The 71,875-nt window shown below is 42.0% G+C and overlaps 3 protein-coding genes across 3 annotated transcripts in view; 2 read left to right on the forward strand and 1 right to left on the reverse strand.

Moving 5' to 3' along the window:
• Positions 1-1,063, forward strand: part of STON1 (stonin 1) — a gene marked incomplete at both ends in the record, with an annotated part of 9,241 nt that extends 8,178 nt beyond the window's left edge. Inside the window, 2 exons of the mRNA XM_082302345.1 lie at positions 410-612; positions 989-1,063. Of these exons, the coding sequence (XP_082158471.1) occupies positions 410-612; positions 989-1,063 (278 nt within the window). The remainder of the gene's footprint in view (positions 1-409; positions 613-988) is intronic.
• A 12,241-nt stretch (positions 1,064-13,304) lies between these two features.
• On the forward strand, positions 13,305-23,380 carry GTF2A1L (general transcription factor IIA subunit 1 like; the record flags this gene model as incomplete). The annotated part of the gene is made up of 9 exons (XM_082302346.1): positions 13,305-13,346; positions 13,899-14,000; positions 14,297-14,420; positions 15,823-15,878; positions 16,869-16,962; positions 18,148-18,743; positions 20,239-20,511; positions 21,327-21,416; positions 23,273-23,380. The coding sequence occupies 9 exons, from the start codon at positions 13,305-13,307 to the stop codon at positions 23,378-23,380; spliced, it is 1,485 nt and encodes a 494-aa protein (XP_082158472.1).
• Positions 23,381-27,762: 4,382 nt separating this feature from the next.
• Positions 27,763-51,671, reverse strand: LHCGR (luteinizing hormone/choriogonadotropin receptor; the record flags this gene model as incomplete). Its single annotated transcript, XM_082299659.1, has 11 exons — positions 27,763-29,005; positions 31,275-31,355; positions 33,842-34,027; positions 35,228-35,302; positions 35,930-35,998; positions 38,582-38,659; positions 38,752-38,826; positions 39,358-39,432; positions 41,082-41,156; positions 43,711-43,782; positions 51,517-51,671. The coding sequence occupies 11 exons, from the start codon at positions 51,669-51,671 to the stop codon at positions 27,763-27,765; spliced, it is 2,184 nt and encodes a 727-aa protein (XP_082155785.1).
• Positions 51,672-71,875: the final 20,204 nt, after the last annotated feature.

Below are 71,875 nucleotides of genomic sequence, written 5' to 3' on the forward strand. Positions count from 1 at the left end.
GTATCTCTGCCTTGGCCACACTGGGACCTTCCAGCTTTTATTTTTCTGTAAGAGTAAGAAATGCATTTTTAAGGGAAAACTGAGATTCCATCAAATAGTCTGAATTTAGCAACAAAGCACTAAGTTTGTAATATTTTTCTCTCAATGAGAAGCTGAAAGGATCTGGTAAATCTTGTGTAAATTGATTTGTAAAATTGACTGTGAAAAATGTGCTGAAGCAGACAAAAAATAAATAAGGGGCTACCCTATGCCCAAGTAGCAAAAGCTTATAGATAGAATAATCTTGTATCATAACAACAGCTCTGTCTATAAAAGGTAAAGCTGTACTCTCTCGCTAGGAGATGAGCCTTACACTGTAAAGAAAAGGTAATTCACTAATGGTGTGGTGGTTTTCTTTTTCTTTTCCAAGGTTTGGATCATCCACACAGCCTGTCTTACAAACTGGAACTCGGGTCAGACCAGGAGATACCATCTGACTGGTATCCATTTGCTACTGTCCAATTTGTTGTTCATGATACCTGTGCCTCAGGAACAGAAGTGAAGTCCCTGGGTATAGAGAGTGATCTGCAGCCCCAGAAACACGTGGTTCAGAAAGCTTTTTACAATTGCCAGGTATTCTCAGGGCTATGCTCTCCATGTTTTTCTCCTCTTCTTCCTCCCTGCTCTCCAATACAGTATTTGAAAAGCAAATGTGCTTTGTATTCTAAACACATCTTGCACATACTTTTGATAATGACTTGGAGCAAAAGTATCATTAAATAATAATTCCTTGTCTGATCAAAGATGAGTATGAAAAACAGGACTGTGAATGCAGCTTTGTTTTTCCTTAGTTGAGCTATTTTTGGGAGTAGTGGTTTTGAAATCTGTTTGGTCTGGAAATGTTTTGATTTTGTGTCAAAGCTTTTTTCCATGCCATTGCTGCTATTCACACTTTCAATGTCCAGTTATTTGCTAATTCTACCTGCTGCTTTTTGTTTTCTGCCTACAGGTTGAAATTGAAAAGAAGTGGATTAGGCTTGATGGAGAAGACCCAGATAAGGCTGGCAACTGCCTAATGCAATGAAAGAGGACAGGAGGCACCATTATAGGATATTAGTAGGAATCAATTTACATAGGAAATTCTATTGTTAGAAGAAGCGCGGTGACCTAGTCTAGGGTAAACATGGTCATTGAATTTTTTTTTTAGTGCTTAAGGGTTTGAGTCTGCAAATCAGTACTCATTTGACTGGCCTGCATTCAAGTAAACTTCCTGTCATGGGAGTCCCGGGATGAATGAGGTCTCCTTGTCAGAGCTGCAGGATGTGAGCACTTCATTAACTGATTCTAATATATTATTTTCCTGTTGTGTAGCTTTAACTTGGGAATGATCTCATACTCCATATTGAAACCTAATGGCACTGATCAAAGGGTTCATGTCACTTGGACACATAATATTTGGTAATAAAAGCTGCCAGAGTGTGTATGTGCAGACCAGCACCTGTGTAAGGTCCAGCAGGACCAATTAAATTTTTTAGTGCTGTTTGAAAACTAAAGTTCCTCCTGTTTCGGTGCTCCTTGAAGTACATGAACAGAACAAGTCCAAATAATATTCTCAACAAGAGCCTTAATTAATGAGTTGGAAACTGGGTGATTTCATTGGGAAAAAGGGTCCTCTGCAATAATATTCTTTATTTTTCCATGGCTGCAACTGTTTCCTCCAAGGCACTTTATAGGTTCACTCTAAGTAATCTGTTGGGCAAAAAAACCATATGGCAGATGTGATTGAAGTTTCTGTGCCAGCATTAGACAGTTCTTTTTCACTACTGTAGCAAGTGAGATAAGGGGTGGATTCTCAGAGTGTAAATCAGTCCAGGCCTATTTCATCTGATGGGGCTTTGAGAATTTACAGCAGAAGTTTTCCCCCACAAGCTGGAGAAAAGACTGGTTGCTGCTGTTTGCTCGGTGTCTCCTTTAGGATGCAAGTTCCAGATGTTGGTATGGAAACTGCAGGAGCTGTGGCTTTGAGTAACTTTTCAGATATGCATGGGAAGGGAGATGTTTTTGTGCTACTGGCTCTAAAGGCATTTTCCATGGGGAAATAATGCAGGAATGGACTGTCACAGGAGACATGAAGCTGTGATGCTTCATTCAGGCAGCCTGAGCTACTAATCACTAATGTCAGTGTGTTAACTGTGTTTTCAACAAACAGTTGGCCTTTAGGGAAAGGCTCTAATACTTCCCTTCAGCCATTATCATTTTCTGCAGGCTGTAATTCCAAGTTTGAAAAAATATGACAAATGTAAAAAATGCTCGTGATACTTTTTTTTTTTTTTTTGGCTGCAGTTTTCCTCAAATTATCCTTATTTCAAACAAAAATTACTGGAGAACAAAAATGTAGTAATGCACTGCCTCACTTTATATTTTGTAGAGCTTGTAAATGTTTATATGAACACTGTGTAGAAATACAGATAAATGTTATTCCCCAAAAGTAGAAATATGTGGGATATACACAGAGAAAATTACCAGTCTGAGGAAACAGAAGACCATAATATGAACCTAGTTCATCACAATAAACTTGTCCCCCCATCCGGAAGCTGAGAATGAAATGGGTAATAGATTCTATAGTAAGTCCTGAGGGCAGGTTTTTTATGGGCATTGCATTGCCAAAACCCCAAATAGACTATTATGGTATTTGGGCTTCTCTATATATCCCTTTTATTAGCAGATTATATTGTTATAAATCTAAGCAAGCATTGGACTGTAGTAGTGATCCAAATATGTCTCAGCTGTTGCATCCTCCATCTGTGTTTTGACTTGAGAAGCCATTAGCGCCTTCAAGTCATGTTTGGTGTGTTTTATTAATAATTTTGGTTTATATTCTGCTCACCTGAACCAAGGGGTACAGTGTGCACCAGGGCAAAGTGTTTATACTTGGCAACATGGCAACCTCTGCAGTTTGCTGAAGGCCACGGTTGTACTACAGTTCCAATATTTATTAACCTCTTTGCTCAGTGAGGTAGAGGAAGCAAAATATGCCTTGCAATTACCCGTGGTTTCCTTTGTCTGAGGCTGACTTGTTTTGATTGGCATTAATACAGCTAATTCAGTAAACCTATTAACAGTGGTTGCTCTCCAAAGCCTGTCTCGCCCAGCTGGCCGCTATCTTTCTGTTCTTAAGAAGGAGGAACCTGAATATATCCATTCCACCTCTCTTTCACCTTAGGATCTCCATTCACAGCACTCACCTCCTGGACATTGGTACCTAGTGGTGTTACAGGCTCTGCAGAAGCAGTGACTACTTTTCTGCTCTCAGGTGTCTGCTGTGTCTCAGGATGTGTTTAAGGAGCCTGTGTAGTGTTGACCCTTCAAGGTACAAGCTCTTGTTTGCAGTTAAGTGGCTTAAATAATGAATGACCACCTTACAAGTCACCATTCCTGCTAGAGAGTTGTATTAGGGTGTTATGGTGCAAATGCTCATTCAGACTTACTGAACTCATTAACATAAAAAGGTCAAGCTACAGCTTTATCTGTGTTGCAAACTCTTGGATTTTCATCTGAAGCTTGCAAGCCTCACAATGCACTTTAATCAGAACTGGATCAGGATCACAGGGAATTAATTCCATAGAAATACTGCTACACTGAAAGAAAGTTACTTTGTTTAATACATGGCTTTTGGTTTGACAATTACTTGACAATTAGTGCAGCCTAAAGTGGAATAATTGCCCTGTTCAGTCTCACACTGATGTTTATATGTCTTAATGTCAGAATATTTAAAAATATGCTGCAGTCTAATGAAAGAAAATTTGGGTTGTCTGACTTTTCCCCCCCCATCAAATTCTAACTTTGTCTTCTTCTGTGACGTGTCAAACCAGAAACACCCAGGTTTCCCCTTTCTTCTGCGTTGTCTTGAGCATAACCTACCGAACAAATATTCTTAACTTTAAGAATAAACTCTTAACTTTAAGACTCATTGCTAACATTTCCTTGAATGTTGCAGCAGCTGATAGTGAGTAAACATATGGGCTCTGAATTCTTTAGGAATCTGGTCTACGAGTAGTCTAATTGTAATTTTGGGGGGGGAATAGAGATGAGGAACAGTTGCTATAAGCTGTTAAGATGCTCAGTGTCCAGCTAGCAGAAGGACTGGAGCTTTAAATAATCCATGAGGTACTGACATCATGTGAGGAACTGGGTTTCACACGTATCTGATCTTGCTTCCCGCAGCGAGTGCCTGCAGTTGCTGAAATGCTTCCAACTGTCTGGGTCACCTAAGATGCTGACATTTCACTAACATTTACTTCAGGGCAGTATTTAGGTATTATCTGTGTTTCCTTCACAAAGGACCAGCAGGTTTTGGGATATTTTATACTTAAAACAGAAATCAATGAGAACAACTATTTTTATAGCGTGTTTGCCTTACTTACAAAGGGTTGCACTTGCTGAAACCGACAAACTTTATCTTTGCATTCATCTTTCTCATACTAATTGTATTACTCCAGGTAAATGGCACTTGATGTAGTTTTTGGATTCAAACACCCATTGAAGTCAATGGAAGTCTTTTAACTGACAAAATGGGATCTGCATCAAAGTCTCTAAGAATAAAAGAGAGGCAAAAAAAGAAGAAGAAAGGACTAGTGGTAATGGTCTGTAGATGATTTTTTATGTTAGTAAGAATCCTGAAATGCCTGCTTATTCCAACCAGAAGAGAGCACAAAGGATAGGAAAAGAGGTGTTACTGGATGTCACAGCTGAAGCTTTGCAGTGATTGGGAACAATGGTTCTGTTGCCCCTGGGTAGCAGCTCTTGAGAAATGAGGATGATGATGCACTCCATTGATACCAAGCTACTGTCATCCTTATGCTCCTTGCTTTGATTTCCTTCAGATTCTGTATTAGTTGTCCAAAAGTATTTTACATCTGAACACATGTTTTCACATGTTACTTTTGGTTGTGTTTATTTGCTTGGCAGACTTCTTAGCTGCGGTATTGGTGTCCATACTTTTATTTTGCATTTATTTGTCTTTTTGTTACTTAACACAGTAACTAAGTGCTGCAGTTAGTAGTTCTTAGCAATAATTTTGATAACTCTGAAGCAGTGCTGTTACTCCTAATGGAAACTATAATTTTATTTGGGTCTTTTGTCAGTATAAGTACAAACAGATCATGCTGATAATCTTGTAATAACATTTTGTAGATTGCATATTGATTAAAAAAATAAAGTTGTATTTCAAACTAGCAGTTTCTTGTCCCCTCACTAGAAATATATCGAGCTAGTTTTGAATTTACTGTAGTTAACTGGTTGATCTTGATCGTCAGATATTGCAGCTCATAAGAAAGAACAGTTCTAGTCTGTGAGTGGGGAATATCACTCCTCAAATTAGATAAAGCTGCTTGCAGAAAGCTCAGAGATGCACTGTATTACATTTATCATGGAATGGTTTGGGGTGGAAGGGACCTTGAAGATTATCCAGTTCCAATCCCCCTGCCATGGATAGGGACAATTTTCACTGGGCCAGGTTGTGGAAGTCCCAGCCAACCATGGACACTTCCAGGGTTGTGGCATCCACAGCTTCTCTGGGCAACCTATGCCAGTGCCTCACCACCCTCACAGTAAAGAATTTTTTCCTAACATCTAATCCAAACCTGCCCTCTTTCAATTTAAAGCCATTCCCCTGTGTCCTATCACTAGTTGCTCTCGTAACAGCTTTTTGTAGCCCCCTTTGGGTACTGGAAGGTGCTGTAAGGTCTCCCTGGAGCTTTTCTCTTTTCCAGGCTGAACAACCCCAGCTCTCTCCGTCTGTCTTCACGGGAGAAGGGCTCCAGCCCTCTGAGCATCTCTGTGGGCTCACTCCAGCAGGTCTGTGTCTGTCTTATGTTGGGGGCCCCAGAGCTGGATGCAGCACTCTGCTTGGGGTCTCACAATGGTTTATGGCAGACCCTTTTCTGCCGTATTTTCACAGCAGTGCTAACCCAAAGAATGCCATGGTTTTTCCTATTGAGTGCTCCCCTCTGGTCTCTCTGGGATATTTGAATATAATGCAGCGACAACTGTTTTAAGACTTTCACAAATTTCAAAGCCTGTTCTGTTACTAGGGAAACAGTGAGACCTCTGTGGGGAAATATGGGAATGAGGCAAGAGGTTTATGAGGCAGCATTCAAAGAATGGGTTTAAAGAATAAAATAACCGTGCCACTTGTCCTATGCTTCTGTGTCTGTAGCAAAGCAATCAGCTATTCTGGGAAACACTGGGAAATAAAGTTAACATCCATTTTCACTTCAGTGGTGTGCTATCCTTCAGTGAGCACCTGCAAATGGAAAGCAGGTATCTAGCAAAAGTATAGTCCCCTTACAGAGCTTAAACATTTTGCAATGTTTAAATGTATCAGTTAACAACATGATTCAGGGACATGAACAAGTGAGATGGGAAATTGCTAGAATATAACTGAAAACATGAAAACTTTTATTTTTGGGACAACTTCCTAGTATTTTCAATGCCTTGTATGTGCTATTTTATAGCACTGTTCTTTCCTTAGCAAAAACAACATGTAATTTTTTACAATAACAAGCATAAAATGTTGTAGCTCGTGCTCCCTGCTGAAGCGTCACTAATAAAAATAGAAGAAAAAGCACTGGCTCAAAATTCTGCTTTGCCATCCCAGCCCCCAGTGGGATTAGGTATTTCTTGTTGTGGGTGGGTACAGTCTAGTATTACTTTGCATTGTGATGGCCTTTTTGGTTTGAGAATAACTTTCACTTCCATTCTCAACAATAAAACTCCAAGGGGAAAAAGTCAGAAGAAGGGATGTGCTGGGAGTAGAAGAGATGTGTGAAAAGTGAACAGCAGTGGAGGTAAAAGAGAGGAAGCAGGGAGTGAGCAGGGAGCAGGCAGGAGAGGGGAGCAGGCAGAGTGTGTTTGCATGGAGAGTTCTCTCCAAGGAGAACTGATGGATCTCCAAGTCAAGTTGAAAAGTTTACCTGGGGAAGGGACTGTAAGAGAAAAGTGGTGGGGAACCCATGCAGAGAAGTGCCTTCAAGGGAAGGTACTGAGAACAAAATTGGGAATAGCTGCAGGTGGCTGGATGAGGAAAGGAAGTGAATGGTCTCCTGGGGTGGGGAGGCGAGCTGAAGCAGCTGGAGAAGGAGCAGGGGGAGCATAGGCAGAGCCACTGTGGGCACAGCAGGTGGCTGTGAGACTGATGGGGAGGCACAGTGAAGGTTCCTCACCCAAGAAGGGCAGTGCCAGACCATGCAGCAGGACCTGGTTTCATACAGTGCATCCTGCCATTCTGCACCCAGCAGAACTTGCTGGGCCTGGAGCATCCCTGCTTCACATCTGCACTGCTCTGGGCAATGGTGACCTGTCCTCAGGACAATCTTGCTCATGCCAGAGAAATGACAAGGTCATGCTATAGGGAGTGCAATGAAAATATCAAACAAAACCCAGCAGTGAAACAGGGAGGATTTAAAGCAAGAATTTAAGTATTAGCTTGGTGATATCCAGAGCTGAGGTTCCACTGTAACCTTCTTGGACTGCCATCTGGCAAGGGACCTTCATCTGTCATCTGTAACATGGAGCAGATGTTACCATCTAAATGTAAGTAATGGGATTTAGATGAGACTTCATCCGAAGTGGAGGGAGCCATCCGCTGCCTGAACAGAAAAGGGAAAAGGCCCCCTCCATGTAAATCCATTACTGAATATCTTTGCTGCTAATGATGTGATTATAATGTCAGAAGGAGAGTGCAGAAAATCTGCTCAGGGTAGGTCTAGACAAAAGTGGAGCTGGGGGTAAAAAAAAAGAAAAAAACAAAGAAAAATGAAAAGGTGTGTACAGTTGCGTATTAGGACAACAGGAGCCCCTCCTCGTTTTCTCAGAAAAGGAAGCTCAGGAATATGCCCTTTAACAAATACTGGGGTCCTCATATAAATGCATCCCACACCCAACATGGCAAGGAAGGTTAGTCTCCGTACATCTGAGTTATTCTTTAGCAGGCTTAAATTGGTATTAATGAGGCAGTAAGAAGGACAGCCTGACTGCTAAGCTGTGCTTCAGCCTGTATCTCAAAGTCACTTGCTGGATGATTTTAGTGGTTTCTTGGTGCTGCAAATTCCACTGCTGGCGCAAACGCCTGGTGTGGTCACTCAGCTTTATTCCTCCTGAGATTATTGAATGCAAAGTTAGGCAGAGCAAACTGGCCTTGACCAAAATATGCTGCTCTGCTATTATTTACCATCACACTAAAATTGCTGGACTTCTGCAATCGTCTGTTCAACAATGAATGTCCAGCAGCTAATTCAGGTAAGGAAAAATGATGTTTCTGGCATTTATTCTCCCACTGCACCCTGCCTCTGTGGGATTCTGCACCCCTCTAGTAACTAATCCTTCCCCACCGGAGCCACGGAGCCAAGGGCAGATGAGTGGCAATTACAGACAGGTGAGGAAGGGATGAGACTTCAACCACTGATGCAGAAGGCAAAACCAGATGGCAGGGAAAGGACTTAGCAAGCCATGAAGGCAAAGACAATGGAAAAAAGAGGAGGGAGCTGGACTGTGCCTTTCTTAGGATGCAGGTTGAGAGGTTGGGGTCACTTGGGAAAAAAGGGTGGTATAACCATATGTACGTCATACCCAGGGAAAGAAGGCAGACAGCAAAGAGGGTAAGGGAACAGGGGTTGAGCACTGAGCCTGACACCAGCAGTGGTGTGATAGAAAGGGACAAGAATAAGAACAGTGAAACGGCCCCTCCCCACCCCAGGTGGCTGTTGTTTCCCTTTGAGGCATTCTGTCCCAATAAGGCATATGTATCAGGGTGATATTTAGGAGAGGCAAGGCTTGTTTCATCCTTAATTAGGCTTTCTGCTACTACACAAGTCTTTGGGCTTACTGAGGAGCTGGGATACACAGTACTATTCAGTATATTCAATCCACCAGACTGCCATTTTTATACAGCAGTTTGTACAGGTCAGAGCCCTTCATAAACCACCAAATGTCCTGAAAATTTGTCATTAAATTGAATTAAGGGAGAGGTCTTTCTATAGTTCTGATAAAGTGGCTTAAATCAGGTGAAAAAAAGGAGAGGCTCTTGAAGAAACAGGAGTCACACATGATAAATGAAAAAGGAACAAATCACAGGTGCCATTATTATCTGTCTCAGGACTCCGAGGGAAATGATGGAGCTTGTAACAAAATCACACTGTTCATAAAATTGATTATGAGACTGGAGTGCCATATATCTATGAGTCAACAGCTGAAAACAAAGGGAACATGTTAGAGGATATCTTTAAAATGAAATTACACCTCTGCTCGTGTCTTGTTATCTCCACGAGGACTGCCTGAATTCTGCAACCAGTTCCTCCTAAGAATGATTGCCTTTACTTGGAAAGAAAAGGCAAGGCGGTATTTGTATAATATGCCTTGAGAAAGAATTTTGCAGTCCTGCAGTTGTGTGGCCGTGTTCCTCTCCAGCAGCAATGCTGAATTTGAACAGGAGAGGGCATTCATGACCAAGCATCTGAGTGTGCTGAGTGTTCTCTGTTTCTTAGAGGGAAGACATTTGAAAACGGTAATTTTTTTTTTTTAATGATTAATAAAGGCTTATCATCCAAAAATAAATCTTCTCTAGACATCATGTACCAAAAGGAGTATAAATAATTACAAATTAAAACCTGTCTAGTAAACGAATGTTTGAGGTGCCCTTAAGCAGCACTATCCCAAATGCAGACAAATACCCTGAAAAATCGGGAGGGTTTGAACAGCATGCTAATCTTTTCTGTAGCCTCTTCTCTAAAACTCCTGTGAGCTCTTAAAGAGACTACAGTGGGGAGAGGTGGACTGGAAGCTGAACTAAGATTCATGAAACCTTATTGCTCTTCCTGGCTGCCATTGTGAGCTTGGACAAGATATTTCGTGGGTCTGTGCCTCAGTTTCTTCTCTTAAAAGTGGGAGTAAATCTTAAAAACTTCCATAAGCATGAAAATGACTACAGGGTTGTACTTTATACTGCAGGACACAGATAGTAGGTTAAGCTCACCATATCAAAGCTAGCCAGTCAGTATGAGTAATGCTAGTCACAGATATTTTAATATTTTCCCCCTTGTTCAGAAATGACTGAATTTTTTTCTGTGCATACCAGGCTTTCTCACACTGTTCAGCTGACAGTACTTGGATGAAAAGACACCTTCCCCAGGAATTTATAGAAGAAATTATATAAAGTGTGCTGCTAGGCCGCAGATGAAAATAGGAGTGTCTTGGTTAGGAGGAAGTGCCCTCTGAAACCTCCCTGTTCAGCTTGGAAAGTCACATTCCCATTCCCAGTTTCTCCTTTATCCCCAGTGATAGCTGTGTACTATAAGTAGGTTTATCTGCTGTCCCAGCATGAAGGGAGCTGACACGTTGACCTGATGACAGGCCCTTTGTTACTCACAATACAAAGGGTATAATTTAGAACAGATGGAGGATGCCCACACTGCCTTGTGGGAATGCAAACACAGAGACATGCTGGCCACTTCAAGTGCAGGTAAGGATAATTTGCTTTGGTCTGCAAATTTTCCCATGGACACAGGCAAAGTCGCCTGACCACTGTCTGAGACAGCTGAGTAGTCCTTTGGTATCAAGCTCCCCAGCTCTCCTTCTTTTTGAAGATAGGCACACAAACTGTTGTGATTCCAAGGCACTTTGTAATCCCTAGATAAACAAAAAGAGGTAGAAATATTTTATAAATCTTCTTTCTTTCACCTTTCTAGAAGCCCTGTACTGGCAAGGTGATGGCTCTGTGTCAGGTCTGGCTGCCTGATGAGGAAGTGGCGTCCAGCTGCACAATCCCCATCTGCGACCTTCAGGGCCCAGCAAAATCCTCAAGGCTGCAGCTCCTTCCTGCTATCTTTGCTAACACGACAGGAAAAAACAGTCAGGAGAAGAATAAGGACACTTTTGGTATGCACTATCCCAGGCAGTTTCAAATGAGCACTGTGCTTTAAAAAAAAAATGGTTTATTATTTAAATTATCCTGTAAGCCAAGCAATATGGCTTGCGTTTTCCTCACAATGATGGAGGGCATACAGAACAGCTGAATATGCAACTGCTGTTTAATTCAAGACTTAAGGAGTGTCATGAAACATATTTTCATGCAGAGAAAAATTACTTCAATAGCAAATTGCATTTGTCTCACTTGTGAAAATGCAGTTTATTAAGGATGTTGCTTCTTCTATTTTGTAGGTGGTAGCCTGGCTATTTAATTAAGGGTCTGACAGCATTTCATTAAAATATTTTCATTTTTCAGGATGTGTAAGCCTTAAAAATTAAAGCTTAATGGGTGAGTCTCCTTTTCACAAGCCAAACAGCACTGTAATGACAAAGCTACCTAAAAAATGAAAAAGAAAGGAAAAAGAAAGGAAAAAGAGATTATGTTTCTAGGTTCTTAGAACCCTCAGGGCAATACTGACTGAAGGTGCATAAAGACCTAAGTATATATGGGAGTACATATACGAGATTAATGAGCATTTTTCCAGATTAGTAACTGCTAAATTGGTAGATCTCTGTATTAACATATGAACAGATTGCTGCAAATGTAAGCAATAATTGAGTAGTTGTACCAGATTGCTGCTGCTTAACTGCAATGCTTAGCTTCAGCTATCTCCGTTTAGGAAGTAATCACGACTTCAGGGTTTATTAGAGCAAAATGATACGCTTCTGCAGCCAGCTTTCCTAGGTGCACGCCCGCACCACGGGGACAACTGAGGCTCTCCAGATGAACCCTGTGCTCACAAGGTGGTGCTCCGGGCTGGAGCTTGGAGCCCAGACTGGGCAGTGGCGGGTCACTCTTAGTTTTAGGGTCTGGGTTTAGCAGCATGTGCCCCAGAACGCCCAAGGTTTTCGGGTGTGTGGGGGGGCAGGAGCCCGGCGGGGCAGGGCCGGGCGGGGCAGGGCCGGGGCCGGCTGCGTCCCCCTGGCAACGGCGCCTTAAAGGCGGGCGGGGCTGAGGCGGCGGCCGCAGCTGCCATGGCTCACGGCAGCCCCGTGGTGAGGGGCAGGGCCGGGCTGGGCTGGGCTGGCGGGGTCTGGTCGCTCCTCCCTTCGGGACACAGGGATGAGGATGAGGATGAGGAGCTCGCCTCCCGCGCCCGGCCCGGGGAGGAGCCACCGCCCGTTCCCTGGCGCGGGAAGCCCAGGGACGACCCCGAAAGCCTTTTTTTTTTTTTTTTTTTTTTTTTTTTTTTTTGTTTTGTTTTGTTTTTTTTTTTAATTTTTAAAAACTTTTTCTGTTGAAAACGAGAGTTTGTGGGCAAAAGTGTTGTGGCAGGGATTGGCAGTGGGTAGCTCCAGGGTGCCAGGGCCGCTGTGCCAGCTCGGCAGTGCCAGGGAGCGAGGCGGCGGCCTTCATCCCTTTATCCCATGGCAAGTTTAGTCCACTGCTGCCTCTCCTTGCCTGGAGCTTTAGGTGCTCCCTCAGGGGACAGAAATCCCACGGGAGCCTTGGAGGCTTTGCTGGATTGGGATATGGATAAGCCATTCCTGCCACTGCACACAAATGAAACGGGAGTTTGACAGTTCCTGCTATGCATGGCCTGGCTCTGGCGAAGGAGTGCCTGTGTGTAAAGGGATTAAGCTGGAGTACAATAATGTCTGTGCTGTAACCATTTTTCTCTAATTTGCAAGCATGTGGTGTTTGAATTTTACTGTTGCTGTGTGCAGTTTTTGTATAGCATAATAAATATTTGTACTCACTGTAGCTTGGCAATCCTGGGGAGATGAATAGGCCCGTTGAAAGATTTACATTCAGATTCTCTTTTGGATTAGCAGTGAAGGCAGAGAATTTGACATATGGGCTGATCAGCAGCTTTTAGTGTAGTGGTACAAGAGGAAACTTTTCCCTCCTCATCTTCCTAGTATCCTGAAAAAGTGCTGGAGGAGTCTTTGGAGGTTGTTAATCCCAAATAAGAAATTATACATGAGTATGGTTGTTTTAAAGTAGTTGTGTTGGTTGCTTTTTCCAGAGAATGTAATGTGTTACTTCTTAATATCTTCTTTACTTTGAAAAGAAATTGTTTATCATCTACACTTTAGAACAACTTTGGAGCAGTAAAATATTAATTTGATGTTTAAAAAAATTAAATTATTAATCCAGAGTCTTGTAAGGTTTCCTGAAATATCTCAGCTTCATTTTCCACCTTGTGTAGGCTATTCTGGTGGTAATGATAGTCAAGATTAATAAGCTTTAAATTGCTAAAATCTCATTAACTTACATTTGCATTGGAGTGTAGGAATCTTGAAGCTCATGTGGATCTGCTGTCCACATCGGACTGGAGGATTAGGATTTAATAATTGACATGGGCAGAAGAAGGAATAAAATGTTCTGTTGGTGTCCTATTGTAATATAAGATGAATGATCTGTATTGATAAAAGTAGTGTTAAAATTTCCACAGGAAATATACAGAATCAGACTGTTTCCACAAAGAATAAATAAATAAATAAAGCTCTATTATTTTTTTGCCAGTTCCTTACATTCTGCTTCAGATGGAACTGGCACAGCATATTTTTAATATCTTGTATTATTGGTTGGTCTTTAAGCTAGCAGCAATGATTCTAGAATGATACAATGTGGCTAGATGTGCCTGTTTGAAAATAGAGCACGGCAATGGTTTTTGAATGTTTCAAGGATTTTCTTAAGCACTTACCGAATTATTGGTAGCCTAAGAAATAATTTGAGGCTCAAATCCAGTACTTTTTTAGGGATGTAGGTTTAAAAGAATGAGTGGACTTGCAGACCTTTGCAGTTGACATTCTGTTTGTTAAACTGATCTGTTCATGCTGTTCAGTTTGTAACAGCAGTTTAGGAAGCGAGATTAGACTTTGTGCTACCTTTTTAAATGACTTAATGCTCATCTTGACTTGAAAATACCTATTTTTCTTTTGTAATGTAGCCTGAACTATACAAGTCCATTATTGAAGATGTGATTGAAGGTGTGCGGGAACTTTTTGCAGAGGAGGGTGTAGATGAGCAAGTTTTGAAAGACTTGAAGCAGGTTTGTTGGGTTCCTTTGTATTAATAGCAGTTGTGTTTGTGGTTTTTTTTTCTTTTGAGATGATGGACCTGTCCATTTCTTTGCCCTCCAAAACATGCAAACTTTTGCACTTAGAGTTATAAGTGTCCTGTGAGTGATGTGTGGGCTGCTGGGAGCTGAAATTGGTTAGTTATTGCTACCCTGTTTGTTGGATAGAATCAGTCACCTTATTCTTGGAAAAGCTGGGAATTATCTTTTTGGATGCAGTTTGTTTTTAAAGCTGATATTGGTTGACCTTAGTAATAATCTTCCTGCAGCTTTGGGAAACGAAGGTGACACAGTCTAAAGCAACCGAAGGCTTCTTCAAACATAGCCACTGTTCTCCACAGTTCAGCCTGCAGCTGCCACACAGTTCTCACAGCGTTTTGCAGACTTCAGCAGGTCAGATGTTGTTGGACACAATGGATGCAATTTAAGAATTTCTCAGTGATTTGGGGATATTTTTGGAAGACTTGGAATAATCTTGGTTTGTGATGTATTGTGATGTGCTTATGTATGTATCTAGTTTGATGTGGAACAGTAATTATTTGTAAGCAGAATTTGAAAAATAAATGATGACTTAAACTTTATAAATAATAAACTAATAGAATTCTGTCTACATGCTCTTGATCAGCTGCTCGTTTCCAGTAGCAAAACATGCAGAGAATTTAGGCTTCTTGTCTGCAGTCCAATAGTGTAGTCCTTCAGCTGCAGATTTACCTGCAGGGTTAAGCTCCTGCTTCCCCTTTTGATGGCTGTCCTGATGTGTGCAGACGTTGTATGGCTCGTTTGTGCCATGCAGCTCTGCTGTCAGGTTGGGGTTTAATCTGGTTCTCAAATTGTTAAAATGTAATCCCTTGCTCAAACAGAAGAGAGGAAGCTTTCTAGTTTTTCTTTCAGTCAGTTTTTCTAAAAGCAGCATTCCTGTTGCAGAGAAGTACTTGACTTTCACACAGCCTCTGACATCAGGACCTGCTCTTCTCAATCAAGTCCAGCTGACCACTGTGGTATTGTTGTGATAGAGTGTAGTGCTCAGCTGAGACTTATCCCAAAGTGAGAGGCTGTTAGGACCTTTGCCCATAAAGGACAAAATCCATATGAGATGATATAATGAAAAACTGTGCTGTAGTGTATTTCAAGCTTGGGCAGGCATTCTTTATCTGTGGATCTGTGGGGTTTTAAAATTTTTTTTCCTTCCTTTTTGTGTTTGTTTGGTGTTTGTTTTTTTTTTTTTTTTAAAGTCCTCATAGTTAAATGAACTGTTTTTGGAGGCAGGTGTTTTATTTGTTCCATGTAACTAAAGGGAATAAACTTTTGTGTTTGCAGTCTATTGGAGGTTTTATATTTAATGAGCATTACCTTCTTACCCTTAAGTTTTTAAAGGGCAATACTAAGGCAAAGTAATCTGTTGAGGCGAGTAAATACATCTATTTGTTTTTAAAAAGGGGATTTGAATTGCCCTGTGGCTAGAGATTTTTAAAGTAGTTAGGGATACCTAAATTGTTTGCTTCCAAAGGCCCAGGAAAATTTTCCCTTTGCCCTTTTCTCTCCCATGGAAGTCAATATTGAGTGCTTATCCTAGTGTTCCTACTTTTAGCATCAGTGGATTTCCTCTGCTGCAAAAAAGTGCTTGCATGTTTTCCTCAAGTTGACAAGACAATACTCGTGCTCACTAATGAGTATGACCTGAAGTTAGATTGCTTTACTTTCACCCATGTTTGTTTCAATTGCTGTTAATTATTGAAAGATAACTGTACCCCAGAAATTAATGTCTTTTGTAAAGTGGTTTTTTTTTTTTTTATAGCTTCTTTTGTCATCCAAACTGGCAGAGGTTTTCAGCATTTCTCAGCAGCAAAACTGGTATGTAGCTGTAGTGATGTTTTACTTCGATTTTGATTATGTTGAATTCCTAAATTTTTAAAATTGTTTGCCAATTATTAATAAACTTCAAGAGCGAGAGTTGTAACCCTGCTGCTTCTGTTGGAGCAGTGAAAAAGGATGGGATGTACCAGCTGGTTCTGCAAGAAGTGAAGCCAGAAGCATGTTGGAAGGCACAGCTGCACGTGTTTAGCCCATAGGATGAAAGTGTAGTGGAAATGCACACCTACATATACTTTTTTATAAAAGAGAAATATTACTGGTTGTTAAAATAGTGCATGGCTGAGAAATACTACCACTAGTGAAGCTGGGAGCAGCTTTGTCTTTGAGGTGTAGAAATCATCCAGAAGGAAAATGAATGTTTTTGTAGTTGACAAGTTCTGAAGTCTGGGCATGGCAAAATTTCTTTGGGGAGCAGCCACTAATTGCCAGAGCTTGATGAACTTACTGAGTGCCTCTTGAGCCTCAAGCTAACTAGCTTGTCAAGTTGAAATATAATATTGGGAAGGTGTTTGTGCAATATGTGAGTTTCCTGATTTAAACTTTGGATTTCCTCAGAACAGCTAGTTTGAAAGGGAGCTGTAAATCCAACTCTTTGTTTCCCAGGAGGAAAAGAGAATATGAATTGACTTCATAGGCCTAGGCAAGAAGCCTGTGCTGTGTGGAGTAATGCATAAACTTAGGTAAAAGTGACTGAGTAGAAAAACACCCTTCTGGATGGTGGGTGCATTGAGGGGATATGGAAAATGTTGCCTTAGCAAAAAGGGAGTCTGATAGTTGGAAAGTAGGAAACGCTTGGGGCAAGTCGTTACTCTGTCAGTGCAGAATACTCTCCATCTGTCTAAATCTCAAAAGCATGATGCAGCTTTCCAGTGAAGATGACCACAGAGAGGCCCTCTGTGTTTCACATGGATATTCCAGGTGTGGCACTCAGTGCCTTGTTCCTGCCTAAACCCAGCTCTTGTGTTCCAGGGGCCCCCACGAGTGGGTGTCACTCTTGCTCTCCCTTCGTGTGTTGCTTATCCTTTACAGATGCCAGCTGGAGTGATGCTGCAGCCAGCACCAGGTAAGGGTAACGAGGAGATGTCAAGTCTTACAGTGGTCTGGGGATGTTGAAAGGCAATCCCAGGGACAGTCGATGAAATAGATGAGAAGTTGAAGTGAGTAGAGCCAGTTACCCTCCTCTTCCTTTGTACTTTGTGTTTGCAGTGGCTGCGTGGGGGAAGAAACTGCACTGATTAGTTGGTGTGTCAGTTTTACAACTTGTTACAAGTGTTTTCCTTTGTCAGCCCAGACACAGGTATCTCCTTCTCCCTGTCTCTCTGGGACAGTCTTCTATGTTTTAAAAAACCCGAAGGCACGCTGGTGCTTCGGAGACAAATTGATTTCTTATTAAAATAAAATCCAACTATCCATTAACCTTTTTGATCCCATTCTTTTGCTGGTAAAACTGCCTGCACTGCTTGTACAAAAATGTGCTTGTACTGCTTAGGTGTAATCAGTAGAAGGCTTAGTTCAGTCATTGACTCTTCCCTCAAACAGCTGTTCTCTGGTGAAAACTGATGTCTCTAGTTATCTGTTTCAGGTGTTATTCCTGATGTTATGAGACCTATAGACCGGTACCAGTGACTCTGTCTGTGTGAGCATGTGTGTGGGGAGAGGAAAAATCAAATGAAATTTGGAACTTGGCTCTGGCATCTCAGTTCTAACCCTGATAATAATAACTTTAAGCATTCAGTATTTTGAGTGGTTCTCTTAAGAAAAGACATATAAATTAGGAATTGTTTGGTTTTTTTAAACTAAAATAGGCAGTTTTTTTACAGAGGATACTTAAAGGTCCATAAAGGAATGAGCTCTCCCTGCAGCTATGGACTAGTTTCATCTTGTATTCCTTAGTTTCTGAAATGACATGGAAAAATTTCAAACCAGCATATTTATTTATTTATTTATTAATTTTAAATCCAGTATGTAGTTAAATTATTGAACTTACTGTCAGAGGGTACTGTGTAGGCCAAACCAAAAGAGAGGTATTAAACATGATGGACTGGATGGAAGCCATGATTCAAAAAACTTCTGAATACCTGATTTTCAAGGGCTGGAATTGTGCCTGAGGAAAGTTTTGCTTTGTAAATGTGCTTTTTCCTATAGTTTGCCTGAGTGTTTGCTGTTGATTTTAGTGGGGACAGGTCAGTGGCCCAGATGTACCTGTAGTTTCACTTGCTGAAGCAGTTTTTAACTCTTCTCTCTGCAGGGCAGTTTTACAAGGTGAATGTGCCTGTTGTGGTTACACAGGCCTCAGGAGATGGAAGCATTCTCCACTACCCCGTGCAGCAGGTGTTTCATCCCCTTGGACAAGCTTCAGTTCTGCAGGCCAGCATTGCCAGTGTCGCACAGGTGAATGCATCTGCTGCCCATGCAGCTGGTGAAACACTGCAGCCCCAGGAGACTGCTGTCCAACAGGCTGCGCTGTATAAACCAAACTTCATGGAAAAGCAACACCTGGAGAACTCTGCTACCTTGGTCCAGCAGCCTTCTGCGAGTCTGCAGGAATTTGAAATTAATGCAGTGTTGAATCAGTGTAGTGAATTCACAGAAAAATCCCAGCAAGACAACCTTCACACAGCTGTGTTTACTCCAGAATGCTCTGAAGGACTTTTTGTTGATGAATCCTTGGCAAGCAGTTCAAGCAGTGTCCTGCTGGATATGGAGGGGCAGCTGGACATGGAGCATCCGGATCTGCTGCAGCAGCAGGTGCCTGATGATATCATTGACCTGATTATTGCAGGGGAAAGTTTGGATGAAAATGCATTTCTAAGGGATCAGGGCAGCATTGCTTCCTCTGACAAGGTAAGGCCTTTGGTTTCTCAGCTAACAAAAATACATCTGTTAGAGGTGGTGGTTTGAACACATCTCTAAGTGACAACTAGCACCTCTAAATGAGAAGAATAAAAATTATTTCATGGTTCATTCTTAAGCTTGTTTAGTATAGCAGTAGCTGACTGCTTGTTTTTACATTGAGAATTTGTCAAAACTACTGCTAACATACTGTGATGAGAATATCAATTTAAAAATACTGAAAGTGTAATAGATAAAATGTATTAGACTTATTGATTATTTTTGAGAATCATAGGGATTTTTTGTGATTAAGCAGACATGAAAGACTCCTTGTGAACTTCAATATCATTCTGACACTGACCTGCATATGGATACTGGTCAGTTGTGGGCAAAGTGCTTTTGCAGGATCAGCTGGGATTAATTTTAAGTTGTAATGTGCAAAGAGCATTAAAGTTGTATTGAGAATGCATTCAGGATGAAAAGTCAAATTTGATAAGTGAAAAATCTCCTTGAAGAAAATGTGTTTTCTTGGGGGAAAAATCCTGGACAAACGAGAACTCAGCTAGAGCTGTGTGGGAAACTTGAATGATTTTAATTAACAAGCCGCTTTCCTGACCTCATCTAATTTTAGTTCCAGAAATTATTTGCAGATGTTTGAAGTTCAGGCTGGCTTGCTGAGTTTGAGTTGTAGTGCTCATATGTGATTGAGGCAAATTTATTAAATGCAAATTTAATGACAGTAATGCCAAATGTCTGTAAATAGAAAGCATGTTATGTTGCTCATCCGAACTCCGATGGCAGCGTGATGAGGACTGTCTGAGTGAGAATGGAAGGTCAAAACAAAGTGTTATTTTCTTGAACTAGAAAGTGTATGTGGATGGGAATTAAGTGCTACAATAAAGATTTAATGAGAAACTGAAGATGGCTGAAACCCTAAAGCCCTTTTATGCTCCTGTGAATACTCTGTTTAGGAATTCTAGCACTTTTATGAACAGCAACTTGAAGTACTGAAATATTTACTGTCTCTCCCAGCTTTTTATATCTTATTTAAACAAAGCATTTTGAATGAGTTGAGGGAGAGGGATCAGTTCATCTTGACTTTTATTTCAAAAATGAAAAATCCTATTTTTGGGGGTAGAGGAGTAGCTTGTTTCTTTTTTTTATGGGAGGTTTTTTTACAATAGGAATTCTAAAGGCCCACTTGATTGCCTTTGTTTTAGAGTTTTTTGAGTACAAGGGTGTTTGGAGAAAAGTCTAAGAATTTTTTTTTCTGTATTGCTGAGGAATATTTGACCTGGGTTCCATTTAAGTTAGGTGCAACACAATGTTTGCAAATGTACTCGGGGCTTACAAGTAGGACCTGAAGCTCTCATTTTAGTGCCCCTAGCTTGCTGGTTTATTAAACAAAAATCTCAGGCTTTGTGCTGAACATGGCTTCCATTATGGTGTTAATTCACAAGCTGTCCCTGGTCTCTGTCATTCCTGTCACATGGAACCCATGAAGCAGACAGGATCTGATCTACTGCTGGAGAAGGATCTCTGCAGTGACATTGAAGGCATAAGTCAGCTCGATGGCACTGGGGATGTTTCTTCCAAGGAACAAATACCACATACAAAAGATAAAGAAGAGAATGAATTCATTGGTTTTATTGATTCAGAGGATCTAAGAGTTCTGGATGATGAGGAAGACTATGATGAAGAATGTGACAGTTCTTCAAACATGGAGTCCAGCTGCAGTGATGGGGACAATGAAGACCTCCAAATAGATATAGTTGAGGAGGTAATTTACTTTTAAGCCTTTAGAAGCACATAACAACATTAGATCTCTCCTGACTGTTGAATTGTTGGACCTAGAACACTTCCTGGTTAGTTTAATGCAGAGCATGGACAGTGAAGTTACAAACCTCTGGAGATGGGAGGTACTGCAGGGAAATTACTCAAAAGCTCATTATGAGGAGTGTGGACAAATGAAAGAACTGTTGGAAAGTAATTTGTTTATTGGATGAATTAATGATCAGAATTAAAGTTTTATTGTAAAATCCTGGCCTTAGTGGAATGGAGTTCCACTTTTTACTTAAGATATTATTTAAAGATTTAAATTTAAATAAGATTTATTTAAATAAGATCAGGATACAAATCTAGGTTTTCTTTCCTTCTGAAGGACCACAGGGAATTAGACAGAGATGTGATACAAGAACCCTGTTCTCTGTCTAATCCCCTGTGTTTCCTAGGTTTTCCTTTTTCTTAAAGATATGCAATTTTGTATCCTATGGGTTTGTTCACAAGAGAATCAACTCATAGTGTTTGGACTTCATATAAATAAATACAAGTTGATCAGTATTTCATTTACTGGGATCTGCTTTATCAGTTAGCAGTCTTACTTTTTTTTGACCTGTGTTTTTGTTTAGGGTGTTTTGGGTTTTGAGAATGCAAACATGTAAAAGGTACTTGTAAATGAGGTTGGTGCAATGTGGTCTTCACAGCCACTAAGTCTTGATTTTTGCAATGGTAACTTTATTGTTCTGGGTGTGTTTAATTCCAAGTACATTCAATGCCATTCTGAAAGAGTGTATAAACCAGAATTTTAATCTCTAGGACCCCTTAAACTCTGGTGATGATGTCAGTGAACAGGACATTGCAGACTTGTTTGACACCGACAATGTGATTGTTTGTCAGTATGAAAAGGTACAGTAATATACTTTGTTCTTTAATCATACTAAATCTTTTCAGCAAATCCGTGCTGGCTCTACTGTCAGTGCCTTTTAAAGAAACTCTAATGCTGTTATAGAGCCTTTAAATGATATGTTTAGCTGACAATAGTCTGAAGACTTTCCTGCTGTTTTCTGAAAAGAGGATAATCATAATGGCCTATTAAAGGAAAAGGGAACAAGAAGTCTTGCAAAATTATGTTTTGTAAAGGTGCAGAAGCTTGTCTATTTCCTTAACTCTTAAGTAAGATCAACATCTCCATGGATGTATGTAGGCATGTCCAACCATGAATTAAGGCTTTTAAAATTGATAACAGAAAGAGGAGTGTGTGTACTTTCTTTTATTTTTTTGTCTTTGAAGTGCTTACTGAGAGATTTTGATACCAGAATTTTGTTGTGTCTGAAAAACAAAGTAGTTGTTAAGTGCCATTTTGTCCTCCTTCATTTTAGTGTTTAAAATTCAACTCATTTTGAACTCCTGAAGATCAAATTAAGTCCTTTTAGCAATGGTATGGTTTTGGATGCTTATATGTCATAATTTAAAAGATTAAAAAAGTGCATATTTTATTTTAAAGCAAATATGGAAAAACATGGCTGTAGTTTGTTTAAGACTGTGCCTTGATTTTTTTTTTTTTTTTAATATTCTTTCAAAAGTGACTAGTGATAACTTTTTGTGTCTAACTAGGCCTGCCTTAATGGTTGTCTGTGGTTCAGGAAACAGGTGCTAAGAAAATTGTCTTTATTAACCTGTGAAAGATGAGTGTTCCTGAAACCAGTTATTTTGGGAAGTTATAGGGACATGTGTAGAAAATGCCTCTGAAATGAAGCCATTGGTGTCTGTATTGTATAGAAAGGTACCCCAAGTTTTGAAGCTTCAGAACTCAGATGTTACAGATGCTATAGGTAGTGCATGCTGTTATCTAGAGCAAGTTTTGCCTGAAATAAGCTGAAAAATTGCTTGAAAATCTGAAAGAAACTACTAGGAAGGTCAGCATTGGACATGTCTTGTAGGAAATTTAATATCAGATGTCATTAGAAACTGACAGTTACAGAGGCTGCGGAAAGATGTTGGTAACTTTCCCCTTTCCAATACAGATTTAATAAAACATGTAGGCCCCATAGAAAGTAGGTAAAAACAGTTATCTCTTAAATTACATTTAAGACAATATTGTTGGTAAAATTGCTGTCCTGTTTCATTCCTTTCTGGGACTGAAAATAGACTGATGCTGAAAATACAAGGAGTTTTTTAGAGATATTTAAAATTCCTCCTTTTAGTATCAACCAAAACTTTCAGCAGTATGGATCTTTTTGCAGGCCTTTAAAAAGAAACAGAATATGCAAATTCTTTCTTACTTCTTTTTTAATGGCAGTATTTGCTTTTAAGACAAGTTTTTATGCTTTTAACCTGTTCCTAACACTTCTAGGCATGCAGCATTGCTTTGCCATGTGAAAAGGAAAACATTGCATTTCAGTTAAGCTACACTGGTTTGCAAGGTGTGCTGTGTTTTGGGATTGCCCCATTACTGTTGTCTTGTCCTGCTGGTGTTGAGCTGTATAGATAACAATTTTTGGGGGGGAAAGTTGTGGGAGAGGAGAGTGGGACAGGATGGGATAAGATTCAGGAGGTTTCTGTCTTGAGAGGGCAGGGAGTTCTTTATAAACAGTTGAAATATACTGCTTTCATTGAATATTTTGGACTGTAAGGATTTTAAAATCAAAACCAGGTGTTTAAAACGGGTTGTGCTGAAGTCTTAAAGTTTTTTTTTACGTTTAAGAAAAATGATGTAATGTATATTTGTGGTGGCATTGATTTTGATTATTATTTTTCATCAGATACATCGAACTAAGAACAAATGGAAGTTCTACTTAAAAGATGGAGTGATGTCCATTGGGGGTAAAGACCATGTATTTGCAAAAGCCACTGGAGATGCAGAGTGGTGAAACCTCACTCCTGTATGTCCTTGAAGACTGTGGCATTATTTCCTTATAAGACTTCTGTGAAACAACTGGACTTTCTATTGTTGTTTCAGAAAAAAATCTCCCAAAAAACCCCCAAAAAAACAAAGCTGTGGCAAAAAATACGCAAAATCGGTGTTGTTAATTTGTGTTGTTAATCTGTTTAGTTTGCAAATGAAACAACTGTATTGTTAGCTCCTCAGCTGTCTTTGCTGGTTTTTTCTGATTATTTCATTATTTTTCCAACCAAGAAACATCATTGGAATGAATAGCTTTAAAGCTTGAAATGTTGTGTCTGTTTGTAATTCAAGACAGTAAAGAAATAGTTAGTAATTAATAAAGAAATACTTAGTGATTATAATTAAATAAATTTTAGTTCTGTTGGTTTTCTTTCCAATTCTTAAAATCTGAGGTATGACTTGAAATATAAATTTACAGTGTTGTGTAATTCTTTTCAAAGACTGTTGAGTTAAAAAAAAAAGCAATATCTGTGCAAGTCTGAAACCTGTGGCTGTTTCAGCTGCACAGTTCTCTCTTTTTTTGGTTGCTTTGTGGTTTTTTTTTGACTTCAGTTTAAAGACATGCACTCCAGAGGCAAGTAAGGGAAATGTCTGGGAAAGATCCTGGAGCTCTCAATATATGAGAATTATTATTGTTTGTTCTATAGTAGCTGTGTCTACTGAGATGCAATGAGTAGTGCGATGTAACATTAAAATGTGATTTATTTTCACTGTCAGTGCAAAGTCATTTAAGTTTGCTACTGTACATTTCTGCTTTGTTCTAGGACTACAGACCAGTAAGCTGTGAATGATACAAATTGTGCATAATAATAAAAGTGTCATCTCATTTACATTCCTAGCACAGAGTTGTTTTTGTGTTCCCTCAATATAAACTTTGCTTAGAGAAACGTGTACAAGCCATGTATGTGGCAGTAGCTCACCCTGCCATGAGAACTGCATTCCTTCCAGCCCTCAGCATCAAGTTTTTATTAGGTCTTCTAGAAACAGAGGTCCAAAAGAAGCTTTGGGTCCTTGTCCTTCAGCGCTGCAACTTTTCCCTGGCTGGTTCCTGTTCCTTGTAGGGCAATTTGGACAACTCCATGCTAAAGCTGCAGCCAGGCTGCCTCAGAACAGGATAATCCTGCTGGAAGGGCAGTGCTACACTAAGGCACCCCTCCCTCCTGGCTGCTGCTTCCCTGTCTGTTGGGATGAAACACTGTGAGGCATTTTGGTTATCTCTAATCCCTGAGAGGAGGCAGAGGCTGGGAGAAGGGAAAGAAAAGAAAGGGAAGAGTTGGAGAGAATGAATATATGGAAGAAATGAGGGGAAAAACCCCAGCCCTTGTTCATAATGGTGCGAACCCTTGTGCTAATGGCGTAAGGCAGGAAGTAGGTTTTGAACAATTATTGAGTTTATTGCGTGCTTTTTTTGATGTATCTGCTACTCTCCAGTATCAAAGACAGGACACTGAACTAGAGCACTTGAACCAAATGTGCCATTTCTTTTGTCTTTTATAGATGTTGCTGCTGGAATGTGAAGAATTGTGTATTCATAGACAGTTAAAATATTCCAGTGTATGATTTCTTTTCCCCCATTCAGATGACTTGTAGCTGCACTGATGTTACACTTCAGACCCATAAATGCACAAGAAATGCAGCTCTTACCACATGATAGATGCTTTTAGATTTCAACAGTCTCTCACAGGCTCTGAGGTGCTCATGCTCTGTAAATGTGTACATTATGAACTGTGGGACCATTTCCAATGTCAGGAAAGACTGGAAGCAGAGGTAGTGTGGCACAGGAATCCATGGGACAGGACTAGATATGAGCCATTCACTAAACACCACAGAGGCTCTGAGTGGTACTTCTGAATTTGATCTGTTTTTCCTGGTCACTGTAAAATAAAGAAGCTAATAAAGAGCACTTCATTTTTAGCTAGTTTTAAAAATAACATTAGTAAAGAATTACAGCTTTGAACAAGACATTTACAACTAAATACACCTGAAGTCAGGAATTTCTATACTGAAAAAAAGTTTCTTATTAAAATGTAAGCTCTAGCCTGTAACTTGAGCAGTAACCAGTGCTTTTGATCTGAATAGTTTATGAATTAATGTTTTTGATCGCTGCTACTTACAGTTTAGCAAACATATTGCTGCAGATGTGACAGGGTGAGGTATGTAATACCAGTTATGGCCATCAAAGATATTTCTGTAAATGGCTGTCTAAAACCTTACACCAGAAAGAAAGTAAACTAAAAATAATGAGATAGAATAACAAGTGTAACTTGTATGAGAAGCTCTGGCATGAATCTGTATCTCTTTTCAAAGTGTTGCTTTTACTTATTTGCTTACTTTTGTGCGTAGAAAAAATTTAAGTATATAAATTACACTTGCTGTTTTGTCAGGGGTGGTTTTTTTTTTTCCCCTTAAAAATGGAATTTTGTAAATGGTGGATTTCACTCATCTTACAGCAAGTACAAAAAGAAAAATGCCCACAGAGATCTCTTGCTGCTCAGTGCTGTTCCCTCTGCAGCCCTGTAGGGTAGGTGCTATCAGCTGTTGCTAATTTGAACTCATTTCCCTTCCTTGGCGTTTCCCACCCATGTTATGGGGTAGGGAGGGTCTGCTGGCAAGCTCTTGTCCTGTTGGAACATAATGCAAGTACGTCAGTTATTGCCCACTTAAGATATTGTGCTGTCATGTCCTAAATCTTGTGCAGGACTCTTCCATGGGATGTCAGAAGAATGAGTCTCAAAAATTAATTTTGAGACAGGTGACAGAAAAGATTTAGGCCCAGTAGCTATTTTTTTTACACCAGTGCCTATGGTTTGTATTATAGTTAAATACCCTCATAGTCCTATTTCACCACTGGCTAAGCTCAGGAGCCTGGTGTGTTTAAAGAGGTGCATCCTATGGGATTTATACTGATTGCTAAACCATAGAGTTTTAAGAGTCTCCTCTGCTCTCAATCCTGCTTCATTCCCCACCTGTGGGAACTGCTTGTGAGCACAGCTGTGCTTACATCCGGAGCTTTTGTACTGATTGAAATCATGGCATTAAGCTGAAGGTAAGAGTAGGTCAGAGATGTTATTTCTAATTATCACAATTATGAACTAATGATAGACCAGTCACTAGTACAAAGAATTGCTTTCCTTAATGTGAAGCAAATTTAGCTTGCAGTGCAGTGTTTTGGCAACAAGAGGAGTGCTTTGGAACTCAGTTGCTGTCACAGACTTGAAAGCAAAGGACTCAGCTGAAAAGGAGAATATAAAAGGTTTAAAGTGATTGCAATAGTACTATTTTCTTAGGGTAGAGTATCAGACTCTGCACTTACTTAAATTACCAATGCAGTTACAAATCTAGACCAGGCATTCAGCACGATCACTTAGCATTAGGCAATGCACAGTGAAAGAAAAGAGAGATTTTAATGGGAAAACACTGTCACAAATAGGTAAGTACTGTGCTACTCTGCTCCATCACCTGGGAATAGAGTTGGACTGTGAGTGCTGAAGAGGCTCTAGGGCATTCCTGAATGCCACTGGCACTGGTGATGTCAGAGAACTGACAGGTGAAAATCATTCCTGAGACTGTCCCAGGACGGAAAACAAGGCAGCACTTCCTTGCCTGTGCAGGAAGCAGCTCTCCAGTTTACCTGATTTGTGTGTGCATATGTGATACCCTAAATAGAGTCCTGTGTGCAGCAGAGGGGGTTTTGCATCTCTTGTGTTTTCCAGATCACACGTGGCTGTGTATGGGTTAATAATTTAAGTAAACTACCCACCAGCTCAGACTGAGATCTAATGTAAACTGCAAAATTGCCAGTAACAAAGGTTCAATAGATCAACTTTCCTCCTTGGGGGACATCTTTACAGCCTATCACTTGAACACTCTTCTTTAACTGTGTGTAGGTGGCTGTGTAATTGGAAGTTTCTGTGGATGAAATGAAGGCATCTAGTTTAGTGCCTCTTTCTTTAAACCAACAATGCCAGCATAGCTGATAGGAATGAAAAAAGAAGCCACGAAAGGTAGCAAACCGGCTTTAAATACTCCAAGGAAGCAGATCTTGAGAAAAAGAAGCCAGGCTGCAATCACTGCAGTAGCTGTTAACTTCAAGAGCAACTTGACTATTCCTGGACTCTTCTGGTTCCCCATAAAGAAAAGTTTTGCCTAATAGCCACCTTCCACACCTATCCTTACAAAGGAAGAGAAGGGAAAACACCACCTCGAACGTCAGAAGAGTTATGCTGCATAAGAATTACTTACTGGCATTTTTATTTATGAACTGTTCAAGATATTATAAAACAATCCCTAGTCACTAAGATAATCTCCACTGGCTGTGCAAAGTGCTGCATCTCTTAGCGCTCTGAGTTAATTTTCCTTGTGAGATGTCTTGTCCCGTAGTGCAGGATATGGCTTCTCTAAGGCTGACAAGAGCAGGAATGCTTGGGAGGCTTTGCTGGGGGCTGTGGCTGCGCCACCGTTCTTGCAGTTGGAGTTATAAGCAGAGAAATAGTTCATTCTGTAGAGCTCTGCTTGGCTCTTGCAGCAACCAAGCTTGCTCATCAGCAGAAAGAAATCTCTCCGAAATGCTTTGGTGAAAATTGCGTAGAGAAAGGGGTTTGCACAAGAGTTGACAGGGTAAAATAAAACCAGCAGGATCTTGGAGTTGGTGACTGTGATGAGAGGAACTTTGAAGGCAGCGGATATGGCAAAAAAGGAGATGGGGGCCATGCAGGTGAAATCCGTGAAGATCAGTATTGCCATTCTCTTGGCGACCTTGGTGTCTTTATTGGCAGCTACCAGCTCTGGGTTCTGCACAGCGATGTAAATCTTGATGTAGCAAGCACAAATGACAATGAAGGCGACAACATTCAGCACCAAGATCAGCAGAATGTAGGCTTGGGACAGGCCTGTTTCGATATCCATGGGCAAACAGATGCTGACCTTCATGTAGCTGCTGACCCCGAAGAGAGGCAGCACGGCTATCCCGATGGAGAAGAGCCAGCCCCCGAGCATGATGGGCACGGCGTGGCGCAGCCGCAGCTTGCGGTCCAGCTGCATGGCGTAGGTGATGGTGTGCCAGCGCTCCAGGGTGATCACCGTCAGCGTGTACACCGACAGCTCGCTGGCAAACACCGTGAAGAACCCGGCGGTGCTGCAGCCGCTGCCCGTCTGCCAGTCTATGGCGTGGTTGTAGTACTGCCCGCTGGTCTGGGCGTCCACGGAGGCGATGAGCAGGAGGTACAGTCCCATGCAAAAGTCGGCGAAGGAGAGGTTGCACATGAGAAAGCGAGGGACGGTGAGCTTGTAGTGGCTGGTCAGGAGAACGAGGAGCACGGTGAAATTGCCGGCGATGGCGAGGATGTTTATAAACCAGATCAGCACTCTGAGGAAGCTGTATCCCAGGATGTCTTCGCAGGGATTAAAGGCATCTGGTTCTGGAGTGCACGTGACGACTTTAGGCTGACAAAAGTCATACTCGAAGTCAAAGCTGTCCGTTTCACTGTCATCAAAAATGGTCGAGTAGCTGTAGGGAGAACTTTCTTCATCTGTCACAAACGGGTGTGTGTTCTTCTCCGCTGACCACAGCGATGTGTTGTTGGAGTCATCTCTGTAACCACGAAAAAACCAACCCCCCCAACAGGAGTGAATTATTTGTTACATGCTACTCGCATTCTTCTGCAAAAGACAACAGATAACAGTTGTTTTAAAACAGTGACTTCCTCCATGTGTTTCTACAGGGTGTTTACAAATAACAAAGCCCTGTAAGGATGCTTTGTGTTTGGGAAGCAGCCTTGGAGAGCAGCAGGGGTTACAATCCCATCCACAGAAATACTCTCTTATACAACCTGATTATTTGGAAGTACTTTATTGTGACTGCTTTGTGAGGGAGCCATCGTTCTCATGCTGCTGGTTGGCTGCAGTCCAAGCTATAGTAAGACTTGAGCTGATGGATTACAGCTTTGATGCACAGAGGTTTCACAGGCAGTTGTAGAAGCCATATTGAAATAACCTAAGGGTTTTAACTCTGCACCTTTGCTCCCCTTAGGAAAGGCACTTAGCAAATGAATTCCTGAGCCTATGTATGGCTTGGGAGGTGCTGAGGAATTTGATGCTCACAGTATTGTAAGGCAAGGAGTAGGAGTGCATGGTTAACTAAGTAAAGTTGATAGCTAGGAATTTGTTAAATTTAGGCTGAACCCAATGCCTAATGAAAAATGTTGTAGGTTTTTAAGATAGACTTCTATAATCTCTAGGTCATCAAGAGTGTGGTGATAAGTCTACCAAAGAAGAAATGTTTTAAAAGCAAACACTGTCTTTCCTGGCACTTCCCTGCCATAACAGGTGCCTATTTTCCAACTTCCCAATCATCCTGACTGTGAATGTTTGGTGGGCAAACACTCAGTCTGCAGTGTGAGACCTGGAAAGCATCTCTATTAGGACAGCTCTTGAGAAAACTGGTTGCTTTAGGATAATTTAAACACATGCTTAAGCTTCCACATCTACTGAAGCATGTCCATGAAATGATATTTCTGGAGCAGGGTCTTAACTGGCAAATGAAACTGAGCTGCTTTTCAGCTATTCCTGTGGGGCAAATAACTTCCCAAACTTGTAATCCTAACTCTTCTCTCTGTATATGAAAAACTGCCCAATGTCTTGCATTTACTTGCAAACTGGAAGAGTAAGAAATACATTTGAGTTTATTTACTAATGAAAATTGTTGTGATTTTCTGAGAGGCTGTGGAAATGTGCTGCTATGTGCTGCTATGTGCAAGCTGGATTGCTGGTGTTTTTTTTTTTTTTTTTTTAACCAATGAAAACTCAGGACTTTCAGATGATTTCTGCTGTGGTTCTGCAGCCATTAAGCCCATGAACCTTACTTTCATTTGCTTATTATAATGACTGCTAAAAGAATTGCTGAGATTGGGATTTGCCAGAGCAAAAAGCTTCAGGAGCCAATAGGCTGGGCAGACTATTTAATGCACAGCAGGAGTGCAACAGATGCTAATCCAAAACAAGCAGACAGATAAAACCAAATGGCAAGTGTAGGAGGCCTCACCAACCAGCAAACAAGATAATGTCCAAGGAAGTAATCATCCCAATGAATCAATCACATTTCAGCTGTATTTTGCCACTGGAATTTTGTGACAATAACCTTGTTTCTTCTAGACTTCACAATGCTTTGACGCCATGTCAGGGCTGCTAACAAGTCTCAAGGTCTGCCAATTAGCTGTAGAGGGATGAAGAATAGCAAATCCTTAAACTTCTCCCTTAAAAGCTGGATTAGAGCCTGTGCCATCCAGCACAGCCAACACAACAGTTTTGATATTAGCCTTTCTCATTGTCACATTGAACACTGTCAAGCAAACAATATGATGATATGGAAAGACTTGTTTAGACGGAATAAACCACTGGCATGGGATCATCATACTTCTAGCTCAGGGACTCCGTTCTGCCATGGAAAACTAATGATATGCAGAGTCCTAATTACCCTTTCTATAGGTAAAAAAAAAAATTATTAACAATGGCAGCTCTTCTTTGAATCACACCAACAACTGCAATTATTTCAGGGAATGGAAAGTCTCCATGTAGGCCACTAACTTCCGTAAATATTTAATCATTGGTTTGAAGTCCTTTCAGAATTCAGAAGATAAACTGGAGTGAGTATAGCTCATGAAATCATGAGGGTTTTTTTTTTCCCTTTCCTTTTGAACATCCAAATCTTCGTTTAATGATAGTAAAATTACCACTTGTGCAACTTGTAGGGGTGACTGAATTGGCAGGCAAAGACCTGCTTAGTGAAAAAACATGTGAACAGCAGAAAGGGGAGGAGGTCTGTATTTGCTACTTCCATCATCTCTATGCAGAGAGGTACTTACAGCATTTTGTTAGTCGGTTTCCTCATGGTGCTTTCACACTCCTTGGAGAAGTTGTCAAAAATGGAAAGCAACAAGTTCTGTCTGCAAGAAGGATGAGAAGAAAGTTAACTTTCAGGCTGGATTTTGGCCAAAGCCCTGGCTTCTCTGCAAGTGATCTTCACAGCCATATAAGGTAAGGTGGTTTCATGGCTGCACAAACGTTCCTGTAGACATCAGGAAGTGGGAAGAAGAAGGCTTCAAATACTGTGAAAATAGGCAGGACCTCAAGGGGTGTATAAGGATGGTCTTTCAACTTGGTTACTGTGTAGGATGTATTTTTTTTTATAGTGAAATAACTTGAACTGGAATTAAAAGGTGTGTTTTGAAATATTGTATTGAAGTGGGCCAGATTCTCCAGCAGGACGAATGGAAGCAGGCTGGCTTTTGAAGTTCCTGCTAACAGCTGCTGGGAAACTGGCCTGATACAGCATCACTGAGTGCATCAGGTTGGAAGGGACTGTGATGGGGCATCTGGTCCAACCTCCCTGTGTCATCCTAGAACACAATCCAGACAGTTCTGGAATATGTCCAGTGAGGGAGACTCCACACGCTCTCCGTGCAACCTGTTGCAGTGCTTGGTTACCTGCACAGAAGGAAGTTCCTCCTCATATTCAGATGGAACTTCCTATGCCTCAGTTCCTGCCTATTGCCTCTTGTTCCATTGATTGGAACCACTGAGCAGAGCCTGGCTCCATCCTCTGACCCCTCCCTGCAGACACTGACAGCCATTGATGAGGTTCCCTCTCCGTGTCTCTCCTCGAGGCTGAATGAACAGGCCCAGCTCCCTCAGCCTTTCCTCATCAGAGAGATGCTCCCAGCCCTTGATCATCTTCATAGCCCTCCACTGGACGTGCTCCAGGAGCTCCATGTCTCTCTTGCCCTCAGGATCCCAGAACTGGACACAGCACTCCAGACGTGCCTCACCAGGGCTGAGCACAGGGGCAGGATTCCCCTTTACCTTCAGGCAATGCTCTTCCTAATGCACCCCAGGACACCATTGGCTTTCTTGGCCACAAAGACACACTGCTGGCTCAGGGACAGCTTGTTGTCCACCAGGACCCCCAGGTCCTCTGCAGAGCTGCTTTCCAGCAGCTCAGCCTCAAGCCCATACTGGTGACCCTATTTACTGTCTGGGATCTGGAGGTAGACTTTGCATGCTTGAAGTAAAGCAGTTTGAACAGTACAAGTTGAAAGATGACATATTTGGCAACATCTCTAGTTTTGAGGCTTTGAAAGTAGCAGCCAGGTACTCTACCAGCATGAACGGAAATGGCTTTCTCTCACCTCATTGCTGATGCCCGTGGTAGGGGAGCAGTTGTTTCCTGATTTGCATGGGATTTTCCCCCCAGCAATTTACTAAGAAAACAGTCACTTAATATAAGGAAGTGACTTACTAAGGCACCCCTGTTTTTATAGACCATGCTCATGTTGCAAAGCCAAGCACCCAAAAATTAATATAGTATCAGAAATGTAGTTGTCTTTATCAGGATGAATACTTTTTATTTTCTCTCCCAGAAATGCTCCTGCGTTTAATACACTCAGAGATGTGATCTGTGACTGAATCAGTTCTGTAGCAATGGAAACCCTTTACAGGAGATTCTTTCTCTTCTTGCAGAATCAAGAACCCCTTAGTAAAATGGGGTAAGCAGAGAAAGAATAGCACCAGCCTTAATTTTACCCTGAAGAACTGGAATTTGTTCCTGCCTTTCCAAGACAGTCTTGAAGTGAAGGCATGGGAGTGACACCGACCAGGCCTCTCACAACTGCCTGCTCAGCACACCTTTTCTGTGGCCTTCATTTGAGTCAGGTAAGAAGTGAGGCACCTTCATGGCTCAAACTAAACTCCTTTGGGGTTGCTTTGGCTGCCTAAAGCCCGCTAAGGGTTGGTTTCTTTGAAACATAAATCCTGAAAAATAAGCTCCAATTTTCTGGGATTAAATACCCAAAGTTAGTGGATGCAAAGCTCTCCCTGTGCCACGGTTTCCAGTTGTGGGGAGAACAATACTGTCTGTTATCTGAAATAGCTGGAACTAAACTGAGTAACCTCTTCCTGTAGGCTTGGGGCAGGCCCTAATTTTGGTGGGTAATTGAAAGATTGACCTTTCTACTATGTCATCATATCACCTGAATTGATTAAGCTACATAACTAAAGGCTACAGGGGGTTCTATTTTTTTTTTTTTTAAATTTTAAATTAGGGCAGCATGCTATTGATAAAGATCTGTCTTCTGTGTGCCAGTAGGCTTTTAACTGAGATACCAAAAAAATATAAGCTTTAAGCAAACTTAGAATAATGTTTCTGATGGCAGATCCAGGGCACAGAATGGGATCCATTTCTGCTCTAAAATAAATGGACATGATTTTCCTGGCTTTAGCAGAGATTTGCTGTTTCCTGCAAGGCCTTGCAATACACCAGAGCTTCCCTGTAACTGGAATAAAGATAATCAAACCTTGTGAGCTGAATAAAGCAGAATTGCCATTTTGGCGCTTCTGAAGCACCGCAGTACAATAATGGGCTATTTGGACTTACTTTTCTGTCCTTAGGTTTCGAAAAGCACAGCAGTGGCTGGGATATGTTAGGACAGCTTCCAGAAGACTGCTGAATTTATCCAGTGGTGGCAGCCTCTTTAAAGAGTAAGATGACATTGCATTTAAGACCTGAATGGCCTCAAGCCCATAACTAGGCAGGGACTCCAGCGCTGTTGAAGAAATATCCCTGTGAAACAAAGAGAGCATTCACTTTTCTTTTCATCCCTATAAAAATACAACCAAAGCATGACGGTAGGTAACAGCAGCTGGTTTTTTCACAAAGGTTTAGATCTACAAAGTCACTTCAGCACCTGATGCCCAGCTCAGAGACATGGTCTGTGAAAATACAGAGCGATGGGGTAAGAGCATCCCTTTGGCTCAGCAGCTCCAGCAAGGCAAGGAGCTCCCTTTGTCCTGGGGAAACTCAAACCCACCACTCCAGGGACTGTGTCCTGACCTTATTGTTTGAAATCCAGGCATGGAGTGAGGGATGCCTCTTTAAGATAGAGGCAGGGAGAGAAGAAGGTGGACAAAGGTGACTCTCCAGCCAGCTAACAGGTAGGACACCCTCCTGGCTCTCTGCTTGCCTCTGAAGTGCTGTTCTAGGTGCTTTAATTAAATGGCTATTAAATAAAACCCCCAAAGAATCTGTCATTCTTGCCAACACAAACATAAGCAGTTTGACTTAGAGTAACTTCAGAGGGGCTGTTTGTGTGAAGAAAGTCCATCAGTGTGACTAAAGAGTCAGGACATTTAACAAAGGAAAAAAAGGCCCACAAATCTGAAAGTGATATCAGTAATGCCATATACCACAAAGCACCAATAAAAGGCACAAAAAAGGCATGTGCAGCACAGACTGCTATTTACAGAACCACACTGTGTTTTATTGCATGGAGTTACAGCCAGGGCAGCCCTCCAGTAAGTCCTTGATTAATAAATCATGAGGATGATAATAACAAGTTTTATTCAGCATGAGCTTACAGCGTGCAATCAGCTGGTTCAATTTTATAAACAAATCGTAAACCAATATATATATTGCCAAAACATATCCATCCTACCAAAGGACAAGTTAGTTTGCAATGTCAGAGTACAAAACACAGGAACAGGATCAGGAGGATCTGACACAAATAAAGCAAAGGCCAAAATATCTAAGAGGTGGAGATCAATGCCAACACTAGAACTGGCTGATATGTGTTTGCCAGGGTGCAAACTTCTTTCACCCTGTAATTTCATGGCATCTTGTTGACATGTTTCCACTTTATGCACAGAGGGTAAGAGATCAAATCTCCTTCCAGACTCAAAGCCTGTGTTTGCTGTGGTGACACAGCTCTGGTGGCACTGTGCAGTTCCCACAGGACACTCAGGTAATGGAGGTGTGGATACTTACAAGACATCTGGCCCTGTGGCCCCTCTCAGGGCATCATTGTGTATCCGCCTGAGGTTCTTGTTGTCCTTCAGGATTCTGTGGAACCAAAAATGAACTCTCTTTATGTCTGTATTTTAAAAATCACTTTTTTGGTTTCTTCTTCACACCTGTTTCAATTCGTTCTCTCACCACAGCAGTGGTTGTTGCACTGCCTGGCTGGGGACAGCTTGTAATTCCCACGTGACCTTTACTTCCTCTGATGCCATCAGATCATTATCATCTACACTTAAAAGTGCTAAATTCCATATTTTTCTGACTTAAACCAGGAACAACAAGGCTGGTTCTTTCACTACAGTAGCAAACATACATTTTGCCCAACCAAGAGATTAGTCCCCCAGCGTGTGAGAGGGATTTAAAGCCTACTGATGTTTCCAGACATAAACTATAGATTCCTGAGTCTGGGCTACTGTTTCAAGTTTTATACTAGTTTATGAAATTTTGTTAAGAATTATGAGCTTTTCTCACAAAAGCTTTACTATTTTAATAGATATTGTTTCGGGAAAATCAGTAAGACCTGTAGGATTAACGATTGAGTCACAATGACACTGAAAGATGCAGTTTGGGAAATACAAGACACAGCCAGTTAAGCTGAAGGAAGAGCCTCTGACTATATTTAAATTCTTATTTACTGTTTAATTTACTGAGGAGGGATAGCATACTCACAATTGATTCAGCTTTGTCCCATTGAAGGCATGGCTGTGGATATCTTCAAATCCATTTTTATACAACTTGCTGGAGATTAAACAAACATGAGGGAAAAAGATTTGGAAAAGGTGAGATTACATTACGTACTACAAGTTTCAAACCTTGGTGCTGCTTATAAAGAATGAAGGTAACTATAGCTCTTAAATTAAGAAAGATGCAGTTTAAATTCTCTAAGCTCCTTCCTGTTTCGCTGCTGAAGAGAACTTTTGCTGAGGTACAGATCCTCCCCCTGCTGAGGGGCTTGCCTGTGCCTACCTGGGGCTGAGATCTAGGTAGGCACACGCTGGACACTAGTCCAGCTAAGCTCCTGGCACACAGACAACAACCTGGAGGCAGAAGACCAGGATTTTGTGGTGTCAGCAGGTGCAGATGGAAGACTGCAAGGCCTAGAGATGTGTCAGGTGGAAAGCAACCGTAAAGCCTGGAGGGAGCTGCTGGATTGCAGATCCTCTATGGACAGACAAATCTAAGAGACAGCCTTGCAGAGAGGCAAGGCTGAGTTGTGCATCATCCAGCAGTCAGTGAGTTAGCAGCTTCTCCAAAGCGCTGCTGCCAGGCTTGGTTTGTGCTGTGGGATCCCTGCTGTTTCCTGCGCTGCACACGTCACTTGATGCCACCTTGGGTCCTGGTTCCCCACCCTGGGGACAGACACCTAAAGGCTGGGCTCTGCTACACCTCGGGTCCAGCTCTTTTCCTTCTTCAGGAGATGTAACCTGTGGGTCTATTAATACCCGTTTGTGGTATTAAATTCATGTATCCAATAGAAATTCAAATAGTCACCTGTATATATTATTTTTTCTTTAATATTAAGTCCTAATAGAAAACTTGGCACAGTTTGTGAATTAAACAGCATTTCTATTGCTTTTCCACTTGCTTTTGGGATAGCACAAACTGGCCCTATGGAACATGCTCCCAGGTGCTTAAGTGTGAGGAGCACCTGGCTCCATTTGATAGATGGTATCTACCTCAGCACAATGCTGAAATTAGTGATAGCTTTAAAAACCTTGACAACATGTAGGATTAATTTTCCAATCCACCAGAAACATTAACTGTTGGAAAGGCTAAATGAGATACTTTGCAGTGCAAAGTATGACTGCAGGGTGACTTTACACCTCCATAGATGACTTGTGTTTCACCAGACCATGTTGTAACAAGAGGAATTACTTCAGCTAATTACAGCTAACCACATGGGGCGGTGTTAACACATAGCTCTACAATTAGGAAGCTGCTGATAAGATATTTCTTTTCTTCTTGTGGTGAGCTCCCTATCACAAAAGGATGGGAGAAAAATGACTGTTGGCTGTTGCCTGACTTAGACTCCCTCCCATTTAATACACTTTAGGGTTACAGTAAAGACTTTAAGCACCTTTCTCCATCTCTTTTATGTTCATTTTCTTGCACCATTAGCAGAATCATAATTTTGCTGAAGTTATTTTGAGAACTTGTTGGGAGGAAAGAGGCTCATAAGATGAAATGATGCACTAATCCAAGCAATTGCTCTTCTTTAGCATCGTGTAGGAGCAGCATTCAGTCACATTTATGCCCAGTTCCTCTCTTGCTTCCAGAAGGTATTGGCCAATACATAAAATCTGTGTTAAAATTACTGCCATGCTGGCACATCAGCCTGATGAAGATTCCATCAGTTGCAGTCCTTGATCCTGTGCACAGCTCCTTTGCAGGTGCATATATTCATGGCATTTTGGGAAGGGCTCTCATTGGATATGTACTGGAGCCTGGCCCCCAAAGGCTGGCTTCACTGGGCTCCCCTGGGGTTTGTGGCTACCACACCAAGTGGGTGGCCTGCTGCTGCCCTCTTGGCTCAGAGGGTCCTTCCTTGGGACACCCAGATTTCATCCACATCCTGCCAAGAGGCTCAGCTTGTGATTTTTCCTCTTCCAGCTCTACTTTGTGGAAGCTTTTGTGAAGACAAGTGACTTGTGAAATCCATGGTACTGGCAGAGGACATCTCACCTTGGCTTCCTGTTGCTTTCTGTGTTCCTCAGGTGGGGTATCTCACAGCATCAAACCCACCCACCTCACAGGGGGCTGAATCAATGAATGCATTGTTGGCTAAAAGGAAAGTCTTGGGTGTGGAGACTTAGAGGGATCTTATGGGACCATAAACTGAAGCAAAAGAAATCAGGGTAAGAAGCAGCATCCATAGTTTGTACCAATTTCTTCTCTGTCTCCATCACATCCCTCCTCAGAGGGACCCTGTGCAGCTGAAGCTCAGCTCCCTCAGACTGGTCCCTGCAAGCACTGTTTCAAGAAAATGCATCCCTGAGGTAAGAACAGAGACTTTGGCCTGCAGCACAGCTTTTGTAGTTTGTATCCTGATGATGGTATTTTTAAAAATAACATTGCATGGAAGATGAAGATTTAGATCCCTTGTCCCATTTTCTTTCCTAAGTGAAGTTATCTTTTGGAAAAAACTCAGCTTTTCACCTTAAAGAATATTCCTATGTTTCTTAGGCATTTCAAATTCAACTCACAATACATATACATACTTTATGGGGCTTAATGTCAAGATTTTCATGAAGTCAACCCACTTTCCTCAAGCAGAAGTGTTATCCTCCCAGAAGGAGCTGGAGCTAGGATTATATTACTCACAGTGTCAGTGATTCATTGTTCATCCCTTGGAAAGCATTTCGTGGTATAATTGTCATACGCAAATTATCACAGAGCTCCCTTTGGAAGGAAAAGAAAAAGGTGTTTTTGTCAGAGATTCAGAAACAAGATGGAAAACACTGGCAGCTGGGTTAGGTTGGGTCTCTACTTACAAAATAAAATGAGCTTCCAGTGAGAAGATCTGTGTCAGGTCTGGAAATTGTCTTATTCCAGTGTTACAAATGCTCCTAGAGAAAAGCATAATTCCTATTTATAGAAGAAAATATTACCAGAGTGGATGCAACAAGAAGCTGACTTGGTAGGTCTAAGTTTAACAGTGCTTTAAAAGGTGACTGACAAATATAATTTGTAAGTAGGCTCCAAAGGTGTTTCTAAGGCCTTTAAAAATCAAGTTTTTTATCATTCTCAAGCAGTGTCCTGGAGGAGCAGCATATGTTCTCACTACATTAAGCACGAGGGAGATTTTTTAGTTATACCTTTTGTTTAGTGCCCTGTTCATCTGAAAGCTTTATTCTAGAAATAAGCACTGAACTACTTTGCAGACTTCTGTTTTGACCATCACTGCCCTGCCCTTGTCTATTGAAAAACCTCACTATTGGTTAACTACAGGTTAAAGCTATTGTAAATGATGTATGTACTTCTAGTACTCTGTAATGCATGAAAAACCCTTTTCCTTACACTCCTTAGTTTGACTTGTCTACTCCTTTGGAGAAAAGAATAAATAAAGCAAACAGAAAAGGAATAGAACTCATTCTTACAAATATTTTAGCTTTGGAAGATTTCTGAACGCTCCGTCCTCAATGTGCAACAGATTTTTCGTGTTCAGGATTAATCTGTAATGAGGGAAAAATATTTCAGTATTATAATCATTATAGATTTGGGAGGGCCCTGTGCTTTGCTTGTGATTTACTTTCTCAGAAAACAGTCTTCAAATATGCTGCTGGGTGCATTTTGAGGGACTGTTGGTAATAAAAATGGCCTGCAATTTTTAGGCAGCCAACAAAAGATAACGCTGCCTGAATTCTCATGGTTCTCTGAGCTGATCTGGTTTGGATCCACCTGGTGACTGGTGGAAGTTAGCATTTTGGGCTTCGATGTGGGGCTGAGCCTGGACCTGAGTGTGTGTGTGTGTGCCTGGTCCTTGCTCCACAAACAGATCTCTTCAAATCATCCGTCGTTTCCATTCAGGAAAGGCAGTTCCTCAGGTACTTTAACCTCTTCAGGGCACCATGGACTTCCTTAGAGCAGTGGTTGGTAGGAGTGGATCAGCAGAAGCTGGGAGAGAATTATGTGAGTAGTCCTGTTTGCTAGTGGTCACTCAAAAAACAGGCGGATCTCTTAATCAAGGAGCACTTTCTGCAGCTAAACTATCTATAAACATCTGTGTTTGCCCCACTAACTGTAGCCCAGCTCCCTCCCTATGCATGGCTTACAAAAGACAAGGTTTTAGCATGTGAAAGGGCAAGAAAAGTTGAAATTCAAGAATGCCATTGAACTCACCTACCCTGATCATCCATTGAATGTGGACTTGAGTGCAGCAGGGGACATCAAGCCCCTGCAATATGAGTCCTGTACAGCATTCAAGATTCAAGGAGGTTTTTTTGCCAGCTCTCTGTAGCTCTTTAATGGTTTTGCTTAGCTTTTGGGTTTTGGAAGACAGGCATTAGACAAGCTATCCAAAAACTGTAAGGGTCAAAACTTTTATTCCTTCCCAAAGCACACCATTGATCCCAGTGGAAGTTGGACTCATTCAGAGGTTGAGAAATCTTTATCCCTTGCTTATGTGAGTAACTGGCTTCAGTGATGTTCACACATTTAAAAAAAAAAAAAAGAGATGAATTTGTCCTCACTCAGTTGCACAGTTTTAAGCCGCTCACTGGTCATGCTGTGCAAAAAAGGCAGTGATGAGATATTGAATCGGATTTATAGTTTCCAATTTCACTAAACATTTCAGAGCATTCTCCTAGTCATTGCTTTTAACTCTCTCTCTCAGATGCCTGTGCTATGCAGGTCAAGTTTAAAATCAGTGCGTGTTCTGTTTGAGTAGTATTTCAGTGCTCCACAGAAGAGCTATGCATACTAAGCAGCTGTATTTAAATAATGTACGACTTTGAAAATGGCATCTTCAAAAAGAAAGATTTTTCTCATCTTTTGTCATCTTGAATTCTTTCCCCACTTAGAAAGCCTGACAATGCCAGCAGAAGCAGACACAGAGCTCCACTCCTGCCACTGAGCTCACTGAAAACTGTGGGACTCCGTGCAGGGATGTCTTTGCATGAGCTAGATCTCCAAGGCCAGGCCTTACAGAGTGCTCACTATTTATATGGTACTTTGCAGAGAAATGTTTCTCATCATAGATCTCAATCAAAGCCAACCAAAGTAACAGAGACAGATTTGGTCCAGGAATACTTCTCTGCAGACTGTTTACACCTTGATGATCCGAAACCACAACATGGATGCCTTTTTTTTAACTGATGCTCACATTTCAGACAAGGTGGGAAGGCTGTCAAAGGCGCTCGCTTCTATTCTCTCCAGGGAGTCGCTCTGAGAGATTTCACTACAATGAAAACAACAGACACAAAGCAACACATTACCAGAAGAAACACCAGCAATCGGCTTTCCACTTTGTATTTCCTTCTTCTTGCACCCTTGTTCAACCCCTCCTGCCAGTCCTGCCCATGCCTCACCTCAGACATCCTGGGAGCCTGTGCCAGTGGCGTTTGAGAGGACCAGCCTTTTGCTGTCCTGGCAAAAGGGAAAGCTGACCCTTAGGAATAAGTAACTCTGTAACAGCCAATCTCCACTTCCTCAGTAAATTGCAGGTAAGGTAGGGACTAAGGGCCAGAACTAATGTAAACAGAGTGAGCCCAAGCCTCATGAGCCTTTTGCTCCCTCCCATTGTTGGTTCTGCTTAGTGAATTTATTTGCTGCGTGAGGACATGGATAACGTTCACGGTGCTTCATATACTATTATCAAGTCAGAATTATGGTCGTCTAATCCACAGATGTAGAAATACACAGATATGGATTCAACACACTTTATGAAAAATTTTAGGATTTAAATGCCATTTTCATTATATACATGCAAACTGAAAGGAAGTGGCTCTTTTCATCATGACACAGACCAACGTGACTGTTTTTGGTGGCACTCTGATTACAGATGCTCCTATTCCACATCTGTACTCAAGATTAACCAATACTGACATAGAAAAAAAAATCCACTTATTAGATGCTTGTTAAATGCTTGGTTTCTTAGATTAAGAAATTTCTTAGATTAAGAATCTTAGATTAAGATCTAAGAGGCTGTGCAAAACTGAGTCCTGAAAGTAAATAGTATACATTGATGCATATATAAGGGAAAGATCTTCAAAACTTCTCAACAGAATTGACTAGAAGGACACACAAACTAAACCTAAGATTATACACTGTCAAGAAAATATACTATCCAAACAACTGGATTGCATCTGCACAGTCACATCAGTATTGTCACAGTCCTGAGTGTTAGTTAATTCAATTACAATTATGAGAAGACGACTCCTATTGGTGTTGATAATAAAGCCCCTTAGACCAGAATGAATTCTGTATTTCATTTGTAGTGGCAAAGGGGGATGCACACTAGAAATCACACAGTTAACATGTACGTGTGTCTTATGGAAACATTAAGGATTTTTTTCATTATCATAATTCAGTGAGAATGTTATTTTTTGGTTTTGCACTAGTTACTCATAAATGAAGCAATCTCTGATCCTCAGAGATTCACAGGCTGGGAGGGATCAGTGCCTGCTCACAGAACTTGTTTGGGGTCTGAAACATGGCTCTTCCATGGGATCCTCCCTGTCAGCCACAGTTTTTCCATTTACATATGTTGCAATGACTTATGGCATGAGAATAATTTATCATCTGATTTTCAGAGAGTGATGTGTTGCCAAATAACTGATTTAGAGATTTACTATTTTAAAATACGCATTTTTCAAAGTAGCATTAAATCTCAATAAAATTATGAAGTGTTCTACAAACTAACTTCAGAAAAATACATCAATTTCTACAATGTTAATTTGGAGAGATTCATTAAAAGCACACAAAAAGATCAATTAAATTCTCATTATGGAAGGGAAAATGCCATGAACAAACCATTCTCTATGGAGAATATGACATATGTACAGCTTGAGAAAGTGTAGCCTCAAGTTATGCAGGTAGGAGAAATTTTGTAGATTTAGGTTGGTCTCCAGTGTGAAATGATTAAGTTCTCATTAAACATTCAGATTCAAGTGAATGCAAGAATACAGCACCACTTGGATTCTACTTTAATACTGTATTGCAGTTGGATATGTACAGCAGAGAAGTACAAAAAGTGCACCTTGAAAAGAAAGCAGCATCTTCTGTGCTGCTGCTTAGATTCTGGGGGAGGTCATTCCTCTGCTCTTCACTGCACTGCTGTGTCATCAGCTTTGTCCTTTAGAGGCCACTCAATGCAGACAAAATAAAAAATAATAAATAATGGAGACTCAAGTATGCCATCTTTCAGCTGGAGTAACAGCAGAAATGAGGCCAAGAGGGGTAAGGTGAGCCTTAGGGTCTGAATCATTGGTGGAAAACAGGTACAAAGCCAAGGGTTGGGAAGTAGTGCAGACCCGGTGTGCAAAATTACAGCACTTGCAAACTGAAAGATCAAAGAGAGGGCTCAGCTCAGTCCTACTGATCCCCTGCCAAGCTTCTCTCTCACTGCAAAATGCTGAAGGAATGTCTCATTTGGGTCTTCTATAAAGGTATAATCACAGAGTGCCATGGCTGTCATTGCAGAGGTGATGTTTGATGATAGAAATCTATCTCCTCGTCTAATCAAATGCTCCTCTCATCAGTTACTAGCTGTATCCAGTTCTCTCTGACATGATTAATATTTCATTATTTGATCTTTAAACGGGTGTTAAAAATCACACATTTTCAAGGCATTTTTGTATACTGTTTATGTGAAAAGGAATGCTATGTTTATCCTTCCCCTGTGGTTTTTTTTCATCAATAGTGTGTATTAGCCACACATTTTTACATTATTATAAAATGATGATTTTTGTAAGAAATTAAGGAAAAGCCTATGGAAAATATTGACAACTTACATGATGGAGGAATCTTGAAGTCCTTCAAATGCATGTGATGGGATTACTTTTACAGGGAGATGAGTAAATGATCTGAAAAAAAGAAGAGAGGGAGGAAAGGTTGTAAGGCATGAGGTTTCCTTGTTTATAATTGTACCATTATGGTAGGGAGAAAACCAATCAAGCATAATGCCACCTTATTTTTCCTGCAGTTCTCTGTACCTCTACAGCCTGATCCATTTGTCATTGATCTCAGTTAAATGGATATCAAAGGATATTGGGTCAGTTCCTCAACAGCATAAATTTGAGAGTAATCACCATCAAATCAATAATAATCATAACCTATTAAGTAAATTTATAGCCTGATGAAAGTAGGCTGCTACAGTCACAGTCAAAGGGAGCTACAGGCTATTTAAAGTTAGATCCCCAGAAGAAGTGGCTTTCATATAAAGTTTTCTCTATAAAACAGTATCTTTGTGTTTGCTGCACCATGTCCTCCTCCCAGCAGTATCCCTGTAATGTTGCAGCATGGCATCATGAATGTGGCTATGCACAAAGTGTAGAAGAATTTCAAATCAGGCAGATATAATGGATTTATTTTTTAAATAAATTGCATCAGTCTGGTTAGTTGATTCAAAGCAACTGTGGGTTTTAATTTTTAATTTTTTAGTTTCTCTGACTGAGAAATTAACAATGATGTGGCAGACAGTGTCACATTTTACCATTCTCCACATCTGAACCATACTACTTTTACCAGACAATTTGTCCACCCATGAGCACACTCTCCCTGATAATGGCCATAGGAAAATATTTAACATATTTCAAAATGTTATCTCTGTAAAAACAGATGATTGCTCCATTTTGCTTTAGAATGACAAATATCTAGTTAGAGACATTTGTTTCCCATCCTTAAACTCATCCCCTCAAGGCTTTTTGACTGAAATGTTTCTGTGTTATTCACATAACCTGTTTTTTTTGTTGTTGTTGTTATCATAATCCTTTATATGAAGAAACATGTTTATGATTGTCAATACTTATATTAAATGTTCATCAAGTTTTATATATATATATGTATATATTTTTATATATTTAAAAATATGTCATACCTACACATTATAAAGGCAGGCTGTCACAAATACTGTGGCTAAGGGTTACAAATCTGGATGTACCAAGGAGCCTGGAAGTCACTTCCTAGCTATGTTCCAAAAAGTCTGTGTGATTTGGGGAAAATCATTTAGTTCCCTTGGACCTTGCCTACCTGTCAGTAAACTGGGAATAACAATGCTTCCCTACCTAACAAGGGTGATAAGAGGATATATATGTTATTCATGCCGTTGTGATTGGATCATACCTGTCTCTAGACTGATGCTAGCATGTTTTGCTGTGTGGGACGTTTGGTTAAATCAGAGATGAAACTACGACATGCAGCTTGAAGAAAGTATTTTTCCCTGAAGGGTAGAGACAGGTAGAAGTAATTTGCAGTAGGTTTTAACACTCTGAGCCAAAAGGAAAAGAACTTCAGGAAGAAGCAAAAAGTAGAAGCTGAGAAATTCCTGCTCTATAACCCTATAACTTTGCCATCAGCTCAGGCTGCTTGGAAAACAAAACATACCTTTTATGAAACTGCTTGCAAAAAATATCATAATTTACAAAGGAAATGGAAATGTGACTGAAGGTGCAAAAACTAAAACCAAATCTTGGCTTTCAGTTACATCAGCCCATGAGCCTACTACCTCCCTGTGACATGCTGGTGGGTGAGCAGCGTGCTGGTTGTAATGGCACATGGCTTGGAGTGACAGGTGATGATCTTTAAGGTCCTTTTCAACCCAAACCCTTCTATGATTCCATGAATATTTACTGAACAGCCGCAGTTCTCTCAGCCTGTCTCTTTAGGAGACGTGCTCCAGCTCACTGAGCATTTTTGTGGCCTCCTCAGGACTCACTCCCGCAGGTCCACATCCTTCTTATGCTGGAAGCCCTTGGGCTGGATGCAGCTCTCCAGGTGGGGTCTCACAAGAGCAGAGTAGAAGGGGAGAATCCCCTCCCTTGCCCAGCTGGCCACGCTGCTTTGGATGCCGCCCAGGATACCACGGGCTTCCTGTGCTGCCAGCACACATTGATGGCTCATGTCCAACCTCTCATCCACCAGCACCCCCAAGTCCTTCTCAGGGCTGCTCTCAATCCATTCTCTGCCCAGCCTGTATTTGTGCTTGGGATTGCCCTGGCCCACATGCAGGACCTTGCACTTGGCCTTGCTGAACTCCATGAGGTTTGCACAGTCTCAAGGCCTCGTGCCTCTCCCACCTCTCAAGGTCCCTCGCCTCCAGCGTGCCGATCCCACCACACACCCCACACACACTTCCACCCCAAACCTGCTGAGGGTGAGCTCCGTCCCACCGACTACGCTGCCGACAAAGATGTAGATCAGAGCTGCTCCCAGTATGACCCCTGAGGAATGTCACTTGTCACTGCTCTCCACTCAGACATTCAGCCATTGACTGAGTGCAACCACGCAGCCAACTTCTTATCCACCAAGTGGCCCACCTGTCAAACCCATTTCTCTCCAATTTAAACACAAGGATGTGGGCCAGTGTCAAATGCTTTGCACAAGTCCAGGTAGATGATGTCAGATGATGTCAGTCAGATCCACCACTGCTGTAACCCCATCCTAATGGGCCACCCAATTTTTCAGGCATAAGATTTGTCCTGAATAAAGCCACACTGGCTAACACCAATCACCTCCGTAGTTTCCATGTGCCTTAGCATGGTTTCCAGGAGGATCTGCTCCAGCATCTTGCCAGGCATGAAGGTGAGACTCAGTGGCATGTATTTCTTTGGGTCTTCCTGATTTCCCTCAGTAAAAATGGGGGTTATGTTTCCCCTTTTCTTAATTCCATCAGGGCGTTAGCTTTCCTAACCTGATTCCATCTGCTTAATTTCCCTGAATTCTTCCCAGGCTACCAGTTTCTGCTTCCACCCTCTATTCCTTCTTTTTGTGTTTGAGTTTGTTCAGGAGTTCCTTGTTCATCCATGCAGGCCTCCTGGTGATTTGCCTGACTTCTTCTTTGTTGGGATGTATCACTCCTGAGCTTGGAGCTGATCTCTGAATATCAACCATCTTTCTTGGGCCCCTTTTCCCTCCAGGGCTTTATCCCATGGGACTCTGCCAAGCAGGTCCCTGAAGCGGCCAAAGTCTGCTCTGATGAAGTCCAGGGTAATGAGCTTGCTGTGCACCCTCCTTGCTGCCCTAAGGATCTCAAACTCCATCATTTATGGTCCTGGCAGCCAAGGCTGCCCTTGAGCTTCACATTCCCTGCCAGCCCCTCCTTGTTGGTGCGAACAAGGCCCACCCTGCACCTCTCCTCCTTGGCTCCTCTATCACTTGGAGACAGAAGTTATCATCAAAGGATTCCAGGAAGCTCTTGGATTGCTTATGTCCTGCTGTGGTTGAAGTCCCCCCTGAGGACCAGAAATTGTAAATATGAGGCTGTTCCTCTCTGTCTGTAGATGTTTCATCTGCTCGGTCTTCCTGGTGTGGTGGCCTGTTCAGATTTCTTTCTGACAGCACTCAGACTGCGATACTCAGATATGACCATTCAGCCGAGGAAGCTTTTGACAAAAAATGTTTTTACAAAGCTTTTGTACATCTAACTTGCCCACACTACTGGCCTGACTTCTGTAGCTCATGAAAAGAGGGATGCACCCATCTTTAATGTAAATTACCTGCACTGTTTCGAAAGACTATTGTTAAAGGATAAACTTTTGCCCTTTTAAGAAAGCCTGTAAAGTTTCTTTCATATCTCATGCACCATAACTTGTATGCTTGTACTTGTTGCTGTCATTCAGTGCTGACAGTGCTGTGGCTCCACAGAATTGCAGGACTTCTCATCCTTGGAAAAAGACAGAAAGAAATGGAGAGCCAGCCAGACTTCCTGGCACTCAGCAGCCCTTGGCATTTCTATACATTGTCAAGATTGGTTTTCAAGGTACATAATTCTAGGCAGTAAGGTTTGAAATGGCCAAGCTAAATGTATTTAAGGCTATCCAAGAGCATTGGGAAAGACAGGAACTGCCACCAATAGACTTGAGCTCCAAGAAAAGCTTTTGAGAGCTCTGGATGTCCCAAAAGCTCAGAACTACTTGCAGTCCTGCTGAGGAGGAGTCAAAGCCCAAGCACACTCACACCACTGGAGGAAATCCCTGTATTACAGAAGTGGCCTTTTGCAAAAAGTGTTTAGTTGAACTCATTAATAATAATAATAACAACAACAATAATAATAGTAATAACAATAAAAAGAACAGACCCAATAGCAATAGGTATGAATGAATTATTGTAGCTGGGTTGGCTGTTATATTTTATATTTTATTGTGTCTATTTTATAGGATTACTTCTATTTTTAATGCCCAAAAGATGAAAGCATAAAGTAGACTCTTGTTGGCAAGCATTTTATTCTGTGGCATCCTTAAACTTGGGAGGATTTGGAATATTGATGGAAACTATGGCTGAAAACCCACTATTTTCCTAGGATTTTTATCAGCTTCTGGGGGGCAGTGTAATAGGGTGGGCATTGATTTTTAAAGCTCTGTATGTTGGGCATTATCTACCTGAAATGTGAACTATGATATAACACAAGCACCCAAAGAGCACCTTCCACTAGGTGATGATGGGTGATATAATCTCCTGTGGAAGACACTTTGGCCCTGAAATTGCATTCTTTTGACAATCCCAAAGAGCCAAATATAATATATATAAGGAAGACATGGTACAACTATCTATGTCTTCAGGCTTTTGCCACAAAGTTTTGTATTTGATGTCTCATAATTTGGTGCCTAATCACATGTCATTCACCCAACTGCAGAAGCTCTGCACACAGGGGCACACACTCAGGTATGGCAAAGTGAACCTCACCATGAAATGAAGTTTTTGAAGGGGCAAAAACGTCTTAAGTTATCCAATGCCCATTGCTGTACAGCTGGTGTTGGGTACCTATCCAACCAGACTTTGCTTAAAACCCCAAAAGTACATATGAGATTTCAAAAGAAGGAAAATCATATTTTGTTTCAAAATATAATGGTGTATTAAAGGTTATTTTTCTGCTGAGACTAAGAGGACATATAGCTGCTGTAGCCAAAGGGCATTCAAAGGTGTCTGAATAATGGAGGTTCTGTAGTGTTTGTGTAATGTCCAAACTAAAAACAGGAGCTTGAGAAAAATATGGTCAATTCAGGACTGTATAAACCCCATAATTCTGCAACCTGTCAGAAGTCTAATAATTTTGAAAAGTTTTTTCATCAATAATGTGACATAGCAAGGATAACTCGGGTAAAGAAAAATGGCTGAAATTTCCCTACGGGATACATACTAGTAATATAATAAAGTATCAAAAATACATTTGGAAGCACAGGTCATTACAGCATCAGATTTTACTCAGATAGAGTGGGAGTTACATATTGGAGCTTATTTTCTTGACTGGCCGTACAATTAAGAAGGACTTTCCTGAGGTCTGGTTTCTGTGTTACAGTGGTAGTGTAACAGAAGGATGTGGTCACCCCGGGAACTGAGCTGTAACAACCTAAACCACTTGCACTTACAAGCACCATGCTGTGATTCCAGGTACAGATGTGGCTGTGAGGGGATAAAATTAACATTCTCTGGCTTTGTTTCTCATACACAGAGCTGTGCAAGGGGAGAACAGAGCTAGGAAGATTGGTAACGTATGGAAAGAGAAGCAGTCAGCACTAACAAAGCTCCAGGAACTATATGAATAAGAGAGAGGGGAAGACAACAGCTAAATGGATGAGAAGAAACTGGTATGAAAACCAAAGGAAAAGATGAAAGAAAAGAGGTTGAATAACAACTAAACAAAAGAGTGAGAATACGTGTACATCTGTAGGGTTAGCGACTACATTCATATGTACAGCTTTGTAATTGTGTGATGAATGCAGGATTTCTATTAAAAAAATACAAAGAAGTGGAAATTTTAATAGTATAGGTTCAGGTTCAACGTAAAGCAGGCTGGAAGCAGAAGGAGCTGGATATGTCTGTGAGTGCAGACTGAAAGACAGGGATTTTTTTGACCTCTAAGTGCAAATATTTTCTATGTAGGAATATTGAGCTGAATCTTGGTTGAACTCTTTTCTGACTGTAAAGTTGGTTTCTACAGCCAGCCTAATAGCGGGAGTTTGTGTACAATCGTCAGGATTAAATGTTATATTAAAGGTAGAAAGGGAAATTTTTTCTCTTCTTTTTGTCCATTACCTAGCCCTGTTGCTCTCAGTGAGGAAGAACTGGCAGCAGCCATAAACCCATTATCTGTCCTAACATGATCACTGAGGTTGAGATGTGGTTTCCTCTCGGGTGACAGATGGAAAGAGAGATAAAAGATGACACCAAAACAGAGAAAGAATAAAATCCCAGAAGTTTAGGGCTCTTGATAACCTCTCCTGGCTGTGATGTGCATCATCCTAATAAACATACTTAATCCACTGCCAGCTCTGCAGGGGCTGTGAATACTGTGGAAGAAATGTGCTTGTTGCAAAAACTGTGGAGAGTCTCTCCTGCTTCCATGGGCTCTGCTTTCTCTGACAGTAAGGCAACACAGGGAAATAAGAAGGGAACAAATCCAGGATAGAGAATTTTCTAGAATCTCTGACTTCGGAGGAATGGTTCACATGGCTCTAGATTAGTACGAATTAGGTTTCCTTGCTCCTATCCATTCCTGAGCTAGGGAGAAAGGGAAGAGGAGATCAGGGTTAGTATCATCCCTAGGGAATTTCAAGAACAAGTTAAATTTACAAACAAATCAGATGAGAATGGAAAACACAGGCTTTGTTACCAAGAGGGTCATAATAAGAAAACCCCAGCTCAATTCATGCAGACATAACCAAGGGATCCTGGAAATGGCAACTATTCTATCTGCTGCTCTTCTAATCCCATATTTTGATGCCATGATTGTTTAGATCAGGGCTGTAACTGAGCCCATAAACAACAACACACTTGTATACCTACGTATGTCAATTATTTGGTCTGGTCTCCTAGATCATGAGCTTGGACTATGGTGTGTGAGTGGGGAAAGGGAAAGTGCATGATGCCTTGTTATTTTTATTTAATCCTAGCTCCCAGCAAAGCATTAGGCAGAAAGTTATGATGGACCACCCTGCAGAGATCTAAACAGCTGTCAAAACTCACAGGAATTATTTTACTAAGAAAGGGGGAAAGAAAGTAGTCAAGAACCTGTCAATGAGCTGAACCTCAAGAAGATGCAATGAACACAGTGAGAACGATTTTGATGCTTCAGGATACAGGGAAAATTAATTGCACAAACTTTGGGAGAAGAGGTTACAAGAAGTCCAACAGATTTGTGAAAGAAAAAAACCAAACCCTAGAACTGACAGAAGGTTTAAGGTCACATCTCTGTATTTTAATCCGTTTTCTTTAAAGCCAACCATGCCACTACAAGGCGTTGGTTTTGGAACAGGAACGGCAATTCATGTCGAATGCAATGACGGGAGACCACGGAAAGCCCTGACATCTGCACCCCGTTCCTCTGTCACTGAGGCTGCTGCAGAGTGACACAGTTTGCCCCTTGCGAAAAGCTCCCGAAAGGATGCGCGTCTCTTTCCCAAGGGGAAAACTCATCGTCCGGGTTTGCTTGAACTCGGAAAGTTTGTAAACTCCAGCCGCACGTTCCGCACCTCCGCGCGGCGAGCGATGCTCCAAGCCCGCGCGGCGGGTGGAAGGGGACCGCAGTCCCCCCAGGCCCCGGTGCGGCCATCCCCGTCCCGGTCCCGGTCCCGGTCCCTGTCCGAGCGCCCCGCGGTACTTACGCGCGGGCGGGCGCGGGCAGCGCGCCGTGCGGCGGCGGCGGGCAGCGCAGCGCTCCGTGTGTGCAGGTGCAGCGCAGCGGGCAGCGCCCGCCCGCGCCCGCGGACAGCGGCGGCAGCAGCAGCGGCAGCAGCAGCGGCAGCAGCGCGGGCACCATGGCCGGCCCCGCTCGCCTCCCGCCGCCTCTCGCTCGCCTCTGCCCGCCCGCAGCCCGCGGGACGCGGCCCCGCCTCCTCCGCCCGCCCCGGGGCGGGAGCGCCGCCCGCCGCCCCGGGGATGCCGCGGGCATGCCGCGCTCCGGCCCCCGGGGCTTCCCGGGGAACATCCTTCCTCGGCTGCTCTAACTAGGAAAGCTGGCTGCAAAGCCTGCAGGTAGCTGGCAGAGGTTTCCTTGGATTTTCAGAAGTTCGGCTCCCCACTGTCCTGCCTAGGAGGGACCGCAAGCGGTGCTGCCCGTTCCTAGCAGAAAGCTCCCCAGTGCCCCCCGTTCCTAGTGGGGAAGCTGTGAAGAGGTGTGGGCCTGGGAAAAACCCATTTATCTGGCTGTGAACGTCTTGGAGAGTTGGTGCCTGAGGGAAAATGTGCCGCATTTCCCTTATATTTCCCTTATATGTATATTTTGTGGTTACAGCACCCTCGTTTGGGTACGGAAGTGGTTGGGATACATTGCACCCGTCAGTGTCAAACACTCTCTTACGGGTCCGTGCTGTATCTCTGACGAAGGATTATAATTTGTCTGCTGGGTGATCGGAGAGGCATTTCTGAGTGCATCACTTGTTACTTTATGATCAATTATACCCTTTGTATGAAAGAAGAAATCATGTTCTTAGCACTACTTATCTTCACAAAGGCCCATCCATTTTGTGAAGGACTGTTTTCCACGTAACTATCTGTTGTTGTTATTATTGTTTATTGCTACAACTATAGCTTCAAGAAGCTAGAAGGAAGCTAGTTAGAAGCTAGTTAGAATTCAGGACCTTATTTATGGTGAGTGATGGAGCAAGCCACCAAAAAGATAATTTTTCCCCAGAGCAGGCTTTGTAAAATAAGTGTAAGGGTATGGGTCCATCATCCTACCCCTCTCTGCAAGTGTATCCAGGAAAAGTCGGAGTCAAGGAGGGAATGACCCAGCTCAACATGGGATTTGGCTGACAACAGTTCTTCCAACTTTAAAATAATGGGGTCAAATAATAAGGCCTAACACATTTCAGGAATAAAATGTGAGACAGGAATGAGACATGAGACGTGAGTGGTCTGAGGACATCCCTGTGTTCTCAGCAGGGACTGAGTGGTGGGGAATTGTTAGCAAATGCTAAGAACTCCCCTGGACTGGCCTCAGCATCCTGACCTGTGTCCATCTGGATCAGGAACTGGAACCAAATCTTGCGCAGGAAGGTTGGGTGGCAAAGCCCTGTTTGCTGTCCCTTCCAAGAGCCCTACCATCCACTCAGCCTTCTTCCTTCAGTGTCATCTGCTGCACTTTAGCTGATAGTGATGTTAGCTTTTATCCTGACCTTGCAATGGTTATGAGGTGTGCTCCGTCACTTTATTCCGCTATGCTTGGCACAACCTTTTATCCAGCACTACAGCAGGGTTATTCTGATGGATGGCCTACCTAATTCCAGCTAGCATGTGCCTTTATATTGATCTCTCCTCCTCCTCCCCCCACCCCACCTCACCTCCCCATCACCTTTGAAATCAAAGAAAGTGATGGGGTTGTGAAATCAAGGGATCAACTGAACTGTGCCAGCTGGCAAATGCAGGATGATGTCGTGCCCTTGTGAGGACCTGCAATTTCCTTGAGATCTGTCGGTGTGGCACTGCTGACCCTTTCTTGACACTCAGCTGCCAGTGTTGAACAGTAGCAGGTTTCTGGGTTCCTGCAGCTTGGTTTCCTATGGGAGGAGTAATCAGTGAGGAAAAATCTGTTTATACTCTTGCATTATTTACATGTGCCCATATGTCCCCCATTTGGGGAGGAGACGGTCCGAGGGCAAGCAAGAGAGTCCCATCTCCAGAATTCTTCTGCCAAGTCAATCATTCCCAAGGAGCAGCTTGGCTCCTGACTGACTGCATGTGCACTTGGTGGGAAGAAGCTATCTCCCTTCTGCTGTATAGTTTGCCTGTCCACAAAACTGCCTGCACTCCCAAAGTCAGGCAAAGTAGTGCATCATCATCAAAAAACCCCAAAAACATCACAAAATTAAAAAGAAAATTTGTTTGACGAGCCGTCCTGGAAGAGCATGGTGGGCAGCATGGCTGAGTGACACCTGCTGTCACTCTTTGCCTGGCAGGTGTCATGGGTTGCCCCCATCATCCACAAAGTCTGATGGTTTGCAAGATGTCACTGATGCTCAGATGCCTTTGAAGATATTTTTAACGAGGGTGTTAGAACAGTGTGTGGTGTTTGAGGACGTGACTACTTCTCTCAGCAGAGTCCCTGCCAGGAGTGGTGGCACTGCTCTGCCTGGGAGACAAGGCACGGTGAGTGGCCTCTGTGACCTTCAGGGCTTGCTGAGGGGTTGTGATGGTGAATTGCAGGGACAGACTGGCCTTGCTGCGATGTAGCCGTTTTGGACAAAGGTGGTTTTGTGTGCTGCAGCCTTGTGAAAACTGGTTAGCCCAAGCTGGTTTGGGTATGAGCTGCACTCTCACATTTGGCAGCAATGCTAGCATAGCACAGGCTGCAGGTGCATTTCTCTGTTCTTACCTGCTTCTCTTTTGCCTTCAGCATTTTGACCTCCATGTAAAGTACCAGTGGCTGCGAGGTGTTTCATAACTGGATTTGTGCTGATGTCAACACATACCACATCTCTGAGCCTCCTGCTGCCCATTCAGCAGATTTGGCAGAGCATCGCGATTAGCTGTGTAATTATAAATCTTATATTTATAATGTGTGTGTCTTTATGCTCATGTGTGTAAGAGCATCTATCTTGTGATCAAATGCAAAAGCCATTCAGTAATCTGTAACAATCATACTTAATTGCATTCAGCCCACTGATTTGCATTCAGCCTACTAATTCACCTAAGCTGTCAAAGGGAATATTGTACACATAGGGAGAAGAAATTTTACCCCCCTAAGAGTGCACCTATTCCTGAACGCTGTGCCCCCTGAAGCTGAGAAATATTACCCATACATATCAAAATGTTTCGATGCCAAATTTTTTTAACATACCTAAATTAGAATTGTAAGCAAAAAACTTTATTTCTGATGGAAAGACATGATCATTAATCTTGCTGTTTGCACATCTGGTCCTGGGTTAATATCTACCCAAGATGAAGCAGTAATTATCCATAGCATAGACATAGCATAACCTAAATTGACAGATTCAGGAGTAACAGCAATTTATACATGGAGGAGCCTTCTACAGCTCTGTAACCACAACAAAACTACTACAAAGAGTTTTACACCTGCATTCTTACATGTCTGTATAATCAAAATGAATGGCAATATATGTATTTTACAGTTCAAGGAACCATCTTTATTCTGGCAATACTTAAGTGGGAGCTCAAGTTTGATGGGTTAAGTTTGAAGTCACAGGGAATTAAAGACATATCTGATGTTATTCTTCTGCTCAAGTGCTGGCAGAGGCAGGGATTGCTTTACACATGTTGGAGTGCTCTCCTGAATCCTTGCCTCAAGGCCGCTGTGCAGAAGTGTATGTGAGCCCTTCTGCAGAGAGGATTTGCAGGAGTGATAACAGCTGCCAGAGCTGCAGCTGTAGGTTGTAGGTTTGTTCTGCGCAGGCAAAAAATGCAAAGAGGAAAAACCCCCCAGTCCTCACTCCTTTGGATCTCCCACTGACCTGCAATGTTTGGTTGATGGAGCAAGGACTGGCAGCTCTGGCTTGGAGGAGCTGGTACAAGGTTGCTCACTCAGGGCTGCAACCTGTCAGCCCGATTTGCTTAGGAACACCCCAGAACTTGCACTCATTGTGGATCCAGTTTAGGCCAGTTACTCTAATTTACTATCTTTCCTTCTCTTTCTCCATTTATTAACCTTAACATGCCTTTTTACAGTTCCTCAGAGAAGTAATGCCAGTGGAATACTCCTGTGCAGAAAAAATTGCTTCTGAGATACAGAACACAGCTAATTACAGTGCTACAATTAGCTGAATGCCCTTAACAGAGTCCAAGGGGGGAAATCATAGTGCAGCATCTGCTGTAACATATGCTTTTCTAGTTTCCAGAAGATAACAGTGAGCATGGCTGCCATGGGTTGTGCTTTCTGCCTGAAAAGCAGAGCAGCCCGCAGATGCTGCAGTATTTCTTCCACCCGGACTCTGTTAGAAATGTCTGATGCTGCGTACATCTGTCACGAGGAATTACGCTTTTTTTTTGGCTTTAGTCTCCTCCATGCAGACAGACTTAGTGGTGCAATGGTAATTCAGATCCCATCGTTCCTGAGTGTACACTTCATCCTAAGGGCAGGTATCACACCGAGAGCAGCACAGAGGTAACAGGCAGTATGGCACATCACGGGAGTTTGTGCTCACTGCTTTCTGTGTGAGGTTTTTTTTTCACTGTGGTGCTGGAAAGATGGAGTGCTTTTCTGTGTATTGTTTAGTGAACTAAACCTAAAGTGGCTCATTATTTTCTACCCTGTAGATTAACTTGGCCAGAATAGTTGATATAGCCCTGCTAACACACTGCTCAGTGTGCTGAGCTGTGTTAATTACAGTTGAATTAGAGCTGACAATGATTGAGTCAGCTTAGTCAAGTACTGCTTCAGACTTTTTTTATTACATTTTTAACATTTCAGTCTTTTGCTTTAACCAGGCCCAGAACTCCAAAAAGAAATGTGTTTCTAAAGATGCTGTTAAAAATATGTCACTACAGTCACAAAGCAGCAAGTAGTAAGTAAGTTTGGACCATGTCCATCCTCCTGAGTGCTGATTAATAGGAGAGTTTGTTTACAGAAAGTGTGTCTCTGTTATTTAGCTAATTACTTAATGATCGACTCTTTCTTCCCTGTTTGTCTGGCAGCATTGTGCTATGATTTGTGGCAATTCCTGACCAAAAAAATATTAAATTTTTGAGAAGGGCTTTGGCCAGGGTATATAAACCAGTGATTTACCTCCAGTAGAGGACAGAGGAAGGATGCTGAGAGAGAAAGAAGCCTGTGGCTCCACTGTAAGCAGTTGCAAAATAATCTGGCTCTGGTCAGGTCTGCACAATTGTTACTGTGCCCCAGGACTTCACTGCGTGTGCTTTCAGTGTAGTGCCAGAGCTACATGTATATAAGTATACATAATATAAGTATGATGACGAGATTAGTGCTTGTGTCGTTACGAATTAGAGAAATGTGACCATTTTGTGGGTGTTCTGAATCCTGATGTGGAGGCTGTGAGTGCACTGGGGAGTTAACCCTGGGCTCTCAACAGTGGGACCAGCTCTGCAGTGGAGGGTAAATTAGGAGAGTCAGGGGAGTGGGATTTTTCCCACTTGGGCCCTGGAATTAGTTCTCTGACTGACCCATCAGTTAAATCTGACTTACCTATAACTGTGTGTGAGTGTACACTTGCAGGTGCTGAGTGAGGCCAGTGGGGCTCCTTGTCTGCACCAAGCTCTGAGTGCCTGAGAGGGGCACTGAATGGAAAAGGCAGGCTGTGAATTTGTACAGGTACAGTTACACAGCAAAGCCTAAAGGCTGGGTAAGCTTTGAAGTAGGATGAGTTGTAAGCTTTATTCACTAGATGACAAACCCCCTGGTCTTTGATCCAGTAATCTGTGTGTCATTTGGATGATAAATCCAATAATTAAGTACAGTGTAGTCTTTCTGTCCCTCTTCCAAAGACTTTCTTTCACCTTCTTATTTATTTTTTGTCTGTTATCTCAAAATGTCAAAAGAGGGTGGTACAGCCATTTGCAATGAGGTCTGAGCCATTTGCAATGAGGTCTGAGCCTGATTCCTCTGTCACTTTTAGCATGTATTATGCACTGATTTAAAGACTATTTTAAAATAAATTAAAGCCATCATGAGAAATGAAGGGAGCCCTGCTCTTCTGGGTTGTGTTTGATGCTTCCCTCTTTGAATTCAGGAAGAAGGCATTATTAAAGACATAAAAGCTGTCTCTGTATCAGGAGCTTAAAACACTCCAAGGGAAACAAAATCTGTTGTGCTTAGCTGCTGTAATTTAAGAGCCAAATTCTGCTCATGTTTGTAATGGCATAAATTTGAATTTGATTGAACTCTGGATTAACATTGCTGCAAATGAGACCAAAATGTGACTTCCAAAGTTCATGAGGTCAGAAGCAGTTTTGCACCCAGCCTTGTTAATTTTACATATGTGTTTGCTCTGTGCTGTGGGATGCCACCCTGGACAAAAATACCTATGGCACATCTGATCTCTTTTTAATGGTCCTAGTGAGAATGGGTATTTTTTATTCTATCAGTAGATGTGGCTAGATTGATAAAATTCCACTGAGTTTCTACACTTTGCCATTCCCATGATGTTAGGATAAGAGGGAAAAAAGAAAATGGCATTCTGCCTAGATCCTGAGATTTTGGTTCAAGTATTTCATGGACTTTCAGGTTCAAAAGGGCTGCAATTAAACTGAGTTTCAATTGTTACAGAAGGCAGGCTAGCTCGTGTGGTTCTGACAGTGCAGAGATGGATAGGGGACACTCTTAAAAGACTGCCATAATTTCAATTATTAAATATTGGTTTAATAGTTAGCACAGGTTTGTTAGATAAAAATAATAGCTCACAAACTGTTGATTAAAAAACAGAACTCCCCATACTATAATGATTAAATAAATTCTATTTTTTGGGTAAATATCTTGAAATGGTTTGGAAAGCAGTTAATACTCCTGTTTTTCCTGGGATTCATTAAGTTAGAAGTTCTTGAGTTAGAAACATATACGTAGACTTAGACGGGAAAATAATTCCAAGTCTTGGTGTTAATTTCAAAAAGTAGTAGTGTGTGTTATCCATCTTCAGCTTGTTTACTTTCTTACCTCTTCCACTGACATCCAAGAGGGATACATTATTTCAAGGTCAGTATCTTCAAGGGTGATCCTCTCCAAGGGTGCCGGACATTGAGTAATTTGCCATCAGTCAGAAAATGCATTAATAATGATAAAGCATGTAGGAACGATTTCTGCTTGCCCTTATATGACTTCCAAAGTATACAGCTCTTTTTTCCCCAACTCAATGTCAAATTAATGGAGTCTGTCAGCTGTTTAGGTAAAAAGCTAGAGCAGGCATTACGTTTTTGGAGGAGATGTGTGCGTGCTGCATTGTCAGGCCAAAATCCAGAAAGATTAATGTTTTCAACTATCTTGACAACCAGATTATCTCCCTGAATATACAGTGCCTAGTACCCCTAAAGAAAGACTGTTTTGTAAAACCTTTTAATGGTTACTGGCAGAAATTCAAGAAAAATGAAAGGCATTTTGATTTATACCAACACGAAGTGAGATTGAAATCAAGATCTAAATGATAGGCACTTTTGGTTTACTTGTGATTTACCTCATATGCCTCTTGATTTATTTTTTTTTTTTTTCTTTTCAGTAGCGCTTCACTGAGGTGGATGAGGAGTTAGTGTAATGCTTGGGAACAACCCCAGGAGATGACTGACCCCAATTCCTTAATTTCTTACCTGGGCTTAGCTGTACTGTTTTTGCAGAAGTCGGTAGTATAACCTGTGCTTGAGGAGCTGGGGCTGGTACCAAAATTCTCTGCCTACATATTATGTATCCAAACACTGCAGCAGCAGCACCCATCTCCACAGTTTTGTCTCTAAGCTTCTTGTAAAGCTCATGGAAGGAATGAGACCCCTCCTAAAAAGCGATCCCAAGTCATGCAAACTGTGTAAAGAGCCATGCAGAGTAAGCCAGGGAGCTCTGGGCAGAGGCAGGCATGTGAAGCCCAGCTCACTCTAGAGCCAGGTTCCTGGAGGCAAACAGCTGCATCCATTCAGGATCCAGAGCTGCAAAGCACTACACCTAGCATTTGGGAGGAGGAAATCCTTGCAAACTCATCCTTGTTTTTTAAAAAGCTTCCACAAAGGGAAGAAATGCTGCTGCCTGTAAGGGGAAGGGAGCCTGGGTTTGGTGCCTTTCCTGCTCAAAAGGGACTTGTGCTTGTGCCTCCCACCTTCCAGATGAGTGGTGCAGCTCTTGGTTGGGGCTTGAGCATGTGTAAGCTGCTGCCTGGAGTAAAGGAAGGTAAGAGGTCGTTTTTCTTATGTTTTTTAGTTTTGCTAGAACTTCTGTCTTGCTCCTATTTTTTTTCTGATTCAGATTAGCTGAGAGGTCTTTGCTGCTGTGGCTTTATTGCCCTTATTATGTGTTATTGCTAATGTCCTTCTGAGATGTGTGCTCTACCAGTTGTCTCTGGAATACTTCTCTACTTGTTTTCCCATCAGGACACACTCTTGTTCTCCCACTGAGCTTAGCCTACTGTGGATGAAAGGAAGTGTTTTGTCAGGCTCAGCAGGGCCAGTGTTGTTTGAATACCAGCCAAAGGGAATAAAAGCAAGTTCTCAGGTGGTGGCTCACATCACCAAAGCCCCATGCAGTGGGAAGGGCCACAGATAATGTCTTAGTGCAGTGTTTCTGATTATTTATTTGTTTGGATTTGGAGTCATACTTTTATATATTAATTGGGGATGTTCCTCTGCCCTTCTTGAGCTGTGTTCTCCCATGTACAACCTCTCAGCTGCGCATTCCCTGATGTGCTTCAGATCCCGTCCCTTGGCCTCCTCTGGGTTGCAGGAGCTTCCTGTTCCTTCCAAAGACATTTGGGCCAGCAAAGCATGCCTTGGCACTCTTCAGCTTTCTCCAGTCCCATCGCTCCTGCCCTGGCTCTGCCAGCCCAAGGTGCCCAGAGGAGCAGGTCCCTGAGGCCCCTGGGGCTCTCGCTGTATGTTCACTGCCTGGCCAGCAGGCACTGCTACCCTGAGACTCTGGCATGTAGGGGACTTGATTTTTCCTCCCTGTTTCCAGCTCCCACACAGCATCCTTTCCTACTCCTTTCAGTGCTAGTTTGCCCTGCTCACACTCTCCTACCTCCCCACGCCAGCCCAGGAAGCCAAAGGCATTGCCAGCTCTAGGGCTGGTGCTGCCCTGCCGTGCCTCTTGCTGGCTCCCCCGAGCACAGATGAAGCCTGTGTGTGAAGGGGGGCTGGAAAGAGCTCTGGCTTAGGCAGCTAGCAGTTGCTGCATGCCCAGATCACACAGCAAGAACCCTTTGGCTCAACTCTCCTGTCTCCACCTCATTCCTTTTGGCTCAGAGTAAGTGTGGGATTGTGCGCATGGCTGCCAGAGGAGAGTGTTTTCCAGATGAAATGAAGCAGAAGGACATGGGTGGGATAAATATCAGAAAGATATTTTATGGAGCTTCCCCTACTTTCCTTTTTCTCTTCTTTCTCAGTGTGCTATCTTCCTTTCCCAAGGGCAGGCTGGCCACATGATTCTAATGTTTTTTTGCTGTCATGAGGGCACTCGTTGGTGTAGCTGCTGAGAATGGGGCCAGGTTGTATCAGTGTGGGATGTCAGTTGCTTTAAGCCTCCACTTCATCTGCTTTGGGCTCAAATAAATAGGAACAGGGTGCCCTTCTTGTGAGTTGATATGTAATTGATGCAGCTCCACAGATGAAATTTGTTCAGCACATCTCTTGGTTGTGAAAAATGTAGAGGTCAAGATAGTCCCTTTTCACACCTTTCCTCATTACTCTTTATGTGTGTCTTGTTTAGATGGGCAACAGGGAAACCTAAAAGAGAAAATCAAATATTCTCTTTAAAAAAAATTTTTGTTGCTTTGATCTTTATTAAATGAATATATGATTGATTACCAAAACCTAAAAGATGGAGGGAGCATCAACGCTCCTTATGTATCCATGAAACCTTTGTACGTATTTGTATTCTGCTAAAGGGACTAAGGGGCTCAGAATGAAAATAAAAGCCAACATTTTGATTTGTGATGAATAAAAACTAAAGGAGATTTTTAATTCTATAATTTTTAAATTTGTGAGCATGTGTGAAGAGTGAAGTACTGTAACAACAAGAAGTTTTTTGCTGTTTTAAAATTTGTCCCTGATGTCTGGGATGCCTGTCAGTTACTGAAATTCCATGGGTGTGAGCAATCTCGTGAAAAGTGAGTTGAGCACACTCATAGGCTGAAGTTAGTTGCATGCATTAATCCCACTGAGTGTAGGGGATGAATGGTGTAGGTACAGGTACCTGTGGATCCATGGAGTAACAGCTCCTGTCGTACAAAGGTCTGCTAAAGAAGTAAATACTTGCTGAAGCTGCCATGGGAGACAGGTGTATATCCCATCTTCCATCTTCTCACACGAAGCAGTCAGACCCAACTTTTATAACCCAGTCCATTTGTCTACGTTCAGCTGCTCCAAGTTCATGTAGCTGTGACAGGGTGGAATTTGTCCCAGGGTGTAGTTGTACATCAGGCTTTAGATGTGACTTTACTTCAATAGAATAACTGATGCAATTTAGGTGTGCAAAAGAAACCTGAATTATGGACGGCCCAGGAAACTGCCTTTTGAGCAGACACATTTTTGAGAGAGCAGTGGTTTAATCAACTGGCTTGGTGCCAGCCTGGATCTAACCAGATTGTCCTCATGCCAAAGTTGAGGCAGATGGCTTGTGAGAAATGGTTTGCAGAATGGAAAAGAACAGCAGGAAGTTTTCACTGGTTTGGAAAGGCTCGGTCTTGATTCAGAAACTGTGCTCCAGAAGAAAAGCACAAGCTGCTTGGGAGAGCAAGATAGGTCTGAGGCTCTCCCGCTCCCTCTGCCCCTGGCTTGGGATGTCATGGGAGAGCTGCACCTCAGCACAGGTGGTTCAAATGTGGCATTATTTCACTTGTTCCACATACCAAAGGTGCAAAGGGAAGATCCCTCTGTCACCTCTCAAATTCGGTAGACTCAACGGGATCCATTTCCCTAAGGACCCTTTCATGGAAGAGCATCGTTAGTGTGGAAGACAAGTCATCACAGAGGGCAGTATGGCCAGATCTGTGGGATGAGTGGAGTGTGGAACTCCTTGTGCATCCAGTCATGGTCTGACTGAGCAAGGAGTGTTGAGAGGCACAGCTCACTGTCACAGAAATCAAAACCACTCGGTATCAGGCCAAGATGTATCTGAAACAGAAAAATCTTTTGAAATCCCATAACAGTTAAAGTCCATCCAAATGAAAATTAGCTCTAAGTTCAATCCTTAATTACCCCTGCTCTTTCTTTGCTCATTAGCACTGAAGCTGTTCACAAATGCACATACTCTGTGTGGCTTGGGGCCAGCCCTTAGATATGTTTAACACTTCAAAGACTGAGAAATGCGCAGGGCAGAATCATGAAGATGGAAAATGCAAATAACTACCAATGACTTGCGCCATTCCCTGTCACTCTGCTGCCCTTCAAATCAGCACTCACAAGACTGAGTAGGGATTCCATTTCCATAGCTCAAACATCAAGGTATTCCTGAAAACAGAACTTCCCAGTGTGGCTCTACTATTTCCACAATGCTGTTGGGATAAATCCAACATCATCAATACCTAAATAGATGGGAAAACAATAGCAAACTTTTACACAGTGCTTTTATATTTAGCACTTCCAGTCCTTCAAGCATCCCTCTTCACCGGCCAGTGTTACTGAAAGTTAAGAGCTGAGGCATCTAGAAGCCAAATCCCTCATCAATGGCACATGGGGAGTCCAAGCAACATTTTAATCACTGGTCCTTCCTTATTTTACAGGGGTAAATAGTGATTTCTGTGTGAGCTGGTACTTTGGGTGTTCAGCTCTGCACCTGCGGGTCCAGATGTGCTGCAACAAGGAGCACATCCACAGCTGGATCTGCTGCAGACTATTCATGTCTCCAGAGTATCCCATTGATTCATCTGGCTCTCACATCCTCAGTTTCCCAGCTTGTTTTTTGTATTAAGAACCTGGTGTTTAGGTATCTCTAATAATTTCCTGCCCAGTAGGCCAGGTACTTAAATCCCTACTCAACGACATTGATATTTGTGTTTGTGCACAGGAGAAACATCCACTGATGCAAAGGAAACTTGTCCCAATAAATAAAAGGATCAACCAGCTCTGTTTGTTTGTCTACAGTGCTAGTTGCTCACAAACTCTCCTGGGTCTGTGCCTCTGCATATTCTGTAAGGACTAATTCTGCACCTTATCATCCTCAGCTCTTAGTGAGTTTGCTCATGCTTTCCACTGAGATACTTCAGAGCTGAAGCACACGTGAGATCACTCCTATAACCTGTGATGTTGTGTTACTACTCTTGCAGTAAGAAAAAGCCAACACAGTGATCTTGAGACAACATTTATGATGTATATAAGTTTAAATGCATCTAAATCCGTTCTGTTTTCTGCTATAAGGAAGTCATGATTTATTTTATTTTTTTTTTTTTTTTGGTCTCCATGACTTGATTTTTTTCCTTTTGTTTTCAGATCTTGTCATAATACAAAAGTTGCAAATGAAGCCACAAGTTTTACAGTTTTGTCTTTTCAGGTTTGTTTTTATTTTTTGCATAGAGACCCCGCAGTGTAATGTGCCTTAATTAATGGAAAGCAAGAATGGATTGTATAAACTCCCAATGAATATTGTCTTAGCAAATTAAATCTGATTTAAGGCTTTAAGCCGAAGACATATTTGCATAACTAATGAAACTGATTAACTTGGAATTAATTTGCAATGTTTAGTCATAAGGCTTAAAACTAAAGTGATGTTGGTAATGTGTTGATTATTATTAGTACTCAAGATAATCAGGATTGCTGGATGATTAAATGTAAATACATAGCAAAAAAATTGGTTCAGGTTAATAAACAATTTCAAATAGGAAAATGCCCCATGATGATAAAGTGAAACGAAGGAGTGTTAATTGTACAAGCAGAAGTTAAGAAAGATCGAGTTCCCTCTTGTCTGCTGGAAGTGGGTGAAAAGCTGCTTCTTTTTAGCTTCCCTGTGATTTGATAATGATTTCTTTGTGGTCTGCATTACACTTGTGCCAGGGAACACTCAGTATGGGCCATGGACCTGGCGTACCCAAGTGCTGTACAAACAGATCTCGGTGAGCTCAGGGAAGTGTGGACAGGAACTAATGGGTGGAGGAGATGGTTTGTGTGCATGGACAGCAGGGACCTTGGTTTGCCAGAAGCTTCATTGCTGCTGTGATTTTTTTTTTAAATTTTTTTTTTGTTGTTCTGCTGGCTTTGCAGCAAAATTTTGGGATGGGGTTGCAAGGAGGACCATGTAGAGGCTTTCAGGGATGTATAGGAAAATCCCCCTTTAAGATAAGGGGTCTATTAAACAAAGCATGGAAGTTCATGCTTAAAAATGAAGTGGTGGAGGGGCTAAGAGGTGGTACTGCTGACTGGTAAGGATGCAGAGGTTGCCAGTTCCTTTGCATAAAATGGCCTATTTAAACAGGTGTTTTTTATGTGCTTTGAATTTTCATAATGTGAGAGATCAGAGTTGAGTAGACAATTTCTTCACTTGGTTACACTAATGTAAATACCAATTAAATGGATGTACAAATTTGTTTTCATACAGCTGGGAGCAGAATTTGACCCAGAGAATCATCCTTTGACCCCACATTAGCACACTCTTGTGCTTTGTCCATAAACCAGGTGGAAGAAGTATAAATCGAATCGACTTTTGCTCATCAAGAACTGCTTTTCTGTTTGAGTTCTCACAGATTCTTTCTCATGTTGGAGTGTCCGCAGAGCTTGTAAAGAACAAAGACAATGTTGGGGGATGGCAAATATCCTCTTCTGGCTCTGATAAACATCCCAGTTTGGGCCAGCTGACTGTTGTGGCCAACATACTGGAGTCAGTGTAAAAGATCACGTGAGCTTTCCTCATCCACTTCACTGGGAAGTCTGAAGTGAGCTTTACCTACATGGCCAAAGAAAATTTATGTGATGTTTCTTGCTTTGGAAGGTACAGTGGAAAGTTGCAGCAGAAGGGTAACAACAAGCGTGTGGTGATGCACACATGGTGGTTGTTGGCAGCAGAGAAACAGATGGAAAGTGCAAAACTACCTGTTCCATGTCCCATTGCATCTCCTCATCACATCTCCTTTACACTCCAGTGGCTGGGTCTCATCCCTTCATGTCTCTCTCCTTCCCAGTGTCTGAAGATGTGTGTGCTATGAATTTTCTGTTTTCCTTTCTGTTTTGCTCTCCTTCCTTCATACCAGTAGATTTTGGTTCAGATCATTTTGACCTAATGCTCTCCTTTCACTCCTTAAGATGAAGTTTTGCAATGCCTGTGGCTTATAATCCTATCTCTGTTTTGGCTGGTAAAGTGTTGATAGCCACAAGAAAAAGCCTAAATTTAACTAAGCTGAGAAACCCTTCCTTCACAGTATCACAGTGTGCTGCCAGTCATCTTGATATCTCAGGGGGCCTTCCCTACAGGATAGCATCCTTAATTCCACAAAATTCTCTAGGATCCCAGGCTGCCAGTAGTTAAACTGCATAAACATGGGTTTTCTGGCTGAGCAGTAATGTTGTGCAGCTCTGTCACCTCTGTAACTTAGCTGGGCTCTGCTCACGTTCACATCATATAGATCTACTTCTTGCTCCTTATATCACCCTTTAGAGGTGACAGCTCTATCTTCCTGGGTAATGGGAGTGCATTCATGGGATGCTTCAGGAACTGATGTTTGTGTTTGCTGTGGTTTTTATGTAAGTGAAGAGTGACTCGGAGCTGAATAAGTACAGGGAGGCACGTCCTGGTGTGAAGGCAGATGACCCAGATTGTGTAGGCGCATCATGTGGCTCTGCCAGATGCTTCTGTGTGGTCATCTTTGGGTCTGTCAGCTGAATTCTTCCTCTCCATCAGATGATGGCAATACCTCTTCCTCTGTGCCATTGACTTCAGGGGTTTTATGTTATGATTTTAAGGCAGCTGCCACGATGATGCCCTGGCCTCTGCCTGGATGTTCTAGGTCCTGCTGTAATAAAATAATATGACTTTCATGCATCATCCACAAGTCCCACCAGATTCTCTATGTCCAGGGAGTCCTGGAGGGATACTGTGTGTGGTAACCTTGTTCCATGGAAAGCTATCAAGTTTGTAATATTGTCCAAATGCTGCCACGACATAACCCACATGCACACACACGTATATATCTCTCAAGGGTTATTCAGATTTACATGTTCCAGCAAAACCTGAAAGGAATCATAGTGAAAACAACTTAATTTAGGGCAGAATCAGGCCCACTGTGAGGTTCAAGATGTCATGTTCAGGATTGTTCTGTACACTTAAAATGTTATTAGAAAAAACCTCCTCTATTGCCTCCATCACTGCATAAAATATCTAACCTTACACTGTGTATAATGCATGAGAACAGTGTTCATAACACGAGTTTTCTGCTTATAATGTAGTAGTGTTCTTGGTCAGCATCCCTTGATATTTTACAGCCAAATTGTAAGTCCATTTAAATGATTTATTACACCACAGCCTGGTTAGTAAGCACAGGTAAACAAGTTCTCTGGGAAGATTTAAACTGTAAGGACAGTCACTATAAAGTCTATCAGAAATTCATTGCACTTCACAGATGGAACAGATAAAAAAAAAGTCCTTAACTGCAGACAGCAGGGAAAGAAAATCCTAAATTATCAAGATGCAATGAAATCCTCTTGCAGGGTACAAATTGTTGGAAAACAATTTTTATTGATTATTTAAAAGAGAAGATGAAAACTGGTCTTAGTGGCGAGCTATTTTATAAATTTCCAGATGACCTGTCCCCAGTGGGGGGTTATGTTTGGGTGGACAGTGAAGGGGAACTTATTGTAATGACTTTTTGTGCTGCCAAAACCTGCCACCCATCTACAGACTGAGAAAGGTGTGTTCTGATAGCCCCAAGCAGTTAAAAATCACATGTAGCTTTCCTGCAAACCACTCTGCCATGAGAAAGAGTAAATGTCAGGGTTTTAAATTTTGTCTTCTATTATTTGGTTTTTAGAGGTTGCTTTCTTCCTGCTGTCCCAACTCTTGTCTGTGAGCATTAGATGCTTATTTTGTAGATGGTGAGTTGAAAAACACATCAGGTATTGAAAGATTTGCTATTTAGTCAATCAAGATGACAACACGAAGTTGTAAAGGAGCAACAACAACCACAGTTGCTGGCTATGAGCATGGACTAGAAAATTCAGAGCAAGTGATAGTTTTCAGAGCTGTGAGATGCCAACAAAGTATAGAAAAGCAGGACAGAGCCAGCAGAGAGGCTTGGAGCTGGAGGGAAGGAGCATCTGTGAAATGGCTGTCAAAGGCACAAGTCTGAAATTTTTGGAAGTCAGTAGAGCTGCAGTCTTTGCCAGTTAATGCTGGGTCAAGATCTTAGCTGTCCTCCTTAAACAGGAGCTCCTTTGCTTAATGAGGAGCTCTCCTCACAGACTGGCTGAACTGCAGCAGTGAACTTGCTCCTGGTACAAATTTATTGTGGTGGCCCACAGTGACTTGCTGGAGCCAATGAAGTTGGTGTCTGAAATCAGTGCTGTGTCTGATTCAGAGCTGTTGGCTTCATCCTCCACTTCTGTTGCAAGCCAGATTTTGAGGGACAGGGAAATGGAATAACATGCTTAACATAAGATTTTAAAAAACCCCAACTTTTTGTCCTTTAATCCTGAAGAATTTGTGGTTTTACTATTTTGCACAGTAGAATTTTACTAATAAACAATTAAATTACCCCAATACCATTGCTCTTGCAGGGAAGTTTAATAGCCTGCCAAGCTGTACTATGCTTAAAGGAGAAATTTTGCTTTGCTGCATTTGTGATCCTCCTACTTCGATCTTGCTCTGGGAATATGGGAACCAAAGTGCCACCTGCTATCAGTTTTCCCTCATCCTTTATACAAGCACATATCAAGTCCTTCTTTTGTGAAGAGACTTTCTCTCAGTAACTGCTTATGCAGGGAGGAAATGAGAAGCTGAAATCTTTCTTTGCTTTGTGACCCCATCACTCGCCTGAAAAGAAGGCAAACCATTTCTCTATCTCACTTTCATCTTTCTTCTGCAACACTCAGACAATAGATGGGCATGTTTTGTTGAGTTCTGGGCAGATTTTACCCACTATGAAAATGTATATAATGCTCAAAGAGATCCTGTAAAAAAACTGTATTCATAGTAGTCTTAAATGGTGTCTGAATTCTGACTGCTGGCTGGCTGGGTATTGACTTTGTGCAAATAAACAGAAGGCTCTTCCCAAAATCTTCCTGCCAGTCATTTATAGTTCACCATTCCCTCTGCTGCAGGGGTCCTTATGTGGACATCCATTGCACATGCCATGCAGGAATATTTAGACTGAATTCCTCCTGTAACTGCGGATTGCAGTAAAGTTGTTTTAGGATGGCAAATGTAAAGTGATCTTCGATGTAACTTAGACTTTAGGTCTGTGTTTGTATGATACTGACAAAAAAAGGCCTTGAGCACAGGAAGGGTAACAATGACTAATAATTAAAAATTGCAATCTATAGAACTTTGTAACTTTCAGTTAAAACAAATTGCATTTTCATTTCAAATGTCTATTCAAGATGAAATAGGTAGATTTATACCCTCTCTAAAGATTCATATACCAATCCTGACCCTGCTGCTAACACCCACTACCTGAAACCCATGGCACATCAAAGCAGTGCATCTTTTTGAAGTCTGCAGTCATGCATTTGCTTGGCTGCGCTTACTTCCAGGGGAATGTGCTGCAGGGACAGTGGGAAAGCTCTGGCTTTGCTGCTGCAGACTAACACAATTTGTGAAGGGCATGAGAATTAACAGCCTAAGCAAGCCTGAGACAATATTTCTTTCCCTACAGAAAGGAGGGATATAAAATTTAATGCTTGTGTTTGTACGCTTTGTAGATGTGGAGGTTCTGTTTGCTAAAATTTAAAAAAGATAAGACAGTAGTAGACAGCTGATGTGGTTGGATCTTGTTTCTACAAAGCTGTTGATTCTCTTAATGCAGTGAAAGTTATGTTGCCATCCCATGATCATTTACTTTTGGTGGTCCAGATCTTTGTCACTGTGGAGTTAGATGGTGTTCAGCAAGAGAAGGTGGCTAATGATTTCTGCAGTGACTGGTCCTTTGCATAGGAATGTAAATTGTTGACGAAAGTATTCCTCACCTGCTGAGCCTCTTCTGGATTTGCAGTAGCCCAGGTCCTGCCCAAGGACCACAGCCTGCAACCCTCCTCTCCCTGCACTTGGCAGGCTGGAGGATGGCAGGGCTGTTTGCTGCCTGGATGGTGCTTTTGGTAAAGACACAGGCAGCACCTGTTTCCAAGATGCTTTCTTCCTTACTTTCACCATTCCCCTCCCATCCAACTCCCTTTTCTTCCAGGGTAGCATACAAGGAGTTGTACTTTGCCAAAAAAGTCTCATATGTGCACACTTACTTGTTTTGTCCTTTTTGGTCAGCTGAAGCATGCAGGGCCATGTTTGACTCACCACTTCCACAGAAAACACGTAGAACTGACTGCTGTAGGAATTGCCTAAAGTCAGATTTAAGGAAAAGGATAAATCCTGAATGTTTGATGCCCGTAATGTGCTGGAATTGGATTGGGAGAGCAACGGTTCATATTTCAATCTGTGAAGTGATGTGCTTTGGTATCAAATCTAGGTGAGTGGAATTCATGGCTGGTATGTTAAATCAGGTTTATGCTTATGTCATGCTAGTGTTCCTTTGAGGATAACCACAGGACAGTTCTTGCTCAATCACAAAGGTGTAGCAAGAGAATCTGGTCCCTTACAAGTGGTATTCATTTTGATTTTGAACATTTTACAATTTCCACTGCTAAGGATGCGATAGTGGATGAAAGAGTTCAGCAAACCTTATTTCTTACTGATGTCTTTTCTAAGTAAGCACAGCATTTCAGTTTGATTTACGGTAATTTTTTTTCTCCCATGGAAAGATTATGAACTAGAGAGCATACCGACTGGAAGAAAATGGCTGCTAATCTTCTGAAACTAATGTTTAATCAGTGATGGAAAGAAAATAAGTAACTAAAAAGCTTCATCCAGCTAATTAAATAAAGCTGGTTATTCTGCTGGAAACAGTTAATGAACCTCAAGTAATATAATTATTTTCAGAATATTAAAGCAGGAAAAAAGTGATTACTTATTTAAGACTAAATAATTACAATGTATGCTTCACTATAAGAGGTTATAGATGCCAAAGACTAAATAACCACTGTGCTTCTGATTCTCCATTAAAGGGTGTTTCTCAGGACTTATTACATCTTATGTTGAGCTTGTAGTGAATTTTCTTCTCTAAGATAATCTCCAATGATCTCTAAGGGAATTTGCCTCCCTTGGTGCCTGTTATTATTCTCATTTTTAGGGACTGGCTGTTTCTGATTGCCTTTAAAATGAGCTCTGATTGTATTAACTGTGCAGAAGGGATGGGGTGCAGCGGTTCCGCTCACGGCAGGAGCAGCTCTGAGGCGAGCCCTGGGCTCTGCTCCACTGCTCAAACACTGCCGGGGCAGCGGAGTTTGGCCTCATGGGCTCAAATCCTCCCTCGGCTGGAGCTCAGCTTGCCTCTGAAATGCTGCACATCTCTTCTGTTCCAAGATTACAGATAAGGGGGAATTTCTCTTAGAAAGGCAGGCTGTAGCGTAATTACTCCTGCAAGTGCTGGGAGCTTCCATTTTGGGAGCGGAGTCTGCTTAATGCTGGGCGCTTTGGAAAAGATCCTACCTGCCTCTGTCCTAATAATCATTGTAATTTCTTTCCTTTTAGCATCTGAGAGCTGGCATGTGAGGTGGTTAAAGAAACTCAACACCAGAGCCCCTGAGTTGGAGGGGGGAAGCTCATGCAAAGCTGCTGTGCCAGTCATCTCCAGACAAATGGCTTTTATTTATGAGGCACATCCCCAAGGAAGGGGCAGTTCAGAACAGCCTGTCCTGGAGGCATCCCTGAAGGAGAGTGTTCCTGTGCCTGCTCTGCTTCCCTGCTGGCACTGCCTGTTTGCACCCTTCTCTGTCCTCCTTGCTGATTTAAGAGCCACCTCTGCTCCCTGCCTGCAGGCAGGTAAAGCCCAGCCCCTGCACCACACTAGTGATGAGTTTGTTTGTCTTGTAAAGGCTCTTTGGTGAGCTGGGAAGGCTTCCTGGTTGTCCAGCTCCCCCTGTTCATCTCCACAGGGCTCAGGCTCAGTTTGGGGGTGTAGAAGGGCTGAAAGCTGTGCACATTGGGAGGGAATGGGACTGGGTTTCCACCTGCCTCACTGAGCCTGACTCAGCACCCTTTCCCATCCAAGGACATCAGATAAAACCCACAAAGGGCAAAACATGTCCTCTGGTTCTCCTTTCACTTATCTAAGTTATATTCAGTGCCCCACACCACACATACTCTTACTGACTGCTCCGTTCACTTTGCCAGGAGCA

This window comes from Coloeus monedula (genome assembly GCF_965178545.1).
Source record: "Coloeus monedula genome assembly, chromosome: 2".
Classification (NCBI taxonomy): Eukaryota; Metazoa; Chordata; class Aves; order Passeriformes; family Corvidae; genus Coloeus; species Coloeus monedula.